At 44.6% G+C, this 72,089-nt stretch overlaps 1 long non-coding RNA gene across 1 annotated transcript; it reads right to left on the bottom strand.

Moving 5' to 3' along the window:
* Positions 1–26,977: 26,977 nt before the first annotated feature.
* On the bottom strand, positions 26,978–57,381 carry LOC138553515 (uncharacterized). The gene is made up of 3 exons (XR_011297170.1): positions 57,290–57,381; positions 29,561–29,614; positions 26,978–27,101 (listed from the first exon to the last, which is right to left on the bottom strand). It is a non-coding gene; the product is annotated as an uncharacterized lncRNA (long non-coding RNA).
* Positions 57,382–72,089: the final 14,708 nt, after the last annotated feature.

Raw genomic sequence — 72,089 nt, 5'->3', positions numbered from 1 at the left:
AAAAATGTGCTTGTGGTAATATGGTCATAGGATTCTCTCTTCGCCTTCTGCAGGCTGCCATGGAAAAGGAAGAGGGGCTCCGTACGGAGCCCCACTTACCTTTCCATGGTGGCCATCTTGAAAAGGATTTTCCTCCCTACAGCGGGACATACAGCGGGACGCTGTAGGCATCCCGGTGTAGGAAGAAAGATCCTTTTTTTTAGCACCCCGGGTTCCCACGGTTATCTCCCATTCTAGCCCCTTCAATAGGGGATAACGGTCAAGAGCCCTCGTTTTCCGCCATCGCTTTGATTGGACCGATAACTTGGGCTGCCGGACCGTTATCCCCCATTGCAGAACCTCGAACGGGGGATGAACGCCACATTATTCCCATTAGCATAACACAAAATGCTAATGGAAATGTTGGAAAATCTTATTGCGTCTATGTACTTTACTGAGAAATGTAAAGTAGATGGTCTATAAGATTTTATTTTTTTAGTTCTATTTTTTAACTGTGAAACGTGGTTCCAAAAGGAACCTTTCTTTTGTCGCTTTTTGATGTATTTCTTTTTTTTTGCAGGAGAGGCTAGAATGTAAGGTGGGGAGGGAAATGAGGGAAGAGGCACCAAGCACTAATTTGGAGGGGCAGGTGGACAGGAGAAGATGTTGCGCCTGTGTTACTTCTAAGGTAGGAGGCAGTGTTTCTCATGCTCCTTGATTACAGCTTCAAAAGCACTTCGAAATGTCTTCCCCCCTGCAGAGTGGTGTGTTGCAGTATATACAGAGGACTTTTGTCTTCGAAAGATATGGATCAACAGCCTCTTTTATTGCTTGCAAGGTAGCTGGTTGGATTTTGTGTCTCATCGAAGTATGCTGTGTGGTTACAGTATTGGTTGAGGAAGAGGAGGTGGAGGAAGGCAGCCTACTACTTTTCTGAGAGTATTGTGGCGGTTAGATCTGGTGTGGCGGTGCATGGAGGTGGTCCCGTAGGAGTGCAGTCCAGGTAGTCTGCGACTGAGTACAACTTTGCACACAGTGCATTTCACTTTGGTAGCTGTGGCCTTTGGTACATTCCCAACAGTGGTAAAGAACTGACTGCCACACCCATGATTCTCTCTGGGTGGTAGAGGTAGGCAGTTCATCTACCTCATCTTTTTGGTCCTCTTCATTGTGTTTGGAAGTACTGCACGTTTTTTGTTGTGTAGGTCCTCCAGCTGGTGGTGGTGGCAGTGGATCATGGGGAGGAGGGATGGCAAGATCTGATGCCATTTTTAAGATAAATAGCAGTTTTGCTAAAACTCTTCCAAGTATGTACTGTGTACGAGATTGTTAATGGATAATGAGTAAGAATAGGTGTAGGTGCTGTGTAAATTTTGAGGTTTAAAGTTCCTAGATCAGTAGAAAATGCAGTTCCGAACTGTCCTCGAAGCATGGACCCGATCGCAAAGTGCGGACACGTTTGCGGACAGGTCATCATGCCGCACGCAAGCGCATTGTCACATGGCACTGTCCGAAAGGTCCGCGATGAAGTCAGACGTTCGCGTATGTCGACGGATGCAAAAACAGTGGAAAAAGTTACAAAAAGTGTATAGAAGTGTTAACAATGATGCTAGAAGGTGGGAAATGGCAGAGTTTTAAGGTGATACTTTGTAAATTGGACAAAAATGTTGCTATATTGGGGTAAGTATGAAACCGGATAACCTCAGAAATGTGCCAGTTATGGTAAGCTAAGCAACCATAACTTGTGCCACCACCATGCACTGCTAAGACTAACACCCAGGACATCAAATGTAATTGATGACATCACATATCTGGGCCACTAGTTTTTCTTCACCAAGCACAGATCTGAGCAGGTCAAATTCTCTGGCTGGCGATTGTCCAGAATGTAGGGGGGGGAGGAGTAAACACAGGGCTATAATCAAGGCTGAACTGAAAATACAGGAAAATAGAGGCTTTTCAGATCAAAAGGTAAGAAGACAGGATGTCAGATGTCTGCAGTAGGGGATCTCTGTGTAGCAAATGCATCCCCATTTACGATCTACACCCTACACCTCAAACAACAAAGAGACTAATAAAAACACTGGCCCAGAGAGGCAAATGGCGCTGGATACAGGAGGCCTCCAATTTGCATATCCTAAAGATTTGCTGTTAATTTAAAAGGACAATTGTCATTAGGCCTTTTTTTCAACAACCATAAGTCGCACTTTATTGATTGATGGGTCATTGGTTGGATCATTTCCAGGTGATTTTGTTTATATAAAATTCATCCACCTGTGACTTAGGGAATTTTAATGGCAAGCTAACATGTGTCGCTGGCTGCTTTTAATGTGTCCCGAATGTAAGAGTTGGCGTGCTAGTGGAGGGTAAAATTAGGAATGTGGGGAATAAATTACATGCTCCTAACGATTATGCTTTTTTATTAAAACAGCAGATAATTGCCAAACGGCCGTGTAAAATGGTGCAGACCCGGCTGTTGTATTAAATTCCCCCTTATTAGCTGAATCAGAAAATATATATATATATATATTATGGCAGTTACTAGTAAATCACAGTGTTTTGAGACACAGCTCGTTTTTGACAAAAATGTGCTATGAGAGCAAATGGGGATTGCAAATGGAGGCTACCATATGTCTGCTCCAGACTCCTAAGCCAAAACCTAAACAGGGGATTGATTTGGGAGGAGACGGGCAAATGCCCAATCCAATTTGCAGGCTACTACCCAAGGTTTCAACTTGATGGTGTCATTGTTGCTATATAAAGTGGACACACTATGAGGACAGGAGAGAGCTACTGAAACCTACCATCTGGCAGCCGCAAGGACTCACCAAAGAAGATTGCATCTTGGTGGAGCTGTCTATTGCTAGGGAGGCCTAAAAAAGCTGACTGGACTCTATGGTGAAGAGCTGAGAACCATCTTCGAGAGTGGAGTGACTAGACCCCTGCCCTGTCCTTCCAGAGGGTCCTGACATGCAGCTCGTTTTTCTGAACTTTAAACAGGTTTTCTATATAGGTAGAATTAAACCTTTGCAACCAAAAGATTGGGGGGGGGGTCTGCTGGCCTTAAATACTTTTCCTGTATAGCAGGGGAGGCGGGGATCAAACTGGGTAGACTTTTATCCTATTTAACTAAACAATATTAATTTAATTAATTCCTCTTGGCAGAACACCAGAGGGTGATTTTTTGATAAAATTTGAAATTCACAAAGCTCATTCCCGGTGTGCACTGAAAACTATACACTGCAATGTAATTGGGTGATCCTATGTATCCTGTTGACCCTGATTTCTTTATGAAGAGGGGTGCCTCTGTCCCTAAACTAAAAAAAAAAATCTTTAAACTGCCAGCTTCCCCAAGACAGGCCTTTAAGTGGAGGGGGGTTGAAATCCGAAATTCTCAAATCATCCCCATTTATACTGTCTAGCTTCCACAAAAGAGGCTTTTAAGTGGAGAGGGGTCTAAAATCCCAAATTCTTAAATCCTTCCAATTTTTCTGTCCGACTTCCCCCACCCAGACCAAAGTAGGGGTGTGTCTAAAAACCCCACTGCTAAATCACCCTGGTGTTTATTTCAAGGGAAAAGTGTGGTTAAATCATAATTGCCATATGCATTTGTCCAGATCTGTATACAAAACTGCTAGCCTTTTAAGCGTGCAGGAAAATTAAAATTGCACAGCATTGCATACGTAATTGTTTTAATTTATTGATCAATTTATTTCTTGAAGTGAAATTTGTAGAAAGTATAGCCTGGTGATTTGTGTTCTCTTCCCAACCCATTGGTGTGATTTATTTGTGTAACACAAAGTTTATTGTGAGCCACAAAGAAAGTGGAGTGTGTAGTTTAGTGTGATTTCTATTACATATAATTCAATTAATTAAATAAATATATTTCCTGCACACCGGCCTGGTTCTTGGCTCATTGGTAGCTCAGGGGGAGGGATGCAAGGGGCATGATATGAGGATCAGATAGGGCCGATTAAAAGAACTAACATTAACCTTGTGTGACACTTAGCTTAGGGAAGGAAGAAACTCCCTGTTTTGAGGGTGGGCTCTCAATTAACCATTACAAATTGGGGGCTCGTCTGGGATTTGGCTGGCTATTTCTGATTCATGACAAGTGCATTGTGACAGACCATTCATTTTGATGTAAGTGCATTAAGGTGGCGGGAAAGTCATCTTTGTTTTGTTAAAGTGCTGTGAGGACTTGAACCCTCAGTCCCAGGGAGGAGTATAGTGAAAGCCTAAGATTGAATAGTACTGATTTTGATTCGTCATTGTATGTGGAAACTAAGCAGGAATGTTGCCCCTGCATAGAGAAAGTTTACAAAGTTGTAGAACACATTTGAAAATTAGCACCATTAAAGTTAGAGATGCCATGAAGCACCTTCTATCCAAATTATTCCTTAGAGGGGAATGGATGGAAGAAGAACATGAAATTTGGCAAACAAGAATGATGCAGGTCACTTCTGTAAGCGCTGACATTTGGCAGGATAATGCTCTGCTACATCAAGTTCTAACAGACTTTTACATGATACAAACGACTTGTGATGAGCAGATCTAAATGGCTCTGTTCACAGCGTATTTGTCCTTTCATTTACAGTTAGTGGAAGAACGATTCTAAAAGAGTGAGGCCTCTGTGTGGAATCAGACTGTGGTTTTGAAAGAGACCCAGCAAGAACTTAAACAGTTATAAGATGAAGCACAACAAAGCCACATTTTAGTATGAAAACAAGAAAGTCTCCTTGAGCAACTCATAAATGAGCCCAAAACACGGCAACAAGAGAGAACAGGGGGTGAAATGCATTTTTCTGCACTGCAAGATGCACATTAAGAGTGTGTGGAAAATGTGAGCACACTAAAGCATAAGGTAAATGATCACACTATTTATAATAGAGGGCTGATAGATGATATGATGGCCCTCAAACAACAAAGCAGGCAATTAGAGTACGAAAATAGTCAGTTTAGCATCAAACAGATGGACTCTCAACAGGAGTTTGATTAATTGCGTCAGAATGTAAAATATTCTGAAGCAGCAGAATTTGCAGCTGGTAAAAGACCATGATGCAGCAATGGAATTGTCAGGCTTTCAGGAACGGATCAGAATTAGAGAGGGAAACAGGGAACTTGTGGTGCGTGTGAAGCAAGTAGAGGCTGACCTTTCACAGGCAGCATATTGTAGGGGCGCGTGGGAGAAAGAGATCAGTCTTTTGAAAAGACAAGCGCCTGCAATATGCATGCATCACACAGGACTCCCAGAAAGAAAATGACGCATTTGAGGAGGAATTACAGCAAATGAAAAAATCGAGTCATGGCTCAGATCAGGGTGCTCGAGAGTACACAGGCCTTGGTCTCCGAGTTAAAAAGGCAGCTCTCTGAATACCAGCAGGATATCAAGACCGAGAGAAGCTGGTATGAGAGTTTGACAAATGAAATGGAAAAATACAAACAGGCACTGAGTGTCATGATCACCTCGAGAATCAAGGGTTCATTGTGCAGACATGCAGGGACCAGATGGTTAGCAGCATGGCATGTCAGACATTCCTCTCATTCATCAGTGTCAGAATCCACAGTGGGCCCCCATAGCGCTTAATGGTAGAGGGTTTCCCCCTAGATGGCCGCCTAGTGGATTACAGACAGAATAGCTGGAAGGAAACTAGTAGCTGGGATTGGAGGAATACATAAACCCTGCCCACACCTTTGCGTTGGTTCCGCTGACAGCGGTGACCACTTACCGGCGCTCTGTCCACAGACATGTGAAAACAAAAGAAAAGCATGTTATAAACTTATGGAAGTACCAGGAAGTTCCACAGACCAAAGACCTTATGTACCTGACTAGACGTTTTCACCGCAGCAGTTCTCCAAGTAAGAGGAGCTTTTTTCTGAACTCTGTGTCACAGATAACTACGTTCTTCTTCGACCTCCAACATTCCGTAACCTGCAGTAAAATGTGTTAGGAAAGATTCCCATGTATGTGTAATTTTCCCTCCAGTTGTGAACCCCCCCAATCTTTTGCTGATATTTAACACCATAGTCGGATTTTACCAGAGGAGCCCAGCCTTCTGCTGAACTCCACTGGGCTTTTCGCTCACTTTTTATGGGGAAACTGACATGCCCTTAAGACAGTCAGTACTGGGAGACTTTGTTTCCCTTAGTCCTTTCCAATGTTGCAACTTTTCTGCAAAATGTAACAAGTGTACAATATACCTTCCAGTACAGTACATCTGGGTCTATATGTCATTTCCAAAGGCCCCAGATACTCTCAAAGGATTTTTTAGGAGAAGTGCAGATGCGCTTTGGACAGGACTAGTGGCAGCTTATCATTTCGTATATTTTTAACCCTTTCCTGCCAGGTAAATTGTGATTACCACGTACTGCACAAATAGGTGGCCGGGCTCCAAAATGGCCATGGCACGAGGTTCTTTGTCCTGTCCTTTGGCCATCTTGCCCTTCACCTTCCCCAGGTCGAGCCCACCCAAATCAGTCCTTATTTGGGCATGCATTCTCCAGCGAAACGCCAAGCTTTCGCTGGCTTCTGCATGCCTTGTGTGTGCCTCCAGGATGTGGGCTGGAACGTCTGGTTCCAATACACATCCTGGGTGCCAGAGAGTCTGGAGTGCTGTGAATGCCTGGCACCACCGTGGTCCGTGATTGGTCCACGTATGATATGCCTGTATGTGAGCAGATGTCCCATTGGGTCCTCTTCATTTTGGCTTGAAGGAGATTCTGGATAAGAGAATAGCTAACTCTGTGTTCATGGCACCATCACACCGAATTTCGTACACTTGGCTTCCCAGGTGTGAAGTGAGACGAGTACGCCCGAACCGCAGTATTCCTGCTGCAGTGAAACTGGCCTGATCCATCCACCAGGAGCAGAGAAATTGCCACTGTCCTGTTTGGCTGTTTGGGAATCATTGCTGTATCTTCGTCACTGAAAGTCGCAGAGCCGCTAAACTGCCACACTTGAACCTTCAAACGAAATGGACTCGACTGCCGAAGTTTGGTCCGGAGTGCGCGGGGCGTCGGTGAGTAATCGCAACCCTAACTGGTGGCCCCTAGTGCCTCCATCCATTTTAACGCACGAGTGGCCACTGGGGGCCCCTCTCCTTTCCACTGCTAGTGCAAACTAGCAAACTATTCCCAACTCTTGGAATCTATTCTGCCCTCCAGTGGAGACCCTCCTCGAATAGTGTGAATCTATTCTTCATCGCCTCACCCACCTTCCTGAGTTGCTACAGACACTTGAAGAGACCCCGTTATGCCCCTTTGAACTACCGCGTGCCCTGGCATTGCATGTACATTTGAGCATTAGGCTCCACTCTTCTTAGGGATTGGAAAGCCTCTTAGTTAGGAGTGTGTTGGATGCAGAAGGGACTAAAGACTATTTGCACTGCCCGTTTCCTTCCCCTTTTAGGTTGTGGACCCATTTTGTGCATTAACCCTTTAGACCCCAATGGTCTTGAATATATGTATTTATATAGGATTGTGTTGGCTTAATAGTATTACTGTGATTTGATTTGTGTTTTGAAACTCAAAGGCCTTGAAATAAATGTAAGACTTACCCTACCCACGCTTCAGATCTAACCTCATCCAATGGATCAAGGAAAACAACATCTAACCTAACCAGTCCCTATCTACCCCTTCTGTTGCCATTTGTTTTTGTGTACATAATGCTACCTACACTTCTCTGTTGCTATCTCTTTGTGTGCATAATATTCCTGACGATTTCACCTAATATGTATATAACTGCATGTACATGTCGCCACACAGGCTCATATTCCAACGTATTGTAACAGAATGTATGTTAACATATACCTTACAGCATTGTTACCTAAGCTGAGCAACCCTCTTTATGCTTTCTGCGCCCTAATACCTGCGGGTCTGGTGCGCACAATAAATAACAAACAAACAAACAAACAAACAAACAAACAAACATGTATTTTTAATGTATCTACACCTGACTGGGAGTGATTTGTAAGTGTCCTTTACTCTGTGCTCATTGAGGTCTTTCAGTCACCCTCCTGAGACCTAGTCTTGGCTGCCGCCAAGCTACCTTGATTGGTCTGGCTTGTCCAGAAGGTTACCCTGTTCCAAGAAACTAGGCTGGCCTTCTGAACCTCTGCCCACCAGGTCAGAGTTCAGAAATCCATCTTAACAAATTGGTGTACAGTGGTGGGATAGGACTGAAGGTATCCAGTGTTGCACACTAGTGAAGGCATTTCAAGTTATTCCTATCCAGGATACATAGAGACTTTGTAGTGATAACTGTAAAGGCCATATACCTATCTAATATAATGGAAACAAGTACCTTTATAACCTTAAATGCTTCTAGATCAGAAACATTGAGAAAGATGTGTACTGAGAGGGGTTTACCTGCTCAAGGTACAAAGTTGGACATGATCCAGAGAGTCATGGAATGGGCGAGTTGCAACCCGGTGCCATAGCTTCGGATGAAGGTGCAGAATGAGGTGGGGCTGCTCCCACTGACAGTTCTGCCGCTGCCCTCATTCATGGTGCCCATGAGAATGTGGATGATCTAATGGCTAATGTTTCCCCTGCAAGCTCTGATGCTGAGGCCATGTTGGAATTCAAGAAGCAAGAGCTGCTGTTTAGGCAGAAGGAGCTAAGCTGAAGGTGGAGCAGGTAGAAAAAAAGAAAGACAGGGATCACCAGCTGGAACTGGCTTAGCTTCAAGTTTTAAATGGATCCAAGGGAGCTGGACATGGGTCTGGGTCCTCCTCTCATCCAAGATTTCCTAAAGATTTGCTCAGTGTGTATGATGAGAACAATGACATTATGGACTGCTTGAATGCATTAGAGTATGCATATGAAGTTCAAGAGGTTGTAAAAGCTAGCAAGATTGCCTGGTTGCTCAGCAGACTACCCCATTCTGGCTGCAGTGCTATTATGGAGATGTCAAAAGCTGAAAGAGTAGTGGAATGTTGAAGCAAACTCTCATCTTAAAGTTTGGGAAGACTCCTGCCCAATACTTGAAGAGGTTTAGAGAGTACAAAAAGAAAGAAGGAAGTATTTGGGTGTCATATGTGACTGATTCTTTAAATAACTTGACTGGCTGGGTTGAAGGCTATAAGGTCTCCACCTTTGAGAGTATGATATGTCTTGTCATGCTTGAACATATTTTTGCATCATGTTCCCCTGAGCTTAAGCAACATTTGGCAGATTCAAAGGAGATAGATCCTAAGAAGCTGGCCATTGCAGCATATTGTTCCATAAGGACAAGACTCATCCTGGTAACAGGAGGAGGGGAAAAAGTCCAAAGATAAAGAGGGTGGGGGAACTGATAAAACTTCCTCCCAGGAGTGCCACAAAAAGTAAAATAAGGGTAAGTCACAAGAGAACACAAAGGACAGTGGAGGTTATCCTCCAAAACAGAACTCTGGTTACAGTAAGCCTCCCTATTTCAGCAGACCCAGTGGATCTTGTGTGGCTTGTGGAGCAAGTGCAGTATACTGAACAAATGTATCCAGAGGTTGTTTCTTAGTTTTAGAGGTATCAAAAATGTATTTATTAAGATACATCATTTACAAAAAATAATTAATCATTAATTAATGCACACATATGAAATTACATTACCATTGCAGGAGAGCATAAGACACCAGATAATAAAATCCTAACATCAGCACCATTCATCAACAGTCACACCATCATTTGCAACACAAATCAATCAGCCTCATTCACTCACAGTAAAAACTTTTGAACTAAAACATTTAGTACAATTCATAAGTGGTAGCATTTCATAAATTAGCCCCACAGAGTCTTTAATATTTCATTTTATCCACATGTAATGTGTAGCAGCACAATCATTAACCAGAGAATGTGCTCTATTCAACGGAGTGGGTATATTCAACAATAAATGATAAATTCCATCCCCGGATGTTCTTCTCTACCGGTTTCGACATTTTATGAAGTGATTGAAATAACGTCTTCATCAGGAGAAATAATTGATAATATTACCACTGTAAAAAACCAAGACAAACCAATTATATAAAGGAATCTACTACCAATACTGGATGGCTTAAGCTACCAACATGCAATTGTTTATATCATCAGTTAAAGTTTAAAATACACAAGAAACACCATGTAGTGGCAACTCCCAAAGTGTCCCTGTTGTTCCAAAGTGTCTGAAACGAAGGTATGTGAAGCCTTAAACCAATTCAGACCACTGTGTCTCAGATGGAATTACACCACCACCATGTGAGGAATCAAAAACACCAAAGGCCCAATACAGAAGTCTAGGGACCAGACTGACCTGGCTCCCAATGTCATATGCTCCAAAGGATCAAGGACCACAAAATGTGGTTCAGGGACAATCCACCAAATTCCAAGAATCTGAAATGATATGTTAATATCTTGAATTGAGGAGTCATGGCTTAAGTGATATCTAAGAGAAATAAAGGAACCCAATATGCTCGGGCGTAAGTGACCTTCCACTCACCTTGAAGATGAGCTTGAATTATTCCAGTATTTGGACAGCTATGGTCGGTATCAATGTTAACAAGGCACGGGTGGTTAAGGTTTCAATCAAGTCTGTACAGAAAAGGGGAACAAGAAACCAGGACTGGAGGTTGGTGAACTCAATGTGATGGAATCAAATCATTTTTAGTTTCACTCGAAAAATTCCAGAAATTCTAAATAGCTCTTGAGTCGTTATGTTCACTTTAGAATAGGCTAAATTTAACAAATATAATTATTGACTCCTAAAACGGACAAGCCTCACGTTGTGCCATTATATTATGCAGAGGCCCACTCCGCGTAAGCCCACAATAAAGAGCGAGCACCGGCAGGATCGCCCAATTGAAATTAGAAAAAAGGGCTTGCATTCCCAAAGAAACAACATTCACGGTGCGTTAATTGCAAAAGCACGCATTACCTCTTAGACCCGTCACATGATTCCGAACCATGCACTTCTTAAAGGGGCCAAAAGGAGTGTACCGCCGTAATTCAAAGGAGCTTTAAGAGTAGGATACACAACTGAAAAGGAGTAGGATACACAATTGAAAAGGAGGCTCCACTTAAGTACCAAAACTAATGCTGTGTATTGTTAAAACACATACAAAAAAAGTTTCAGATAATTGTTAATCAATTGGTGCAGAGCCACTAAAGAATTGCAATTATAACTCAACAACCATAGAGTTTTTTTCTTCTTGCCTCTCATAATGTGTTCAATAAACAGATGTTATAACAAAGAGAAACATAATATGGTATCAACGTGAATTAAACTCCCAAGGTTCCACCGTATTAAGTCCTTTATCCAGTGTTTTAAGATTAAAAATCCACAGTTGTTCTTTGTAGGACAACTTGTTCTTAGTCTGACTCAGTCCACTGGTGACAATATTCTCGATACAGAACCATGTGAGATCTTCTACATTATGGCCTGCCTCCACAAAATGAGGTTGCGGGTTCGAATTTTTGAACGATGTTCATTGATACGAACATGTACCTCTCTTGAGGTTTTACCTATATAGAATTTATTGCAAGGGCATTGGACCGCATATACCACATTTTTGCTTTTACACATGGTAAAGGTCCTTAAGTCCCATGTCTTTCCTTCTCCCACAAATGTGGTCATTTTTCTTGAATATTTACAAGCTGTACATGAAGTACAAGGATAGTGACCCACCACTGGGTTCAAGTTAATATCTCGAATGGAGTGACATTTTTTTGGAAGTCGGTTAGAGCGGGTTAGTTTTTGTCTTAAGTTTTTCCCTTTCTTACAGGCAAAGAGTGGTTTCGGTAATTTCATACCAGATGAGTTGAGGATTCTCCAGTTTTTTAAAATAATGCCTTTAATCGCCTGACTATGCTGGCAAAAAGTGGAGACACACACCAGTTGTTCTTGGTCTGACTTCTTAGTTTTAGGACATACATGCATGCACATTTCCAGGCCTTTCAGGTTGCAAGTGCTTTTGCGGCAATACAAAAAGACTCAGCAATCAGAAGATTATCTCACTGTTAATTGTGAGCCCATAAATTACTGCATCTGCCCCGTTTATGAAATACTGAAAAATTAAACGTTTACAGTGCACATTAAACTTGTTCAAATACTTTTCAAAACCAATGGCTTTAAAAAAACATATTTGAAAAAAGCCAAGTTGTATTTTATAATGTACAGCCACATTCAGAGCAACTCTCCATCCATCCAGACTGTTTGTCAGTTAAACTCCCCTTGTCATGTATCCCGGCAAAAGAAGTCCACCATGTGACCTTTCTATGCATTGAAGGCGGTTTAGGGTTTAACATTTTCTTTTTTTTCTTTTTAATACTGGGGTCGCATGGCGGCCGCAGAGCCTAGGTCCCGGATAGGGTAGCAGAGGTCGCAGTTGTGACCTCTGGCGACCCCTAAATGACATCCCTGCCAGGATTACGATGTTGCATGCTTCTTTTCCTTTACACATTTCAACCTCTGACTTAGATTTAAGGACATGGTCAGTGATCGAAGTGGGGGAGCGGTTGGCAGCGGCGTGCCTCTACTTTAAAAAAAAAAAAGGTTTTACTTTGCCTATAATTTTATTTTAAAAAGAATCTGTTCCGGAATGCTTTATGTAAACCCCGGTCACGGGAATGAAAGACAGGATCCCCGCCGGCGATCCCGAAAATGAAAAAAAGAAAATCTGATCCCCGGCATGAAAGCCGCGCCAGGGATTAGGAAATAATGTTTTGTTTTCTTTAAGTAGAGTAAGGGATCCTCATGCTTGTGCACACTAGTATCCCTTCACTCTGAATGAAAAAGAAATGTTGACAGAGCGAGCGCAGCACCTGTCACAAGGGACAAACCCTTCAACAGGGTTTCAGGCGCTCCGCTCTGCGCTCAGTTACTGTCGTGGCCCGGACCTTCATGCTGGCTCTCCCCTGATTAGCAAGGGAGTGCCTATAAGCATCGCCACCCCCCAGGTGACATCCTATCACCTGGGCCCAAGACCCCTATAAGTACTGGTGCTCCCCATAACTGGGGCTCGCCCTATGCTTTTTTAGCCTCCTGGGGTTGATTTTAAATTAAGGGGCCACGTCCACCTGGCAGATGGCCCACCTGGACTCCTGGGCCACACCTGACAGACGTGGCCCAGGTGAAGTGGAGTTGCGGGCGGGGGGGGGGGTGGCAATGCTGGATATAAGTGCAGGGCTGCTGCTTGCTATGTAGCCCAGCCCAAACAAGGACTTTGGGGTCCCCCACACTGCTGCTGCCTGCTGCTACCTGTTGCTGCCATCATCTGCCCCAAAAGCCAGCACAGAGGAGCGCAGGAAGGACAGAAGATCCAGTGAGCAGGAGCCAGAGACCTTGAGACAGCCCTGGCCAGGTTGTCTAGCAAGTAAGGTCTTTATAAATAGTTTTTAATACAGTGCACTGCATAGACTTTGTATATATTTTAAAGACACTTTTTTATTTTTAAGACTCTCTTTATAGTGTTGTGTTCTATTTTTTTAGTAACGCACCTGCTTAGGAGTAACTTAAGTTGTATATAGTGCCCCTTTTTATTAAAAAAAAACTCACAAAACCCTGCTGGTGTACCAGAAAAGTATATAAGTGTGCTTTTGCTAACTAAAAGTACCGTACACCAGCCTTCCTTTTGTCCGCCTCTCCTTTTGTGCTCCACTTACTCTAACCTTGTGTTTTCTCCTTCGGGGTATTTGGGGAACCTGCCTGCCCTAACCTCTTGATCTTCCCTACCCTTACCTTCTTCCGAGCGAGGTATACCAGGGTGATCTTGAACCCGGGAGACCAGGGTTTGGAGACAGGTAAGAGGCGGGCCAAGTTGTAAGTGAACGGTTAAGCTGTATATTTGGTGCCCGCCCACACCTGTCTCCCAATAAGGTGCATTGGAAGATCACCTGCTAGATTTTGTTTTGTTTTTTAAGTGTAGGAAGAAGTTGAAACTTGCAGTTTAGTGCACATTCCCTTAAACAGCAGGTGTGTTTGTGGGTTTGGGCTGTGCGTTGAATGGGGTGTGGCCATGTGGTTTTGTGGAGAGCGGGGGTGGTTGGAGCAGTCTATCACTCTATCCGGTGCTGCAGTAGTCTATCCCTCTATCCGGTGCTGCATTAGTCTATCACTCTATCCGGTGCTGCAGAAGTGTATCCCTCTATCCGGTGCTGCAGTAGTCTATCCCTCTATCCGGTGCTGCAGTAGCCTATCCCTCTATCCGGTGCTGCAGTAGTCTATCACTCTATCCGGTGCTGCAGAAGTCTATCCCTCTATCCGGTGCTGCAGTAGTCTATCACTCTATCCGGTGCTGCAGTAGTCTATGCAGTAGTCTATCCCTCTATCCGGTGCTGCAGTAGCCTATCACTCTATCCGGTGCTGCAGAAGTCTATCCCTCTATCCGGTGCTGCAGTAGTCTATCACTCTATCCGGTGCTGCAGAAGTCTATCCCTCTATCCGGTGCTGCAGTAGTCTATGCAGTAGTCTATCCCTCTATCCGGTGCTGCAGTAGTCTATCACTCTATCCGGTGCTGCATTAGTCTATCACTCTATCCGGTGCTGCAGTAGTCTATCACTCTATCCGGTGCTGCAGTAGTCTATCCCTCTATCCGGTGCTGCAGTAGCCTATCACTCTATCCGGTGCTGCAGTAGTCTATCACTCTATCCGGTGCTGCAGAAGTCTATCCCTCTATCCGGTGCTGCAGTAGTCTATGCAGTAGTCTATCACTCTATCCGGTGCTGCAGAAGTCTATCACTCTATCCGGTGCTGCAGAAGTGTATCCCTCTATCCGGTGCTGCACTAGTCTATCACTCTATCCTCGACATTATCAGGCATTTAGTGATCACTGCACAATGCTTGCTTTGGAAAAGCAGCCAGACTTTCCAGAGCTTGGGTGAGATTTCACCCCAGCGTTTGCATTTTCAGTTATTGCCCAGAAACAGACATTGCTGGAAGAGGCCCGATCTGTGAAAATGAGGGAATAGTGTGCATTAAACTGGCAAATTAACATACTAAGCGCTTCCTCGGCCAGTTCATGCTAATACTCTGTCGAGCACCCTTTGTTGTTTCATTTAGTAAGAAGAGGCTGGTGGGAAAACAAGCATTGCCGAGAACGCCGCATCGCTTTCTATGTTGTGTGTCTCTGTAATATTGTTGGCAGGTGGTGGGGGGTGGTTCACCTGCCTGGCCCCAGTTCATGAATTCCTGCCAGCTGGAATGCAGACACCGCGTCTGCTGTGAACATGCAGTATGCCAGCAGAAAGTAATAGCGCAATGTGGGCTGACACGTGGTCAATCCAGGATACAAAGGCCCAATTCAATGCGCACTTCCGCCGCTGCGCCCTGGGCACAATGAGACTTTCTCTGGGGCGACCGTTAAGAGAATGGACCGGGATTTCCTAGCACGGCTGCACTCATTTCCCTGGTGTGGCAGGAACCAGCATTCTTTAATGACGGGAGAGCTGGAACAAGTCCACGGATTCATATTGTGGGTTTGCTATGGAGCGAACACGTTGACATCTTTTTGTATTTGCACAAAGCACGAGATCTAGAATCTTAAATGAAAGTGTTGACAGCCATTGGGTGACATTTTCTGCTATATGCTAACAGGTTGCAGTGGACCACCAACGCTTCAACTTACATGTTGCTAGCCCACCTGTGCAGTTTCCAACACTCAAAAAGGAGCTCATGTTCTAATGAGCCGTGTGTAAACGCCTTGAGTAAGGCTTTAATGCCTTCCATTCACTCCCACTGTCCATTTTCCATTGTCAATCATTTGTATGGCGGAGAGGAGGGGCGGAACACAACAGGCGTTTCCGACGCCTCCCTTCCTCTCTGCCATACAAATGCCCCAGAATTTGTACCGGCGGCCTTTTTCATGCCGGTGCAAATGCTGGAGATCCCTATGGGGACCCCCAGCTTTATGCACCAGAATAAAGCAGACAGACCGCATAGGGATCCATTGAACACGCTGCCTGCCTGAACACGCTGCCTGCCATGTGTAGATATTCCTGGCATTGGAAACCTCCCCTCTCCAACACAGGACCTCGTTGCCCCCGTATCTATCACGAAGGAAAAAGTCTTGTCACCTATAGTTACCCTGATGCCCAGTTTCACTTTGCGGTTCCTCTTGAGGGTCTGGGGTAATCGATAGAATTCGACACATCAAGTATCCCAGTGGGCTGTCCTATTCACTTCCACCCTCCTTTGTGAGTCCCGCCCTGTGGCGGCCACTTACTTCTATGGTGGCTCTTCAACTGCTAGCAGCCTTTCCATCTGGGCCTGGAAGGTTCTGTGGGATGCAACGCCACAGTATTAGTAGAAGTAGTAGCACTGGTAGTAGTATTCAATTACTCAGGCAGCCATCTCTGACTGAACAGTCCAGTGCTTTTTTGGCCACGGAGTGTAATTGTTTTGTTTGTTTAGAGTTCGATCCGATCTGTCTCGTGCATGCTCTGCTTGCAGTTGCAGGCCCTGGCTGGCTGGGCCTGGCCTACAGCAATGAAAACAGCCAAGGAAAAACGAATATTCTGTTGTTATTACGCAGTATTTGCTCAATTCTGCATAGTAACACAGAATATATAGTTTTCATTGGCTGTTCTTCTGGCCCAATGAAATGACATGGTGAGTGTGGGGGTGGGTCACATGCTGTTGTGGCAGGCAGCGCGGCTGAGAGCCTGCAGTGCCAGCCCAGCACGTGTGGTGCCGTGCGGCCTAGTTGTTGCTTCCATTTCCCCAGCAGTCAGTAGTTAGCCCTGCTTATTTTTTTCGTTTTGGCCGGGCCAGCAGCCTCGACCTGAGGAGAGACAGAGTCACTCCCAGGCTCCCTGACTCCAGTCCGGCTTGGTGGCGCAGCACCGCGTGGGTCCCCTGGTGGTGCGGAATACTTGCACTGGTCGTGTCTGCGTTCCTTGGGAGAGCAGAGGGAATCATTTTCCAGAGGCGCCATTTCGCAACCGTTTAGAAGCACTTAGCCCCGGATGACCATTGTTTTGTGAAGGCGATGAAATATTGAGGGCTCTTTTCCTAGCATAGGCCTGCAGCTGTCTGGTGTGGCCTGCTGCATATTTCGGAATGACGTAATCTGCCTTTTTTTCTGTGGAAACCAGATGGCCTGGAATGGAGGTTGAAAGGAAGGCTGTACATAGCCATATGGTAGCAGGCCCAAGGTGGGCCGCAATCGTGGTGTGGTGTCATGGACAAGGAGCAGGATGCAAGAGTTAACAGGAATTTTACATTGAGTGCCAACCCCCCTGAATGCGTTTACTTGTATCCTTGAGAGATGTATTTGCAAAAGAAAAGTCTTTTAAAAGTCTTCGGGATTGGAAAAGAGATGTTCTTGTGAGCAGGGGGAAGGCTTTATGGATGACACTAGCTCTGCAAGTTGCTCCTGGCAGCCATTTAGAAATGATGATGGTAGGGCCGCAGGATAATAATTCCTCCACCTTTACTCAGATATACCTAACTGCACCCCATCTACTGTGCTTCCCCAATTGCTCCACTCTTTCTTACCACAAACTGAAATAATTGACTCTGAAATAATGATTTCAGTTTGCAGCGAGCACATCGTGGCGCAATGGGAGGCTGATGACTGCTGGACCCATATGCACGCCACTTACCTTAGTGCTTTTTGTAACAGTGGTTTGTGGGCTGCTGGAGCCTTTTCCCTCCCCAGCGAAAGGTTAGACCACACATTTGTCAAGTGTTGGCAATAAAAGGCCATATGATTTTATTGTTACAGATATGGTTATGGAAACAATAACAATAATCGCATATCCTAATAATATCATACTTTTGGGCACCGGGTCCTGAGGTTACCCCCTCTGGCCCGTGCCGCCTTCTTGTCCCACGACTTGTTGTGGTCACCGTATAGTGTCCTGTATTTCTCTTCCTTGTTCTTCTCCTTTCTTTTCTAGGGTGGGAGGGCTTTGTGGAAAAGAAGAAAGAGAGTGGAGGACGCTGAGTGAACAGTGAACCTCCTGACTGTTTGGGTCCCCGTTCAGGGTCCACAAACAGTTTGTATTTTTCTGTGAGCTACACAGCTCTTATATAAGACCCAGGGGTAGCCCTTGGTCTTTGATGTGTAGCTGTGGGGGCTGTAGCCGACTGTCTGGCCCCCTAAAGTGGAGGGGGCAAGTCTTTGTACTCCTTCCTGCCTGCTACTGGTTTCCTCTGGGTGCTTAGCACCCTGTTGCTTTGTGTAAGGGTGAGGTGTTGTTCACACGTCACCCTTCCTGTGCTATGTAGTGAGGAGAGACTGCGTGTCTCTGTGTTGTAGGGGAGAGGGGAGCAGGCTTGGGGGGAAGGTAGCTGCTCCTCTCCCAGGCTTGCCGGATGGTACCAGTAGTTACCCTGCCTTGCTTTGGGCGGCCCTGCAGCATTGCCCATAACTGCTGGACCCATATGCATGCCACTTACCTTAGTGCTTTTTGTAACAGTGGTTTGTGGGCTGCCGGAGCCCTTTCCCTCCCCAGCGAAAGGTTAGATCACACGTTTGTCAAGTGTTGGCAATAAAAGGCCGTAGGATTTTATTGTTACAGATATGGTTATCGAAACAATAACAATAATCGCATATCCTAATAATATCATACTTTTGGGCACCAGGTCCTGAGGTTACCCCCTCTGGCCCGTGATGCCACAACCTGGATGGGTTACCGGCTGTCCAGGTTTCCCCCAAAAGTTGTTGTTTGCTTTATCCTAGCTGCCTTGTCTGTTCCCCTTAGTTTGACTAAGCCATTTGATTATGCCTGGTGCAGTGCTTAATCTGGTCCAGTTTGTGGGAGCCTTCTGGACCATACGCTGTCTCTGTTTTATACTTCGATTCCCAACTTATGCTAGTGTTTTGCGCATGTTTCCGGGGAGCCCTGCTTGGTTCCCCTGATTTTCAGTGTTTGCTGGTACGTCCAAACAGTTTAGGTTACTCTGCTACCTGGGCTGCTTGCTGGCCCCGGCCTTTGTGGCGTTGGCCTGTTTATCTATTTAAAACTTATGGTTTTGGCTTCTGGAAGTGTGGTCCCGTCCCTTTGCGGCGTTGGCCTGTTTGTGCTGTCTGTTGTTTGTCCACCGAAGGTCGATTTGGGAACAGGGGTGGGGGAACCCTAGGGGTAATTAATCATTGGACCCTGGAACATATTTCCAGCAACCCAGACCTCTATCTTAACTGGATGGAGTAACTCCCCCCTGTGCCCGAGGTTTGGTAAACATTTGTGGAATTCCCCATGTTTTCTAAGGGGCGGCCCACCCCTGTTTTTCTTTGTTAACAAAAGATTGTTTTGTACCTGCCTTCAGGTTTTATTAATTTTGTTTAACCTGTTTCCAGGTTCCGTGCTACTTGTAACACTGCGGCCCCAGCCCTCGGGCGTTGGCCTGTTGTGCAGTGTGTTGGTTATTCCCCACTGCGTATTAATTACGTTGAACCATTTTTCAGATTCCGTGATACTTGTAGGACTCTGGCCTCGGCCCTCGGGCATTGGCCTGTTGTGTTTGTGTGGTGTTTATTCCCCACAGTTATTATTTTTGTAGAACCCGTTTTTTGGGTACAATGCTACTTGCAGTTTGCAGGCCCCAGCTTGGCTGTTTTTCTTCTTCAATTTCTTGCTCGTATTTTCTTCTGCGTATTTTGCTGTCTTGTGGGCTGTGTCGCCCTATTCTCTGGCATCTTGATGTACTGTCTGCCTGAATTGTGATGTTCCCCACGTGTTAGTGATCTTTACCCTTATTCTTTGGTATGTTCCGCCACCTCTTTAGTTTTCCTTCTTTCTTCTGTTCTGGGAACACATGCATTGGATGTTTTGTTTTTTGTTATATATGTGGCGCTACAGACCCTCCGGCATCTGAGCGCTGCTTATTTCCCATGGTGTGTGGTGCTCATTTATTGACCTTGGGGAATGGAAAAGCTGAGTTCAGCCCTGCCGGGCTTCAAACCTGCGTCAGCAGGCTCTGCCCTGGTGTCAAGGTAAGCACTCTACTCGCTGTGCTATCTGACCAACTTTGCCGTTGGGGAGGGTGTTGACTATGTTTTTGGAGATATGTCCCCTATCTGTTCCCTTGGCTGCCCTTAGCGGCAAGCATGGGCTTTTATTCTGGCCCCTGGTTTGTGCTTATTTGTCCTCTTATCTGTGTTGGTGTTGTTTCTTCCCCTGCCTCGGCCACCTCTACCTGCTGGGGAAACTGGTCATCCACTTGGGTGCTACCTGCATGTTGCGGGGGTGGGGGGGTCCACATGGTCTGGAACACTTCTCGTTCGTTGGCGCCTTGGTTTCGGGGTTTGGTTGAAATGTTTCATATCTCACTTTGGTATGTGTATTTATTATTACCCCAAAAATTGTGGTGCTGGGTATTTGCCCTTACAGGGGAGGAAGGCTGGTTTGGAATGTGAGCTGGATGAATCTTTTTAAAGGTTGTTGGGCTGTGTCTGTTATGGCTGGGCCCCAGACCATAGTCTGGTGCGGATTGTAAACTGCAAAATGCTCTGCTTGCTATGTTACCTGCCTGTTTGGTTGTCTGCTCTGTTTTAGCTGTTTGTTTCAGTTCTTTCACTGCATGAAAATCATGGTTTACAAATTTGGTAAACTGCATGCAAACCTATGCAAACTATAAGTTTACAAAGGTTTACGAGTGTTTGAAACCTTTTCTGTAAACCTTTGGTTTACATTGCGTTTACACATAAGTAAACCAATGTAGTTATGCAAGTCCATTTGGACTTTATGCTCCAGCGATTTGTAAACCCTAAGTTTGCCATAGTTTACAAATCATGAACACTTTGTAAACCCTAAGTTTGCCATGGTTTACACATCATGAATACTTTGTAAACCCTAAGTTCTGCCATGGTTTACAAATCATGAATACTTTGTAAACTCTAAGTTTTACCATGATTTACAAAGCATGAATACTTTGTAAACCCTAGGTTTGCCATGGTTTACAAATCATGAATACTTTGTAAACCTTAAGTTTGCCATAGTTTACAAATCATGAGTACTTTGTAAACCCAATGTACACTTAATGTTTCATGCACAAATGAACATTTCATTTACCAAGAAAACGTATTTATAAACTTTTGTAAACCTAGTGTACACCTGAAATTCTCATTAGTAAACATTTGGTTTACCGAATTTACAAAGCGTGTAAACCTTTGCAAATAGTTTTCAGTTCCGTCTTTTAAGTGCACTTTTACTTTATTAAATAGTAAACCCCTTAAAACACAATGGGCCTCATTATAAGTTTACCAGTCTGGTAACTACAGTACCAGTAAGCTTGCCGGTACCGTAGTTCCCGAACCAGCAAACTACGAGTTGTGCTCACGGGTGCCTTTCTGCCCGCCAAGACACCCGCAGAGCAGCACCTGTGAGCACAGCATTTCGGATGCACCGGAAACAAAATGACACCGGCAGCAGTCGTGCCTGTACTACAGGCACGGCTACCACCAATGTCATAATGACCCCCAATGTTCCCAGGTTGTGTTTTAGGAGTTTACTAACGAAACCTCATAAATACAGACCTGGAATCTGCTGAAGTAGCTATTTTCCCCTATCTGCAGTGACTTAGAAAAGGCACATATGATTTGTAGAAAACAGCTTGATTGTGCATCACTGGCAGCTCACCTTAAAAAAGGCTACACAAATATTTAAAGCCTCTCAACTATGTGACTGCATGTTAATATGACATTGGGGACATCAAAGATTTCAATCCATTTGAAAAAAATAAAATAAAAAAGAATAACAGGGTTCGAAATTGCCAGGAGCTGGGAGCTATTTAGCTCCTGGTTATAGCCAAGGAGAGCCTGGTTACCTCGAAACCAAGTGGTGCAATGTAAACACGGTTTTGTAATATGAACAGGGTAGGTTTGGGCATGTGTATAAAAGAAAATCATGGACAAACTTATTGGATAATGTATAAATGGACAAACATTTAGAATTTGTGTCTTACGCAAAGTTTACATTTGCTGTACTCTATGCACTAGCTACTGCCTAATTGGTGATGCCTGAAACAAGGGGGCTGAAATTTGTTCCTGGTCAAGAAATCCTAATTTCAACCCCTGCAATAGTAACCAGCAATTTCTCTAGGCCACTAGACTCTTGCTAAACAACACCTGCATGTCTTATGAATTGTTGGTTAATCCTCCAGTTATGGCTCTTTACTTGTCTTTTTTAATCTAAATTCACTAGTCTCTCAAATGTCATAAATGTCCTCAGTGTGCTAGAGTACCAAAAATAACTTTCATAGGGCAAATTAATGTAAGCAACAGATACAAATCATGGTCACAGCCATATGCACCAATAGGTTAGTGGGTTTAAAAGTTAAAGAAACGGTTGTATGCTGACCATTAGGCATATAGTGGCCACTGGCAAATGTAATAAAAAAAACACTCATGAAGCCAGATGAGGTCCTACAGCACATAGAAGAGAACTATAGGTGAAGCTAAAGTAGGCTATATTGGAAACCCACAATAAAAGCATTTTGAAAAACAAGGTCCTATATTTAGACAAGTCCAGCATATGCTTCTCCTAGCCTGCTAAAGTACTGGTGTGCACCTCAACCCTGCTTCGATGCAGAGCACCCACCTCACAGAGGTTTAATCAAAATCACAATTCTAATCCCAGACAGTATCCAACATTATTTCACACCCATTGTTTGGAGTAGGGAAATCTGACTTAAACACAAGCAATTTACAAGGCACACGCGTTCAAAACAGAATAATGGCAATTACAATGTGTGTGACTGTGGTCAAGTAGTTGTACAAATTAAGCCTTCCAGGTATTGGGGCATGTTGAATGCGGTCATTAGAAATATAGAAACAAATCTATGGGAAGTTAGACGCATCTGCTGTACCAATTCCCTGCAGCAGCACCAATATCATCATCTTAGCTTCTACATACGCCACTGATTACTTGACAGAGTTCATCAAATAGTAATATTAACCACTTACAAAGCAGAAATAGCTAAACCTTCCATCTTGAGTCTTAAATTGTAGAGTATTCAATAGTTTTTTCAGAAGATATTTCCTGTCAGAAAGCAACTAGTAGCATAAAAGGCATTATCGATATTGATTTGACCAAGATCAGAGTTTTGACAAGTTGGCGACTTATAAAGTCTGCTAATGCTCCAGTTTATTGAGGTATGTCACTTATTCCTTCAGAACCAGGTGTCCACAACAATGTGTTAACCATACACAATTTGTAAAGTTTGGACTCCCCATTGTGAAGGTCTTACTTCTTTGTGCTCTCATCATGGAACCATAGTTCCCTTAGCCACTTTGTGAGGTCCTGTATCCCCCTTGTGAACGTGGGTATGAAATTAACATGGTGTGAATGACCAAATATACATGCATAACTCAAATTCTATAAAAGCAAAACGGGGACTATTAGCTAATTGTGACTTAATGCTTATAATGAAAAGTAAGGAAGAAAGAGAGAGAGAAAGAAAAAAGGGAGAAGGAAAGAGAAGAAGGCAGAGAGAGAGCAAGACAACCATTAGCACAGAGTGGCAGACTACTTATAGCAAGCGCCTCCTCCATGGCAGATTGTAAGAAAGTAGGCTAACCATTAGCAACGAGTGGCAGACCGCTTGGAGCGAGCGCCTCCACAGTGCCTCTGATTCAAAGAAAGGAGGAAGATGACCATTAATATAGTGTGAAACTTCTTAGAGACATATATCTACTTGGGATCCAAGGGAGTGGACGGAGGACAGAGAATCCCAAGCTGGAGGTGAGCGAGAATTGCACAAACAAGACCGAGCTTTAAATGCTGGTCTACAAATGTTCACTGTTTGAGACAGTAGTGTAGTTTACATCACTAAGCCTAAATGCCTATGCATTGTCGGACATTGAGCAGCCTTGTATTACAATAGCCGCTTATTACTGCTTTGTATGCGTGTGAAGTCGAAAAACATCTAACACATTCCCTTTAGCCCCTTCATTTCAAGTTAAACATTCAGTGAAAGATGTGTATATTGTGCTTTCAATCAACTATCAATAAACTCATACCCAAATTCGAAAAGCCATCCCAAAATAAAGAGGATTACCAATCCTCGTTAGCATTAAAATCCATCACCAACATATGTCTGTGTGGTGCTGCTGTTCCCTCTGACCTAATCAGATTTCCAGAAACGCAACTCATGCTTGTAAAACACAGCAGGTCAAAACCCTGGCATGCAACTATATTGCATCTTTTTTTCCAAGTACCCATCCTTACACTAGTGGTTGTCTAGATCTCTTACCAGGAAGCTGGAATGGCATAGAAGAAACTCTTGGAACACGGACTGGGTTAAAGGCAATCTGCCTTGTAACTCAAGTCATCTGACCATCGTCTACCTGTTATTACCAGCAATTATGAGGTTATGAGATTGAGTGGGGACATGTTGCTACTAATAAAAATAAAGAATTGATGGGCAGGAGAATCTCCAAGGTATTTGGCATCACCTAGTATACAGGAAGCATATCTGGAGAACTAGCATCTAGTACATGGCATGCCACAAATGTATCTTTCATTTGAGATCCAAACTATTGTCCATTATATGTTCCTCATAGCAATGCGATTGAAATTGTGTTTGTTTTTCTTTCTTTATGTTTGGTGTGATTGTTTTGTGGAACGTTTATTTTAAGCTATACACTAGGTTTTATTATTAATATACTGCATTTTACTTAAATGTGTGTCATAATGCTCCTTTATACACATTCCCATAACTGGTTATTTTCACATAGGTATAGTTCAATGGCACCGGTTTGACAAGGGAGTCAACTGTAGCTCCTGGTATTGCTTGGTGTCAAGCTATCTAGGCTCTCTGAATCAGCAAGAGGTAAACAGCTCTTAGCAATTTCACTTGCTGCATTCCATTTGAGGAGGACAAAAGAGAACGAAATGGCCAGTCTTGCACATTCTGCCAACATTGTTTATATGGCTCAAAGCTTTGCACTTTCCACAATGTAAAATTTATATTTTATGTTATCATGTATTGCTTATTTAAATAGCGCCTATACATCAAATGGTGTTTCAAGGTGCCACGAGACAAAAGTGTGTGTGTGTGGGGGGGGGGGGACAGCAAACAAAACAAAACAAACGGTACTACTAGGCCTTGTGTCATTTGTATTGACCAAGCGCAGTAACAAGGATTGCAGGGGGAAGGAGTGCAGGTAGGGGGGAGGGAACATTCTAGGGTAGGAGGGAAATACGGAGTAGAGTGGGGGCATACAAGTGCAAGTGGGGAGAAAGGGAATAGAAGGGCCCATTGAACTAGGCAAGTGCCAAGGGGAGACCAGGTGGGCAAGTGCCAGGAGATGCAGGGAGTGAGGACCACATTCTAAGTGTGAGGACGGAGGTGGACAAGGCTCGGTAGGGATGCACACTTGTCAGACTAGTGAGGGGAAGGGGGCCCAGAAGGGCAAATGCAGTTTAGGGAGACCAAAGTGCTGTGGAAGACTGGGCGAGGAGGGCCTGGTGCCCTGTAGGACTCAGAAGGGACCAGGCAGCCAGTCCATGGGCAGAGGGGGGCATTGGGAGGGGGAGAGGAAAGGAAGGTGTGAAAAGGAAGGTCTTGAGAAGCTTATGGAACATAGGAGATCCAGCTCAAGCCTGAGAGGGTCAGAGAGGCCATTCCACAGGGAGGATCCTGCCGAAGAGAGAGATCTACGCCCACTCTCCACTTAGAAAAGCATCTGATCAGCAGAGAATTGGAGCTAGAAAACAGAAGGGCTCAAGCAGGGTGATATTTAGGGAAGGGCGGATTCTCATCCTTCATCCAAGGTGGGTTCAGCTGAGTCGGTCAGACCATAGGGTAGAATTGTGAGGGAAAGAGTCAGAGGCTGCGGAAGAGTCCAGTGGCTGCATCAGGAGAGTCAAGTTGAATATTGAAGTCTCGGAGTAGGAGACGTTTGGAGGTAGAGGCCAGGAGAGAAGAATTGAGGTCAGACCACTCAGAAAGAAAGTGAGGGACTGGACCAGGGGTCCTGTAGATGGTGGCAAGAGTCAGAGAGAGGACAGAAGAGACCACGCCTGCAGAGGAGGCATTCGAAGTAAGAGTAGGACTGAGTGGGTATGTATGATAGTAGCAGGGACTCATTCAGGGAATATCAGGGCCACTCCTCCTCCAGCCCGTGAAAGCCTGGACTTAGAGAGGATCTTGTGACAGAGCTGGCAGTGAACCATGTCTCATTGAGAGTGAGGAAGTCAAGGTCAAAGTCTTCAAGGAGGTGACAGATAGCAGAGGAATGTTCAACAGCAGAGCAAAAGTTGAGGGTATCGAAGTGAAGCTGGTTGCCACCTTCGAAGGTGTTCTAAGGAAGAGTACAGGGATGCGGTACACACCTCGGTGGTGGCAAAAGTGTTAGGGGATAGCAGGAGGAGTGGCAGGAAAAAGGAGGAAGTTGATGAGAGATGAAAGACACACATCAAGACAGAGGAGGTTGGGCTAAGAGTTCTGGGCCATGACAATGCCATTCTGGTAGACATTAATGATGCACCTAGAGGATGAAAAATGTGCCAAGAACATTTCCCATCTGGGTCCACCATTAATGGGTGAAGTCCATTTGGACTTAATCTTCCAGATATTTGCAAACCCTAAGTTTTCCATGTTTTACAAAACAGGAATACTTTGTAAACCTAATGTACACTAAAGGTTTCAGACACAATTGAACCTTTCATTTACCAAAAACGCTGTATTTGTAAACCTTTGCAAACCTAGTGTACACATCAAATTTGTTGCTTTATGTAAACATTGAGTTCACATCATTTACTGTTGCTTGTAAACCTTTGCAAACCTAGTTTATATGTCAAATTTTTCGTTATACGTAAACATGAGGTTGACAGCATTTACAATTATCCGTAAACCTAGTGTACACTTCAAATTTGTCATTGAGTAAACATTTTGTTTGCAGCATTTGTGATTAGATGTAAACCTTGCAAACAATGTTAAGATCAGTCTTTCGAGCAAATGTTGAGTTTATTAAATAGTTGCAAAACCCTACAGACAAAATGCTCCAAAGGTTGTGTATTTTGAAGCACTAATTAAGGCTTTAAATAAACATTTTACTGCAAAACCAACTGTGGAAAAGTTGGTTTTGGAGGGGTTACCTGCTGAATCCAAGTAGGTGCAGCACTTGAATCTGCTGCAGTAGTTATTTTTCCCCCTCGCACAGATTAACTCAAAAGGGCATATAAATGTTGTAGAAACAAGATTGATGGTACATTACAGACAGCCCACCTAAAAAAACAAAAAAGGTTAGGAAAATATTTAAAGCCTTTCGGTCATCAGATTACATGCCAAGATTTCACTGCCCATTTCACATAAGATGGTCATCCATAGAAAATAAAACACACACATTCAAACAAATCCTAACCATTGCTTCTCTGTAGGAAGCTAGACACTTGCTTGATGTACACTGTTCCCACTTTAGCCTATACCTCTTATGCATTGCAGGTTCATCCTCCATTGATGGCTCTTTAATTTGTGTCTCATTTCATCTACATTCAGCAGTCTCTCAAAACGTCTTTAATTTCTAGTGTGCTGTAGCACAAAAATTTAGCTTTCACAGAGCATATTTGTGCAAGCAATATCTGAATAACATAGTACGCTTGTTTGAAGGTTAAAGAAATGTGTGTGCTCAACAATAGGCATGTAGCATCCACTAGCAAAGGCACATTCAACCAAAAAGCACTGATGAAGCCAGGAGAGGTCCTTTAGTATAGCAACCATAGAGGAGGGCAGCGAATGCACACTACATGAGAAAACCATAATAAAAGCATTCTGAAATAGAAGGTCCTATATTTGGACATGCCCAGCATATGCATCTCCGAGTCAGGTACCTTTTGAATATGTTTTTGTTTGCACCTCAACCGTGCTTCATTGCAGATCACGTCCCTGATGTTGCATCAATCACAATATTCTTATCCTAGAAAGTATACAACATGATTTTATATCCCTGGTTTGGAGCAGTGAAATAGAACTAATTTGCAGGCAATTTAGAAGGTCCTTGAGTCCAAAACAGAGCAATGCCAATGGCAAAGTGGGAGTCCATGGGTAAGAATTTGTACAGATTGTGCTTCCTAACATTGGAGCGGTGAATGTTACATGTGGTTGTTATCCTACTCGAGATATATATAGAAACGCATCTGTGGGCAGACAGCTACATCTGCTCTGGAAATTCCTCGCTGCAACAACAATATAGTCATCTCAGCTTCTATTGATTACTTTACCTAGTTCATAAAATAGCAAGAATCATCATTTATAAAGCAAAAATAAATAAATATTGCATCTTTAATTCTTCAGTTTATTAGAAAGGTTACTGGCAGAATATTTCCAGTTGGAAAGCAGCAACGATTGTGGCATAAAAGTCAGTGCAGACCAAGAATGATAGTGGTTCGGCCATAATCAGAGTTTTATCAAGTGAGGAGGGCAGGATTAAAAATGAAGTCTGCGTATTCTCCAGATTATGAATATGTCACTTGTTGTTCTTTCAAAACTGGTGTCCACAGCAGCTTGGTCTTCTCCATCCCCATTTTGTAAAGATTGGGTTTCCCCATTGCAAAAGTGTTTCGCGTTTGTGCCCTAACTATGGTTCCCTAACCACTTAGTGAAGCACTGTGTCCGCCTTGTGCGTGTGGATTTTAAAATTGCACATTGTCGCTAACCACAACAGCATCTATCAAAATTATTCTAACACAAGAACTATTACTTAACTAGGGAGAAAGGGGGAAAACAACCATTAGCACAGAGTGGCAGACCACTTAAAGCGAGCGCCTCCCCTATGCCCGATTGTAAGGAAATTGGGGAAACCATTAGCAATGTGTGGCAGACCGCTTGCAGCGAGCGCCTCCACAGTGCCTCTGATTAGAAGAAAGGAAGAAGACGGCTGTTAAAATAACATGGCAGACCTCTCAGAGACAGAGGGAGACCAAGTTAGGGAAGGGCAGAACAGAAAATCATTAGCTGGATGGGGGAAGACAGATGTACATGGAGGGCAACCCTAAGACTGAGCTTTGAATAGTGAGCTGGTCTGAAAATGTTCACAAGAGAGACATGTGTAGATTACATCACTACATCTAGACCTAAATGCATAACCATTTGCAGACATTAAAGAGCCATGCATGCTAATGGTCAGTATTGCTGTGTATGTCTGCATGTGAATTTGTGAACTAACAAATTCTGACCCTTTGCACAAACTCCCCCCTCATTTCCAGGCGTCATTAAGTGTTCAGTGGAAAATATGCTTATGATGTTCATTTCTATAGTTCTTTTAATTAAATACAAATAAACCCATAGCCCATAACTGGATCAAAACCCACCCCTCGTAGCCCCTGAAAAAATAAAGAAAACTGTATTGATTAGTGGTCCTGGTCAGCATTAAAATCAATCACCAACATTGGTCTGCTGTTACCTCAGAACTAATCAGATTAGCAGAAACACAACTCATGCATGTGAAACTCGGCACCTGTAAACCCTAATGTGCAACTATTTTCCATCTATTTCCTAACACCTTCTCTGCGCTTACTCCAGCAGTTGTCGAGCTGTTTGAGTGAAGCTAGCTAGGCTCCTTTAAGCAACAAGCAAAAGTTACATAGCGCCTAGCAATTTCATTTCATGTGTTCCATTTAACACACAACAGTAATTGTAATGTAAAACGTATTGGCACAGGGGAAAAATATAAACTATGTTCAACCTACCAAAGTGTTGAGGTTCAATAAGAGCGTTCTTGGTTGGCTGGTATTCTATTTGACCTACAGGAAACACAAATAAAGAAAAGATTTTCTCTGTGCACCTGCATGGGACCTATATTTTAGTAATTAAGCTGGCGAAAGGTGTGAGAAAGAAATCTCTCTTATCTGAAAGGTCTGGAATTGCAATCTTGCCGACACACAGCTGGTCAATGAAATTACCAACATTTGAACCAGTGGAGGTAAAATGTATCAATTAGTTTGCCATATAAGATATACTTAACATATTTCCATCCTATGGCCAAGATTAAATGACCAAGGCACGTCCACCCAGTATTGAGTTGATCATGGGTGATGACACAGGATGGGGTCCACAGTTACTGTTGGGGCAAAGTAATAGCTGAGGAAATGTTTGTAGGATGCAAGATGTGTGACTGAACCAGAAGATCTGTTGGGTCAGAAACCTCATCCTGCCATTAGTCATGTGCACAGTAGGGGTGTCACGGTATTAGTTTTAGGACGGTACAATAACTTTCTTGCCAAATGACGGTATATCATGGTTATCGCGGTATAGCAGGTGGAGTTAACTAATCTTAACAAATATTTTCTAAAAGGTCATAAATTGTCAGATTTGTCATCACAAACAAAACCAGGAACCCAGGGCCAGAATTGGGCTTTTCAACATACTTTCCACTGAAATGCCACCCCTTGCTTCCACCAAACACAAAAACACGTGTGGAGAGGAGGAGGGGCAGGGGGGAGCCCTGCTGCGACTGGTAAAGCAAACTGAATAGCTTTTCTTAAGTGGTCATTTCGGCTTTTATCCCCCCCACTGGCTACTGGTGAAGATGAACATGTTGCCATCTTGATAACCTGCTTGCCACAGATCAATGGAGTCTGATGGTAGTATACGCTTGTGCGCATACACACACATGCACTCTCTCTTTATGTTACAGCCTTTAGTTTACTTGTGGGCCAAAAGGTGTTCAGTAATCACGGACATGTTACACTTCGGTATGGCAGCAGGGAATACCCACAGAGATGAGTAAATATCGCACTGTGACTTATTATATGTAAATTCAATGATGGAACCAGGGAAATCCCCCATTTTCATATGTTTAGAAAACATTATCCATTATAAATATATAAACCCCAAACCGCCAACCCAAAGCCCTTTTCCTTCTTGGCACTGTATTTATTCTTCCTATTGCTAACATATTGATTTTGTGTCAGGCACGTGTGGTTTATGGAATGGCATTAAAAACTGCTCCAACTGAAACTACTTGGCAGACGGCACATCCAACAGTGCAAGACCAAGACTGCGCAGCACTTGCTTACTGCAGCCTTTCCAAATCAGATTGAAAAGCACACTTAACGGTATGAACGGTATACCGGTATAAACAATGTGACGGTTATTATTGTTCAATTAAGTGGTTCACGGTATCTTTAACGGTATACCGTAATACCGTTACATTCCTAGTGCACAGTGCTGTACCTCCCCCACTACATGGGCCCTTCACTGCCCAGACAACTTCCAAAGCATCTCCTGCTAAGTTTCAGATGTCACCAACCTTTTTGAGTCTTACTCTCCAGATGGCACAATAGTAACAGCAGACATATATGTTGTAATCAGCATTACATGTGCAGAAGAATACACAATTCGGCTTCATTCAGACCTGGCTCTTATGCAATTATCACTCTGCTGCTACCTCACCTTTTCAATACCAGTCCCCAGTGACCGCCGGAATTCACATCTCCACTCATATCCTCTATAGCTCTCTTTTAAAGTTTCTTTACACAGCATTCTCCCCTCTACCTTGTCTTTCTTCTCTGCAGCTCTGTTCACAGTCCTAGAACCAACGTAAATAAAGATGGATTTTAGGGGTGCGGGGGCTTCATAGCTTAGGTCCTTCATTGCTGTTGGTATGTTTGTACTCAATAGAAGCATATATGTCCACATGTATGCATCCATGAATGTGCCTTTTCACAGCATCTCCTAACCCAGAGAGTGAAAGAGAGGAAAAAGAGAGGAGAAAGTGAGGAGAAAGTGAGGAGAAAGTGAGGAGATATTGATATTTTATTTATATCACACTCGTACATAAGTGTTTCGGAGCGCGACGAGGCAAGGGGAACAAAACAATGATCTTACTAGGCCCAGTGACAAATTTGAGAATGTTCAAGTGCATGGGCGAGGGAAAGGAGAACGTGCAAGGGAGGTGGGGAGAAAGTGGAAAGTTGAGCAAAGCAATAAAAATAAATAAATAATAAAAAACAACAAAACAATGGTAGTGCAGCCAGCAAGTGGCAAGTGACAGGTTTAGGCAGCATATAGGGTGTGTCTGATAAGTGCATAAGATTATAGGGGAGCTTTACGGTTACAAATACATACCCCAGTGCAAGCGATTGCCAGGAGGCAGTCCGGGTGGGTGGCAGGGTGTGCAGGTCCCTGGGCCTGAAAGTCAGAGGATAACCAGGTGCACAATGCCGAGACAGAACAGATCAGCAGGGGATGAAGAGGAGCGAAGGAAGAAGCAAAGAGGAAGTTCTTAAGGTGCTTCCGGAACCAGTGATGGTTCTCCTCAAGTTTCAGAGTGGCAGTGAGGCTGTTCCAGAGGGAGGCCCCAACCGATGACAGAGATCTACCCCCAGCTTGTTTCTTTGAAAAACGACTGACCCTGAGGGCGTTAGGGGTGGAGGAGCGAATAGCTCGGGAGGGAAGGTATTTACTAAGGGACAGCTGAAGGTATTTCGGACCCAGGCTCCAGAAAGCCTTGTGCACATTGCAAAGGGTCTTGAAATTAATCTTTGCAGCCCCAGGGAACCAGTGGAGAGAATTTAGGGCTGGACAGATTCGATCCCAGGGCTTGAGGCCAAGGACAAGTCTTGCAGTCCTGTTCTGGATAAGTTGCAAAGGGCAGAGAGTAGAGGCAGGTAGATTTAGAAAAAGGCTGTTGCAATAATCCAACCTAGAGAGAACCAAGGCTCGCGAGACAGTGAGCTTCTGGGGGGGAAGGAGAGGAAATGCAGAATATCTCCAAGGAGGTGTAGTAGGAAGTTTGAAATTTTTGAGGCGTCAGAGATGTGGGCAGAGAAGGAAATTGTGGAGTCAAACATAACCCAGAGGTTCTTAGCCTCACAGGTGGGGGTAGGAGGAGGGCCAAGGGATGCTGGCCAAAGAGTGACAGGAAAGGATGATGAAGGTGTGCCAATGAGGAGGATCTCTGTCTTCAGGCATTCAGGCAGAGTTCATTGGCGGCACACCAATCCTGAATGGCAGATAGGCAATCAGAGATGAGAGAAGGAGAAGAAGTGGCAGAGGGAAGCCTGAAAATGAATGGAGTGTCATCAGCATAGCACTGAAAATTGGAGCAGAAAATGGCAATGTGGTGGGCGAGAGTTGGCAGGTATTGGTTGAAAAGCCAGGGTGAGAGGTTAGACCCCTGGGGAACACCACAAGTAGAAAGAGATAGATGAAAGAAAGGACCCAAGTTGGACCTGCCTGCAGAAACAGAGTGCCAGGGAGTTTCATCAGAAAGAGTGGCAGACAGCACATTCCCCATGTCCCTTATTTGCAGGGGGACGGTATTGACTGCCTAAAAGCATGCAGGGAAGTGTGATTTGTGTTTTAATTGTAATGCGTATGTATGCATTGGCATACATGAAAGGAGTTGTGTGAATGCACGGTCTAACAAGTTTATGTGTGAGCGTGTCAGCTTTCATCCCTACATTTAGGAGTGGGAGCTGCTGGGGCCCTGGCATTATTTTCGGCTTTAACCTAGATGCACATCATGGGTAATGCAAAAATGGTAAGTGATGTGAATTACCTGGCTAGATTGTCCTACAGTGACTGTAGGCCAGTCGAGCCAGGTAATAACATGTATGTTTGCGTTACACTTGGTGCACAGTAACTGTTTATCAAGGATAAAGCAAACATAACAAATGTTGCCACTGGACTACATCCATAAGAACAGTGTAGGAGACAAACAGGCTCCCGGAGGGACACCACAATGTATTAGTTCTGGTTCTGAGCTAGCTTCACCCCAACATACATAGGACAGATTGTTTTTCAAAAAGAGTACATCCAATATGAGGCCTCTACTGAGCAGTTTTCCATGGTGGTCACGTTATCAGAAGACATTTGTGGTTAAGCAAATCAAAAGCGGCCGACAGATCCAGTAAAATCAACAGCCCTGAACCACTTCTCTCTAGCACTTCCAGCATATTAGTCTGGAGATCTAGGAGGGCACTTTCCATCCAATTATTAAACCCTGATTGATTTGGGTGAAACATACCTGAAACTTCAAGATGTTTTTGGAGTTGGGATGTAGCTATTGTATCCACAATTTCTAATGGAAAATGGGTATTAGTAATGGGGTGTAGATTACTAGGTTCTCAGGGACATAAGCCTGGTTTCTTGACCAATGGTGTGACCACCACATGCTTAATAGCATCAGGTACTGAATTCCATCTGAACGATGAGTTTACAAAATGCACCAGGAACGGAAAAAAGATCTTAAAATTAGCCAGGATATGTTTCAAAGGAAGAATATCACCCAAATACAAAGAATGACGCATATTTGTCAGGAAGGGTTCCCTTCCGTGATTGGGTTAAATTTGAAGCACGGTTCTTCCATACGTTCCAGTACCTGAGGTTCAGACAGAGTCTCAGTACTAGCACTAGTAATTATTTTGACATGTGCAGCATTCATTGTATCCTTGAAGGCAGATTGTATCTTCCTGCAGTCTTCATTGGATGGAGTGGCAAACTGGGTCTGAGATTTAGGCTTCTCAAGATTCCCATATAGCTCATAACGTTTTCTAGAATCATTTTCTGCATCTTCAATTTTGTTATTGACATTTCTTTTTGATTCAAATATTCGCTTTTTGAAAGTTCTTTGTTACTGCTTCCAGGCTAACTTGTTCTGGTCCGATTTATTCTTTTCCCAGACTCGTTCTGCCTGTCTTTTCTCCCTCTTGAGTTCAGTAAGGGCTGAGTCAAACCAACTCTGATGTTTCACGCTATCTCTGATGACCTTAGATTTCATCGGAGAAGGAAAGACTTTAACTGGAAGCTGTAATCCTACACCTCAGGGGCATCAGTTTCTGTGGTGCAGGCCATGAGTGTTTTAAGGCAGTCATCTAGATCGTCTAACTTAATCCTGTTTAGGTTACGGCTAACATTTCTTTTGAGTGGATTATGTTTCCTCTCTACCTTACCAAGAAGCTTGATAGAACAGCTCACAAAGGAGTGGTCAGATCAAATACATGCTTTGGTATCAATGATTTCCATGGAGATATTTCTTGATGCAGCTCATAGTCTAGACTGGCTTACATTGGTGGCTCCAGTCTAGCCATATATAGTCTGCATGCCATGGCATTTCTGTACTTTGCATCAAGGGTAATAGCAAACAGAAGTGTCTTTACTTGGCACACTGGCCAATCCTGGTACAGATAGTGTGGATATACTTTCTTACCTTGGCATTTTTTACTGGCTGGCAGTCCTTATATAGCAATACTAGCATATAGTTGTGTAGCAGCCACAGTCATGTATGGGAACAACCAGTATGAACATGTTTTATATACTGGCATATGTTGTGGGCAAAGGTATAATGAAAATGAGTTGAAAATGGCCCTTTGCACTGTTGTTCACTTGCTTCTAATGGTTTCTTTCATCTGCTACCATACAAAATTGATAGCAAACTTTGTGGCTTTTTGTCCAATTTTTCACAGAAAGTGATGTAATGTTGTTCACCATATTAACCCATTATTTTTAAAATGTTCTCAGGGGCAGAACATCTCAAACCAACCCCCTTGTTTGGCTTCATCTCCCTCGCTGTGCTTGTTTGTTTCACATATTAGACAAATACATTTACGCCCCTGCAGTTAAAAAATCCAGCAGCCAAGGCAGTTAGGCAGAGCAGGAGAGCCTCACCACCAGCCTCAATAGCACATTCAATCCCCAGAACCTGGCTTCTGTCCCTCAGCCACAACCTAGCACCTGCGCCCGACCCCCTCAGAGGTTGCACCATGCAACTACCTTAGCACACATACATGCCTCTTGCTGCCACTCACCTCCTCCACAGTCCAGTACCTGGCTGCACCCCCCTCACATCAAAACACACCGCACCTGCAATACATCTTCTACAACTTCTACAAACCCCCTATCTTTTCTTGAGTTCGCAACATGCAACAGTGTACCTACCAGAGCTTGCCTCCCTCCTGAAGGGGAATGCAACCCTGCAACACACATGCATAGCCAGACTCCTCTGTATACCACCCACTGAAAGCTACTTTCTGTGCCCTTGAACCATGAAGCACCCCCCTGCACAAGCAAAAACAGCTGTATTTGCCAATGTTTGTTTTTAGAAGACTTCAGGAAAACATGTGGGGACACGTATTGCTTGTAAATCAAATAGCTGACACTGGTAGCTAACTTACAGTTTCAATTTGACAAGACTGCACTGCAACAAACACATGTGGGGGACACGTGTTGTTTATGACAGTTGCAATGCCTCCTCTGCTTCATCAAACCCGCCCTGTCCATAGTCCATAGTCTGATGGCCACATTATGGAGTTACCATCACTGCTAAGCAGCTAATGCTTGAATTGACTTTTTCGAATCACGCTGGTTCACCCATCTTGAATCCCTACATTCTCAAATTGACTTTGAATCATTTATATTCATGGTGGCCCTGAATCATGTTGTGCCCATCAACGACTCTGAATCATGGTATGCACATGCTGGACTCTTGCATCATTATGTGTTCATTATTGATTATTGTTTCATGGCGGTGCTCACTCCATCTGTTTGTTTGCTCTTTAACACTGAATTTCGTCAGATTTGCATCTTCTCACATTACTCACTGTCTCTCAGTCTTCTCTTCGTCAACCTTGCTTGTACCTTTCTCTCCTCTCCCTCTACCCTCACCATAACTAACGCACTTGCACTATCAATAATGTTGTCAGGCCTAGTACGATAGTCACTGTTTGTTCCTCCCACCACCCCCCCCAACTTCCCCCCCTCAACTCCCTTCCATCACCTATTGTCAATTGCTCTTGCACTATCTGAAATGTCATCAGGCCTAGTAAGAGAGTAACTGTTTGTTCCTTTCCTCCCCCCTCCCTTCGCTAACCTTTTGTCAATTGCCTTTGCACTATCAGAAATGTTGTCAGGGTTAGTACCATAGTCACTGTTTGTTCCCCTCCCCCACCCCGTCCCTCCTACCCTCACATTTTGTCTATTGCCTTTGACCTATCAGAAATGTTGTTAGGCCTAGTACGATAGTCACTGTTTGCTACTCTTCCCCCCCTCCATTTTTGTCTATATTCTTGCACTATCTGAAATGTCGTCAGGCCTAGTACGATAGTAAATTACCCATTCTTATGTCTCAAGGCCTTGTAAGAATGTTATTGTATTTTTCCCTTGCTCCTTCCCCTGCCTTGAAGCGCTTTGGAACACATGTGTACAGGCTCTATACAAATAAACTATCATATCATAAATGAAGTAGCAAACACAAACAGCTAACTTGCAGCTGCAATTAAGCCATTAGCCCTCACAAAACTGCTTAGAAATAAAATTGGTAGGTCCTTTGCAGTAAAAAGCTTGGTGTTATTGTGTGATAGAGATAGCTCAAAGAGCTCCCAAGCTGGTGCGTTTTGGGCAAACAAGAACAGGTAGAGGGTAGGAATGGCCATAGGGAAAAACATGACCATGGGTGGCCAATGAGTTGATAAAAACCCAAACATCCAGAAGCTCTGTGTCCCTCCTGACATGGCCTCTTCCTTTCATCCGTACCCAATGGAAGCTAATGGGTGACACTTCACAACTAAAAGCTAGTTAGAAGCCTGGGCTGGTACCAATTCGGAGGCAAAAAATTGCCAACTCAAGACCTAAAACTTAATTATTTGGATAGCTATGAACAGAAAAAAAGACACAGTTCCTTAGGGAAAAAAATCAATTTGGGGTCCAGGCAGGGAAAACAACAAAGAACAGCAAGGGAAGGGTCTTCAGATGACACCATGAGCATGGCAATGCCAGAGCATTCAAACAAATGAAGTTAGGTGGTCTCTTTGAATATATTCACTTACTGGGCAGTGGTACAATTTCACATTTCTGCCAAACAATAGAAAAAGCCATAAAAAGTAATTCCCTTAATTCAAATAATGTTGACAACCAATTGTGTACTTTTCTCAATGTATTATTTACTTGCAAGCAAAAGAAAAGAAATGCAGCACCTGCACGTGATGCTCTATAGGCTGTGGCTTTTAGCTCATGATATTAATTCCTGGAAACATGATTCTACTGTTATTTTATCTGAACAAACAGATCTACAGATAACTCTGATGTAAACTGGTGCAAGCTTTATGCTGGACAACCTACACAAGATAAGTGGTGAATTGGAGTCTAGAAAAAAATGGCACGATAAATGTGCCAGCCTTTAGCCTTTTTTAGATAGACACACAGTTTGCTCTTTAAAGTAAAAAATACAACTGTGGCATGTCAAACAAACAGTTATAATTTAAAACGATCAAACTGCTTCAAAAGCGTACTTATTTTATCTCGTTTTTATTTTCTGGAATGCAGGTAAATGTTCAGCTGCCACCTATGGCTGTATGCGGTTTTAGGACTCTGATTTGAAAATAAACTCACTGAAGCTGTAACAAAGCTCTGACTTACAATAGAAACAACCACCAGACTCCTCCCTAGGTCAGCAAAAGAGGCTAGGGTAATTGTACTTAGAATGTGAAATGATATTAAAAGTCTTACATAAAAGCAATCCTAGCTAAAAAAAATAAATAAATACATAAATGTCACTCGTTTCGAGTTCCCTTGTCTCCTCACCTTTAATTGCATGTGTTTGTTTCCTGATTGGAGCTGCACTGTGGAGGCCTGGCTTCAGAGACATCTGTGGACTATTCAGATATGCGTTAAATACTTGTGCACGGCAGCAAGGGCAGGAATTCAGGGCTTGAATTCTGAAGAAATGATCCTGCTTTGCTTTTCGCGCCTGAATCAAAAGCGTCCCAGCAACCTTTCCAATGTCTGTAGAAGCATGATAGAGTGTCAAATAAAGCGGCATCCTGTCAAGATGCTAATGTTTTCCAAACACTAAATCTTAATTTACCTTAAACCAGAAGCAGAGCGTAAACGGTGCCTTTCTTTCTGAGAGCAAAATAAACCAGCACATTGCTACGAATGCGCCAGCTCCTGCTTTCCCGCTCAAGGAAGCCCAGCAGTTTGAAGGGCGAACTTTGCCTGGAGCGTGAGGTGAAACTCACGCTGAACTGACAAATTGTCAGGGCCCTTCCTCAAATGCTTTTTAACTAAAACTGTGCCGGGTGTCATGGAGAAGTGTGTCCTGGGAACCAGTCTGATTGAACTGCTGGCTGCATGAAATTGTTCGTTGTTCCTCGTGATTTGACATATTACTGTCGCAGGATCTGCCAAGCTACACTTGTGGAAGTGGTGACATTCTCTAAAATAAAGGGCACCTTCCTGCTGATGAGAAAAATATATGTTATTTGTCTAGAATTCATTTAATTACTGAAGGCAAATATTTGAGCTTTTAATCTGTTATCTCTTGACCAGCAAACACGTTATGTACATGCAAAATAATGGGCTTGTTAACAAACAGAGGCTGACATGCCTGCCTGCGTTTAGCACATGTTGTTCTGGCTTTCCCATTAGAAATCCAGAACTGCAACTTCTAGGAGGCAAAAAAAAACAAGCATTGCCAATGCCAATAGTTCTGGCATTAACTGCTGTTCTTTGCATTTATATGCAACATGGTGCAAGGAGGAGAGCGCACATTTTCAAATGAGAATGCGATATGGGGCGCAGCTATTCAGTAGAATGAGGAGGGGAACAGAGCAAGGGAGGAAGCTATTGGTAGACTGTGTTATTCAAAATGAGCAAGAGGAAATGTAAGCGACAAAGGGTAAGAAATAAAGCGAAGGTGCGAGAGGCAGGATGAGAGGGGATAGGGAGAGGGGGTTAAGATAGGTAGTCATAGAGAGAGGTTGAAGTGTGGGTGGGGTAGAGAGGGGTTGCGATAGGTTGGTGGGGTAGAGGTTCAGGTTAGGGTGGGAGGGTGTAGAGAGTTGGTAGGGTGGGTGCGGGTAGAAAAAGTAGGGGGAGTGGGTGGGTGTAGAGGGAGATGGTAGGCTGGATGGATGGTGTAGAGAGAGTTGGTAGGCTCGGTGGGTATACAGAGAGTTGGGTAAGGTAGGGATATGGGGTAGAGGGAGCTGTGTAATGTGGGTGGGGGTAGGGTGGCTGGGGGGTAAGGTGGGTGAGAGTAGAGAAATTCAGGTTTGGGTGGGTGCGGTAGAAGGAGTGGTGGTAGGGTGGGTGGTTGGGGGTAGAAAGAGTGGGGGTAGGGTTGGTGGGGCAGAACATGTGAGGGTAGGGTGGGTGGAAGTAGAGAGAGTGAGCCTGGGGTGGAGGTTAGTGGAGCGTGGAGGCATAGCTCCCAACATTTTGTGTCACCAAGGCGGGTGAAAACACCAGATTTTCTTTTTGGTGGGTGAGAGCCCATAGAAGTGAATGGGCGTATGAGGGTCTTGGTGGGTGATTCAGCTGCTTGCAAGGTGGGTAACACCCGCCAAAAGCGGGTGAGTTGACAGCTGTGGTGGAGGTAGGGTTGGTGGGTGGGGGTTGAGAGTGGAGATAGGGTGGGTGAGTGGAGGTAGAGAGTGGAGGTAGTGTGGGTGGTTTGGGATAGAGAGTGGAGGTATGGTGGGTGGGTGGGGGGAGAGAGTGGAGGTATGGTGGGTGGGTGGGGTAGAGAGTGGAGGTAGGGTAGGTGGGTGAGGTAGAGTGTGGAGGCAGGGTGGATGGGTGGGGGTAGAGAGTGGAGGTAGGGTTTGTGGGTGGTTGTAGAGAGTGGAGGTAGGTGGGTGGGTGGGGGTAGAGAGTGGAGGTAGGGTGGGTGGGAGGGGGCAGAGAGTGGAGGTAGGGTGGGTGGGAGGGGGCAGAGAGTGGAGGTAGGGTGGGTGGGGGTAGAGAGTGGAGGTAGGGTGGGTGGGTGGAGGTAGAGAGTGGAGGTAGGGTGGGTGGGTGGGGGTAGAGATTGGAGGTAGGGTGGGTGGGGGGGTAGAAAGTGGAGGTAGAGTGGGTGGGTGGGGGTAGAGAGTGGAGGTAGGGTGGGTGGGTTTTGGTAGAGAGTGGAGGTATGGTGGGTGGAGTTAGAGAGTGGAGGTAGGGTGGGTGAGTGGGGGTAGAGAGTGGAGGTAGGGTGGGTGGGGGTAGAGAGTGGAGAAATACTGGGTAAGGGTAGATAGAGCAGGGTAGAGTAAATTCACCAAAACCAACAATTGTGAAGACCCAGACTTCGTTCCTCATCTGCATTTTGTCCTGTCAGTAGATCCCTTCAGATCCGGCTCAGAATTGTATGGGGTGCTGTAGCCCAATCATCCCAATGGTATGGCACCCATGTTTATCAGTAGGGTAATGAAAGGATCTGGTGTGGCAGGGGTAATTTCTACAGTGATTATAAAGGTTCCATCAGGAGAGAATGCAGCACCAGCCTTCCTTTGCATGGCTGCACTAGTCACAGACTGCTCTTGCTGTCTGCCTCTCACTCTTCCCAGCTGAACTTCTCCCCTTATTTTGATATGAATAGGCTTTAACTGGGAGCCTCCCGTGCAGCGTAGCAGCAGAAGAGAGGAAGTAAGCACAGCTGGCTTCCGAGCTGTCAACATAAGGAATCAAGAGAGTGGCTAACAAGGGAAGAGGGCAGCTACTGCTGTGTGTGAAGGGCCAGGCCAACAGTCACAGAGGCTACTGATGGGGAATGTTTTCACCCCTAAACTTTCTGATGGACCCTTCTTAGGCAAGTGCTCCAGGAAGCGAGCTCGGATATGTGATTATAATGCCTCAGTGTTTCTACCTAAAAGAGATGTCTGATGCATGCCTGGGAACGCCCACTGTGCATATGATTTGTGCATTTGTTATGCAATGTTCATAGAGCGGTGCTTCTGGTACAACGGAGGACACTGTGTGATGCAACTTTTATTGCTGGAAAGTTTTGCATTTGAAAGTTGCTTGATGCCGTTGTTGCTTATGAGGCATATATTACGTGTTGCTTTGCACTTTCATTTTCTTTAGCAAGCTCTATGGGCATCCATCCTATAGCAGAAGACTGTGTGTGCTCTCCTATGCCCCCTCAGGGCACTGACCATCTGAAGTGTATGGATACACTTCAGACCAATGACAAAAACTAAGTGCCACCAGGGGAACAATGTTCCCATCATTTTCTCTTAGACTTAACCCACATGTGCTAAACCCTCTTCAGAGAACCAGAGGTAACCAAGGCACAACTTTAAAAGCTCCTCCCCTGTCAGAAGATTGGCCCCTACCTTGTCTTGGTCTCTTGTGCTACATTCATGCTGGCTGGCACCAGCCTCACATCAGAATAATGGTGAGAAAGCTGGAGAAGGGCCCAGGGCCAGATAGCGCGCCCACCCTACCCACATTCCACCATTCGTCTCTGGATGACAACATTACTTTAGAACCTGCAGGGCATCTGACGTCTACGGCCCTGTGAATTCATTGTCCAACAGTGGAAAGGGAAGACAAGAACACATATGCACAAAAAAAGGTGAAAGATGTTGACTTCACTTTATGATTCATTTAAGTAGTCGCTACCATGCAGCTACCATCATTTAGCATTTAATTTGGCTACTCCAAACATAACAGAGTCAACATTAGAATAGTGATAGTGGTAGTGTATCTACAAAGCATTTATGAAAAGCCCTATATAGGTTTACATAATATGCATATGCTAACAATGAAAATATTCTTCATAACAAATGTACTAGTGAATCATTTGTCACTGCCAGAAACATATTTCTGCAGCATTTTTTTAAAGTGCCTTATTTTAATTAAAGGATAGTTCCGGGACTTTTTTTTTATTGTTCCTACGGTTCGGCCATGTGTTTTTAAGCATAAATCGGTAGATCGTAGAAAACTTTCCTATGGACCTTACCCGACTTTTCGTCCATTAACGCACTCGAAATCAGCCGCCATTTTCTGATAATCCTATCATTTCCCCCCATCGACCTGGCTCACCTGCTTTTGCGGCACTAAATCAAATCCCCCGCCCCTGAAACAGACTTTATCAAAACATTCATATTCCCCGCCTCTATCCGTGACGTGACTGTGCTGCGTAGGCAAACGCGCCCAGGCGTCTTCTACGCGACTCCACACAGAACCCGGAAATCAACACAGATCAGCTCACAACACAGCGCGCCACAATTGGGAATATGAAACTGTACTTTTAAATCAAACCGCAAGATTGTAAATTTGGTAAAGTACATTTATTTGACATCAAATGTTTAGAGAATATTCAGCGATTTTCATTTTTATTTGCTCATGTTCCAAAAAGTTCGTTTTGAGGCACGCGATGTTCCTTTGCTGTACACAGGGTCTTAGATCATCTCACAATACAGCGCCACAATTCGGAATATGAAACTGTGGTTTAAAAGCAAACGGCAAGATTGTGCATTTGGCAAAGTACATTTATTGGACATCAAATGTTTAGAGAATATTCAGCGATTTGCATTTTTCTTTGCTCTCGATCCAAAATAGTTCGTCTTGAGGCAAGCGATGTTCGTGTGCAGTACACAGGGTGTTGGTTTACGATAAAATAAGCTCTTCGGTCGCACTGATAATCGCATGGCTGTTCCAACAACGAGGCACTAGGCCACCACAACGGTCTGTATGTTGCATCTAGCCGTTAGTACCGCGTAAGGGCATACTTGTACTTGGCGATCGTCCCATAAAATGGTCAGGGTGGTAACGTTGTTCACGCGGAGAAGCAACTGGCGGTTGAAAAAGCCATCCGCCGGTGTCTGGTACTCGTGACACATACAATAATGAAGGATGTACCTGTTTTAAAAACATAAAAAATGAAATTAGTCTCACCATCAGATCTTTATTAAAATTATTCCTTTTATATATTAGGTCGGGAAATTATTTCATAGCTAGGACAGTGCAACTGGGTATTATACGTCAAGGGGGGGCTGTAGGATACTGAGACAGTCCCCCAGTGCAGGAGTTGACAGGGAGGCGGTGCAGGTGGAGAGTGGAAGGGCCCAGGACCGAGGTCGCAGACAGTGGACCAGTTGTAGCAGGGGAGAGGGAGTGAGAAAGCAGAAGCAAAGAGGAAGGTTTTGAGGTGCTTCCGTAAAAGGAGATGGTTCTCCTCAAGATAGTGCGCGGTACAAAACAATATGCCACATACAACGAACAAGTACAACTTAACCCGTCTTTAAAGCTACTGTATAGTAATTAAATTGCGGTATAAACTCATCTAAAGAGTTACTTACATTATATTTGCATTTTCCATTGTGTCTGTGCGTAGGGCAGCCCCGAAATACCACTCCTTCTATGCCGACGTTATTTCTTCTAATGAACGAACATTAAATGGCTTTCGTTTCTGAAATTATATTCATTATCGTTTCTTACGTTATTGCCCCACACCCCCAAAAAGAAGTCTTTCGGGATGGTCCCGGCCTGTCAAGGTCAAATAACAATAGAACCTTATACTGAGTCGTGGGCCATTCCGGCACCCGAGAAAAAATCAAAGCAGCTGACCTTCACTTTGAACGAGCACACATTCCTAGTTAGCTACATTCAGTGTAAGGCCATCTCACAGGACTCACAGAGCAATCACTTTTATTTACACAATACATACCTACACATATTCAATGGGCCTGCGACATGAGGAGACTCGAGAGAACAGACAATCAAATTACAATCATTTAAACCGTGATGTGTATTTCTCAATGAGCTCTTCTTTAGGTGGACATGGAACAGAGGCAATGTTGGGTGGCAATGCAGTTGTCCCCTGCACAGGTTCGTTCACAACTCCATGTATGTGCCTATCTAGGACATCAACAATAAGTCTCTCAATAAAGTCATATTGCATATCCTCAAACACTGGTTTGATAACCCATTGTTTACTTCTTTTAGTGAAGGCCTTATTGTAGCGAAGCGTCTCTAAAGTTCCGGTCGTCCTACTTTGTTGACGGCCAACATTATGGTTATGTGTCAAGACCGCTAGAAGAGTCCGATTTATCATGCCCTCCATGCCAAAATGCAATCGTTTTGGCCTGTACTTTAGGCACATATTGTGGAACACCTCCAAATCTCCTGTGTGGCAGAATTTCCGTGAGTCCCCTCAAATCTCTTGTTATAGTTTTATCAAATACAATCTTTTCAATGGCTTTGTGAGTGGGTGATGAAGGAATCAACCACTTCTTCTTCCGTGCCTCCTCTGTGGACAAATGGCCATGTTCACAATTGTGGAAATGTTGGTTTGTGGTCCAGCGGTGAACGTTGCTACAGTGTAGCATTACTGACCGCCATTTTTCCAGTAGAATTTCCAACGACCCTCCACATGTTTTTGAGCTCCACCAAAGATGGTTGCTGATTGACTTGGACCACTGTGAAATACCTTGCATAACTTTTTTTTTACCTGCAGCCGACATTTTTTTATTGATTGTTTTTGCAAGATGCCAAAAGTCAAATTGGTGATTTATATTTTTGTACTCTTCTCTCATTGTCTTGGCAATTGAAACGTGTCTGTCCGTGGCTATCAGGTCGATCACCATTCCCCGCGATTGTAGTTCTTGCAATGATGCTACAAAGCCAACTTTCTCCATGGCCACTGAGGATGTACTTTGTGACGCCTGCACGACCACCGAACTCACAATTTTCTTACTTTCCATGTCCTGAAAGTGGTAGGTGCAGTACTTGGCTGAAAATCCTGGGCTGTCGCACTGTCCATCACCGGCTAGCCTGAACCGTTTGCCCGCGAATGTACTATTAATAGACATTTTTTCCATTCTCCAAGCTTCGCTAATGGCTGGAAATAGATAATCGGTTTGGTATTTGTAGAACTGAGTTTTCGCAATGAAATGGATTCCCACAAACTGAAAGAAAGACTCTAACTTTTTAAAACTTGAACCACTAAAAAGTGCAGCCGCTGCACAAAGTAGATTGCCTGCTGGCAGTTGCTCCAGCATGGGTTGTGCAGACCATGAGAAAGGATGATATTTTGTACAGGTGGCATGTATTTTAAGGTTAGTGCCTCGAATTGCACGAGTCACATTAATCAATGGCTCCCCACATACTTCCCCACCAACCGAATGCCCACATTTCATCCGAATAATAATATCAATCAAACAACTATCGAATACAATGAATTTGGCCTCTTTCCTTATACTGTCACTCTGCATCCCAGCTGGTTCGGCCTGTAACGTTGAGGACATGTCACTCACATGAAAGGTAGAATCTCTGATATCGTCTTCCGCTATGTTCAGTGATATTGATGGTGTTTCATTGTCGTCCACTTCATTCTCTTCCATTGCAACATCTGTTCCTTCTCCGGCGATGGGTGAATAAAACAATTTCTTCAACTTTCTCGCGGTCTTAGTTTTTGCGGGTGTGGATTCTGTAAATTGATCTCCGACTGCATCCGAACTACCAGGAGGACATTCACTATCAATGGCTGGTGGTGGTATAGCTCCGTTGTCAATCACTTCATATTCTTCCCATTGGCACGATGCATCTCCAGTCTCAAGTCCCTGCCAAAAGGTTTGACAAGCAACATCTCTCGTTCGCTTCACTGTCTGTGTAGATCTAGTTCGTACACCCACTCGCAACTAGAGGACAGATTGGAAAAGGGATGTTCAGTTTAAACACAACTTAACAGTATTTAACTATTAACAGTGAAAAACAACATAATATAGTGACCAGGACACTAACCTTCTTTTGCTTTCTTTTCTTTGAAACTTTCTTGCCTCGAACTTCAACATCAGGACGCTGTTGCTCCGACTCGTGTGTGCATGTCTCCACTTCCTCTTGCGCTGCAACGACTATATTTTCATGATAAGCACATCCATCACGCACTGACGTTCCATCGACTCCCTGAAACATAGAACTTTCATTAGTATGTATAATAATATTGAAAACACAAAATGTACTTGGGGACCAATATCCACATACATCTCAATAGTAAAACACGAATGAACGCTTTGTGTAGAACATTCAAACGACAATTATTCACGCATTGTTGATCTAGTTAGATGGAACTGTCAAGATCCATACCTCGGGCTCCTCATAGACTTCCATTGATGACATTATTGAAGATGATGCTTCAGTAACTCCCTGAAACACAGTAATTGCATTAGTGTGGTTTTCTATTTTGTTAAAAAGAACATAAACTTTGTGCAGGCGTCAACGGCTCATCTAAATAGACCTGCACAAATGATCAGTTGTCTAAAATAAATAATGGATATGTAAATATGATTCGATTTGCTCGATCGTTGGAAGTGTCACCACCCAGAGATCTGCATCAACTACTAGGGATGATGTTCTTGTAGAAGAAGCTCCGTCATCTCCCTGAAACATAGTACTTGCGTTAATAAAGAAGGAAGTATAGCGGATGTAATCACGTCATATGATTTCGCTTGATCGAACTGTCAGTATCCATACCTCGAAATGCATAAGAACATCAAGGGACGATGTAACTGCGGTGCACACTTCTGCAAGCTGTTGCGCCGACCCGTAAGTGCATGCTCCCCCTTCTTCTTGGACTAATGCTCCATCGACTCCCTGAAACATAGGACTTTCATTAGTAATGAACACAATATTGAAAAAAGAAGACACATAGGAGGGCGACGACAGAAGGACATATCAATGGCTAAAAATGAAAGAAACATTGTGTGTAACAATCACGCTACAAGAATGCAAGATCTGATGATCTCCATCGATGGAACTGTCCGGAAACGTACCTCAAGCATCTGAGTGACATCAACGGTTGTCGGCAATACGTTGGACTCCTCAGCATCTACCTGAAAGACAGTACTTGCATTATTTTGGATAACAATAATTATAACTGAAAACAAAGACTAGAGGACGAGTACAAGGGTGTACCATTAGGTAAAATAATCACACGATAAATTAAAACTATTGATTTACATGCCCAAAACAAGTCAGTGGCAGAATAGCTAAGTAAGATTACCCGATAGGCGCTTGAAGTGGCTGATGACTGCAATAACGACACGGATGGAGAATCTTCCGCCTTCATATTGAGTGGATACATAAATGGGGAAATTATTGTTAGCTAATGCTACACACTACCGCAAGGCCGAGAGATAAATACGTAAACTTGACTCACCAGTGGAGGGATGTGGACGAATAGAGTGGGAATAGCGGTTGAGAGCAATTTTCGCCTCGCTCGCGGTGTGTTCTTCTTTATTAGCAATGATGTGGAGTACATGTCTGAGCTAAAGTGCCTGCTGCAGATGCGGTATCGATCACCCCTCTTGTCCGCAAAGACTTCTAGGACTCTACTTTCAAGCTCAGATGGTGGATATCCGCAATATCGGACCCATTCTCTTATCTGATCTATTGTCTTAGGGAAAACATGCATTATAGTACCTTCAGATTTATTATGGGTCTTCGAAGGGCAACCGCCAATGGAACAGGCAGGCATTGTGGAAAGTTCTGAAAAGTAAAGATCAACAATTCTCTATGAATACCAATGTGTTAAAAAATTAAATGACACATAAAAGGTTCAATGCAAGGTTTGTTTTGGTTCTTGGAACTATACACGTTATTCACATGCGGATAAGTATTTGAATAACTTACAAAAAATAGAAAGATAATTTGACTCAACTCAGAACATGTGACTAGTTCCTTGCATGTCTTGAACGAAAAGAAATTGGACGCAAAATGATTATGGTACATGGCCTTACCTTGACGAACAAACAGTTAGATGCAGGGATCAGAGTAGTTTCTTGTCATAGAACAGGGAGCAGTTCACAGGTTTGCAAACTGACGAGTTTCCTCGAAGTGGTCACGGAAGTTCACAGAGACGAAGAGCAGATAACCAGCACCTTCACGGGTTGACTAGCAAAGCGCAAAGAAGTTCTCATTAGAAATATGAAGTGGGTTATAAAGAATTCGAAACAGGGGTGTGTTTGTGAATGAATGACGTGTATATGTCGTGGCATTATGCGGTTTGCAGGGGACCGTCCAGCGTGAGGGGGGATGCTTGGCAGGAGACACGGGGTCTGGAGGTAGACATGGGAACAACAACCCATGCTCTATAGACCACTTTGAAGTGTACATGGTCTTTGGCACCTCTTGGCCTTTATCGCTCCCTGACAGCTCCACTTGCCAGCACAAGTACCCCGGTGCGAACTGCCTTTGATAGGGCGGGGGGGTGGATTGGGGCGGTGGTCGTGCAGACAAGACACAGGAAGACTCGTGAATGGAGACACACTTATGTGGATTGCAGGGGGCCGTCCAGCGTGAGGGGGGATGCTTGGCAGGAGACACGGGGTCTGGAGGTAGACATGGGAACAACAACCCATGCTCTATAGACCACTTTGAAGTGTACATGGTCTTTGGCACCTCTTGGCCTTTATCGCTCCCTGACAGCTCCACTTGCCAGCACAAGTACCCCGGTGCGAACTGCCTTTGATAGGGCGGGGGGGGGGTGGATTGGGGCGGTGGTCGTGCAGACAAGACACAGGAAGACTCGTGAATGGAGACACACTTATGTGGATTGCAGGGGGCCGTCCAGCGTGAGGGGGGATGCTTGGCAGGAGACACGGAGTCTGGAGGTAGACATGGGAACAACAACCCATGCTCTATAGACCACTTTGAAGTGTACATGGTCTTTGGCACCTCTTGGCCTTTATCGCTCCCTGACAGCTCCACTTGCCAGCACAAGTACCCCGGTGCGAACTGCCTTTGATAGGGCGGGGGGGTGGATTGGGGCGGTGGTCGTGCAGACAAGACACAGGAAGACTCGTGAATGGAGACACACTTATGTGGATTGCAGGGGGCCGTCCAGCGTGAGGGGGGATGCTTGGCAGGAGACACGGGGTCTGGAGGTAGACATGGGAACAACAACCCATGCTCTATAGACCACTTTGAAGTGTACATGGTCTTTGGCACCTCTTGGCCTTTATCGCTCCCTGACAGCTCCACTTGCCAGCACAAGTACCCCGGTGCGAACTGCCTTTGATAGGGCGGGGGGGGGGTGGATTGGGGTGGTGGTCGTGCAAACAAGACTCGTTTGCCGCAGGGCCTCACCAAGGAGAGGCCATCTAACTGCATGTAAGAGGCAGGCTGCAGGATCTAGTACATGGAAGGCAGGGGGGTGAGTTTATAAATACCTCACCCTCCCAGGAGAATATATGGGTGCAGTTCACCCTGGAGACCCTGGATGCCTAGGCAGTTAGTCAGCAGCAGGCTGGCCTGTGGTGGCAAGGCGGCACGGGCCAGAGGGGGTCATCTCTGTACCCGGTGCCCAAAAGGATGATTTATTATGATCAACCATATGGATTATTTACCTATAACCATGTTTTGTATCAATAAAATCCAACGGCCTTTTATTGCCAACGCTTGAACAAAGTGGTGTGGTAAGTATTTTTGGGGGAGGAGGCAAGGCCGGGAGGCTTGATGCCAACCCGCAAAATAACATATGTCTGTCTGCTGCATAGAGACATGTGGTGTGACAAGACAAGGCACAGGAAGACTATTCAATGGAGACACACTAGATTCATTTAAAAAATCAAAACAACCATTGTTAAAATATATGTTGGGTTTTATTTTAGATCTTAATTACAATTGAACATAAATAATAAACATTACACATTGTAAAGTTCCGGTTGCAGCACATCCAGGGAAAATCCGCAGTATTGTCCACTGTCGCTGGGGAAATGTTGTCTAATGGCAAGTACCGCACAGGCAGGTATTACTCTCCGAACACGGTGTCCCAGCCTACCGTGAAGCCACCAAGTGAAGCAACGATAGGCCACCAGCCTGTACCACCTGTGAAAAAGAAAGATGCAAACTGTATTAAAATGACAAAACTTTCTTATCAATGTCGATTCAGGTAAAAAATGTCATTCTGCTTTGAAAGAAATTCTATCTAGAAAATGCACAATATGGAACCAATTTACATGCGTTCGAATGATATGTAGATGTAATTTTATATGTGGGAGACGACCATGAAATAGTAGTGGCATCACTGACATCTGTCAGGCTTTCTCAAATCTGATGTTGTCTCCGGAAGCTGCTGAACCCCGCAGTCCCCTTTGGATGCTAACCTCTTAACTGGTATCAAACAGTTCAGTTGAGAGCACCCCCAAGGGAAAGGGGGAAAATGGGACAAAATAATAAACTTCAGGTTTTGCTCAGCTTCTTTATCTGTCAACCTGTTGGTGAAAATAACAACAAATTCACTTTAGTCACTAACCTTTGAATTCCTTGGCTCTGACTTCTCTTTATAAATTTAAGAAAATAAACACGCCACCATACCTGATTATCCTCTGTGAATAGCGTAGAGGATGTGTGTGAATTCTACTGAAGAAAACATAAAAATAGAGTCTCAGATGCTCTTACTAATTTCTTCAATTCGGTTTTGAAAAAACTGCTAATCTCGCTCAGTTTAATGAGTTTATCTTCAAGCAATTCAACTGTCTTTTACCCAAACAACCCGCTGGAAATATTATACATGTAGTTTGTATTGGTTTCTAGCTTCAACACAAATTCCAAGAATGACACTCTAGCTATTCAATTTAAAATTGTTTGTTTCCTGAATGTATAAAAGTGTTCATTAATTGGATCTTTTGCTTGCAAAGAAGATCGCTCATAAAGGAAGCGTTTCTTTAACCAGAATATGCGCATGCGTGAAGATATTGTTTACTCCTTCTAAAATGGAAGCGCACATGAACAAGGAATTGAGTTCAAAAATGAAACTGGCATGGGCGCATGCGTACAGGAATAGTATTCCACTCTTCTTAATATGAATTGTTCAAACATGAAAGAAGAAATTCCTCAGTTCCGGACACTAATCCTTGAAGAGGCAGCCCAGTGATGATCACGCGCCAGGTTAGAATGTTAGTAAATTAAACATAACGCCTCAGACTCGCGTGGCTACCACACTGTCACTTGCGCAGACAGTGTAAGATTTCTAACGCTAGTCAGACGCTAAGAAAAGCACTGTTACCGTCAAAAGGTACAATACTCAATAATCTTTTATACGGCCGAAAAAACACACGACGCTAAAATGATAAACAGACCTCCACACTCCAACTTGCCAGGTGCAAAAAATGTGACGCAGCTCAATAAATTTAAATACAGTTCTAGAAGTTCAAAAATAAATTCTTGAAAGAACGAAATGAACTACTATTTAAACAAAAACTAAGAAAAACAGGAACAAGTTAATTAATGGTATTGATATTTAACTCCTGCTTGAAAATCATAAAATTCCATAAAAGATAATGAATTCACTTAGCTTGCTTCTTTCTTTCACCGGAACGTTTTCTAAGTTTCTTCTTAATTCTCCAACACTTTCCTGGTCCAAATAACTAATTTTAGGCACAAGGGCCTAACTAAAGTTTTCTAAATCTTAAGAGCTTCAAACATAAGACCTTCCAGCTGGGCTTCTGACAATGAAAGGCGGTTTAGAATGTTCCAACAATGCCTTTCTTTTACTTCTGACCAATCACTGATCCTTTTGGAATTCTCCATTTTGACTTGGGAAGCTCTCCACACTCTGCACAGAAAGTTAAGGCCCAAACCATACTTTATGTTAATCATATCCTCATTCCACCACATTCATCCAAATCCCACGAAACCTGACAGTATCACAACCAGAGTATACTTACTCGTTACTCGGATTACGCGGACGAACAGTGCCGCGAAGTTCGTGCATAAGCACCATCATCATCCTCAACACGGTCCGTGAGAGGCAGGCTTCCCTGAACTCTGGCAGCTCGGTGATGCATTGCGGACTTGGCTTGCCTTCCGAAATGTAGGCCAAGCACCCTGAATTTTCACGGCAGCAGCAGTTCTCCTCCTCAGTTGGCATTAGCTCGCACCGATTGCACGTGCACCAGGTGGAGACGCCGTCCATGCGACATGGTCCAGGCTCTTCATCCGTTGACTGGTCCTCCCAACTGCCGTCCGAATCCCCATCGTTTTCGCGTGCTTGCCTTTCCAGTAGTTCTTGCTCGGTGTACTCGGGCTCGTACATATACGGCATTATTGTAGCCATTGTGTGGTAAAGAAAGTAAAATAATTTACAGAGATGGTACAGGTGTTCACAAGGCCTAGAAGCGGCGAAGGTAGCTGACCAGAGCACAGAAACGAGTCACAGAATACTCAAAGTAACACAGAGAGAGTAATGGAATCGAAAATCTGCTGCTGTGTGTTGTGAAACGGTGTGTTTATACTTATTGAGGAAAGAGGCGTCCTGCCATTTCCATGGCGACACGTCATTAGCTGAGGCGCAGCGATTGTTGACACGAAACGTGCTTAGGCGTTGGGAAATGGGCGGTACGCGTCTGCTGATGTCAGGCTCAGGGGCGGGGGATTTGATTTAGTGCCGCAAAAGCAGGTGAGCCAGGTCGATGGGGGGAAATGATAGGATTATCAGAAAATGGTGGCTGATTTCGAGTGCGTTAATGGACGAAAAGTCGGGTAAGGTCCATAGGAAAGTTTTCTACGATCTACCGATTTATGCTTAAAAACACATGGCCGAACCGTAGGGACAATAAAAAAAAAGTCCCGGAACTATCCGTTAATTGTACTGTGAACGCATCCTGAAGCAAGACACAGATAACAGATTCAAGGTTCAAACAAAGCACCTTTATTTTCTTAAATGTCAGGATGGTGTAAGGCCTAACTTGCCCTATGCTAAGGTGGGATTTCCCTACCTAAAGAAACTAAGGAACGTCTGAGTCAGTAAATTCAACTAAAAAGTCTGTCTGTGTCCAAAACCTATACTTGACCTCACAACTAAAGTTAAACAATATGTAGGGATGTCAGCAACAAAAGAAATAGTGTTCTAAATAAAGTTCTGAGCTTCTTCCAGCTCTTGGCATACTTTTCAGCTCCCCTTCCCCAAGTTCAAAGCAGTTCCAAAAAGCCTCTGGGTTCCCTTCCTTAAGGCAATAACACAGTTCACAAAAGGGCCTCCGGGTTCCCTTCCCCAAGACGTCAGCTCTTCTAGGTTGCCAACTCACAATCCGTTGAAGTCTCTTAAGTCTCAAAACAAGTTCCAGTTAGACTTTACACTCCTTCAGGCTCTTCAATGTTTTATACAGATAGCTATCTTTCAAATTCACTTCAGCAATCTAATTCACAAGTGGAGATGTTTTTTCTTTACTTTCCCTGGCTTTTCCAGACATGGTATCCTCGGTCTAGGCGCAGTTGTCAGATCACACGGTCCACACATTACAGGTCATGCAACCGAGAACTGTAGGCTTTCCCACCCACACAGGTTTTTCTTTCACTGCTCCAGTGTTCTGGTTTTCATTCATTTTGGCTTCTCCTTGACGGTCTCTTGACTTTGTAACAGTGTGTTCTTCCACACAACTCACTCTGTGGTGCTCACTCTCCTACACCACCTTGCTTTCACAATCTTCATGAGTGATTCATTCTTTGTCTTTAAGTGTTCATTATGTGTGTTTCACACATGCTTTAACTTCATTTGTAGGCTTATAAAAGCTTTCCTTTAGTTTAGTATTCAACAATGCTTGCTTTACATTCAAGTTCCTTTACGTATAGTTCAATGTTTGCTCATGGTGTTAAAACACCCCTCACTTTGGGTTCACCATCAATTGCACACATAATTCAGTTTATCTGGCATTACCGTGTGCCCAATTGTAGCCCCAGGAATGCCTCGGCACGAGTGTCCCCTGCAATTCACCCACGTGTTCTCGTGGCTCCTCTGGGCATACTCTTTCTCTGTTCTGCTTGGGGGTTTTGGCTCTGCACACACTTGTCTGTAGCTCTGTGAGTAGCCTATGCCTTCTGCAAATCTCGATGTGGGTTGCAGGTAGCTCCGCTCACTCACTGATGATACCGGTGGCGTGCAGCATTTCGGAGTCTTCCGTGCCTCACAGCTCCAAATGTGCGAACAAGGCAGAGGAGACTCTTGCAGCCTTCACCCTATCATGGCCCGCTCAGGCCCCAGCATCGCGGTCTCTCCTCAGTGGTAAACGGCGTCCTGACTTCCAGGACTCTCCTTGGCATCCCCCTTCTGAGCAGGAATTCTCTCCTCTCATGCCCATCGCTTCCAGCCTGGCTTCTCTCCTGCTGGTTTCCCCTTCCTTGCTGGTGGCTCCACATTTCCTGCACCTTTGACCTGTTAACAGGTTGCGGGTGTGAGCCCTTGTGTTCAATTGCCTGACAACAATTACTTAGCTTCTTTGGACATGCCTGACCCTCGCAATAATTTCCAGGCTTCTTGCTCATCTCAGTACCAGAGTGGTGTAACTGAGTGTTACTGTGTACAACTCCTAGTTGCCTCTTCCTCGTCTCAGTACTAGAGTGGTGTGACTGACGGGAAACAAGAGGAAATGAATGGCAACAACCTATGAAGGTAGGGTGAGTGTTTATTATCACAAGGGAACGTGGGATACCATGCCTCGCATAAAGACATTCTCACCCCACTCCCCATGGACCCTCGCATCTCCACCCCCAGGGTCAGAATCCAAAAGCAATGGCCTTTCCCTGGCCAGCTGAGAAGAGGATCCAAGGGGAGTAGGTGTGAAGATTTCCTCAGGTTTCTCACCGTACACACATTTATAAAACACTATTTAAAGGGCACAAAGATTGCCACACAAGTAGTCCAAAAATAGCCAATTTATACACAAAATAGGACAACATAGCCCAAGTAGGCAAACCACTATGTGGCTGGTAAATGGAAAGCCTGACCAACTTGCTTCTTACAAAGCTACTTATTGGAGCAAAAAGCAAAGTTATTTTAAACTTTTCACAAATGTAATGTTTATTTGTGTTTACACAACATTTTAATGAGTTTAGTCAATGTTTTGAAACATTTTACATAAATGTAAACTACTTGCAATACCTTGTATTTACAAATGTTTGCTTGTTTGTGAACCTAACCACAAGTATGGTTTCAAAGGTTTACACATGTTTGTGAACCATTAAAACAAATGGTCTGCAAAATTGTTGTAAACTGCTATAAATCTTGTTTAAAGGGTTGTGAAAAGAGGAACAATAATATGAGGCTGGGGAACCCAAAGGAAACACACCAAACACCGGTTACAAAGGAACATACAAAGTACTTTATTTTAAGGTCAAGCAATGACAAAGTCAAATGACAGGTCAGATAGCTATCGGCCCTCAGTGCAACACAACGAACTTCAACGGGGTTCGATGTATTCAGTGAGAGACTGTACATTGGGACATTCAGGCTTTTATACATTTCTCCAGCTTGTTGTCCAACCCCTTCGCGGGTTAACCATTCCATGAATGTGTAACAGGTCTAGGGTCTCTGCCAGGTCAACTCTAATTTATTCATTAGTATGCGCATAGATCAATTTCCGTTGATACAGGTAATCCATTTACATGCAGGTCAACAGAAGGACACAGCCTCAGTTCACGACCCTAACAAGTGGCCTGCAGGCAAGTTATACATTAGCTGTACGGAGGTCATGCCGACCAGGTTCTGTTCGGAATGGCATCGTCCACCATTTTGATGTTCAGGGTGACTTTTACACAGCAAGAGAACCTAAAATGGCGTTTGGTTCAAGATGGCGACTTACATCAATTTTTAAGGTCAAGACCTTGCCGTAGAGAGTTATTCGCGTACAGTTTTATGCGACTTGGCGTAGGCCAATATGCATACTATCGTTTACACTAGGAGGCATAATTTAATATCCAGTTTGACAGGGTCAGCAAACCATGTGTAAATCTTACAAACCATACTTTGGGTATGGTTTACAAACAAACAAACCATTGTAAATGCAATGTTTTGCAAGTAATTTACATTCCTGGAAAACAGTTTCGGCTGTTTGTTACATACAGTGGAATTCTTGTGAAAATGGCATGCATTGAAAGCAGTGGGTCATTTTGCCAAGGTCGCTGTGGATTTCGCGGCAACGTTGTCTCTGATGGGCAGTATTTCACCATGCATGGTAATTACCACTCCCAGTCCCAGAGTTCCTGCCCTTAGTTTGAGCTCACACATACAAAACACTGCAAAATGAGCGAGTACGTCCATAATTAATCACAAAAGTTAAGCGACCTCTTTAAAATGAATCTTTATTTGTTGCCACTTTACTTGGTAATGAAATGCATATTTCGCTGCTTAGATTTACTGAAGATTAAAGCTGGCGTGTTTGTCATTTAGAGCAAAACCGGTTGCGAACAGCAGTCTATTATGAACGCAGGGCATGTGGGGGAGGCATGGCGGGATAATCGATGCTGTGAATATCTTGACATTGCAAGGAAATAATGGATCAGTAAATAATTGTAAAATACAGATTGGAAGCCATGAAGTGAATCGAGACCTTCTTTATAACGTGCGCATGATTTACAGGAGGGATCCCGGCATTCCTTTGTATCCAGCCTATACAGGGTCCATCGGCAGGGAAAGCAAAGCAGACTTTAATTTTCCCTGTGAATGCTGCATAGAGGACCGCGCAGCGTTAATCATTCAGCCACATAACACAACTAGTACTCGAAGGTATGAATGGAAACATCGCTTGATTGAGAGTTGCTTGAAGGGCCAGGCTCTGAACTACACAGTCTCAGCCCGGGAAGGAAAACACTTGTGCTTTGAAATAAATGCCTGACTGAATCCTTTACTTTCGCGGAGTGCGCAGAGCTACAGATTGCGTCCAGCGAGACACATGCACATAAATAAGGGTGCCCTAAAACGTGTGCACCTTTACCTCTTCTATGCTATTTATCCAGTTTTTCGTGCCCACGGCCACCACTGTATCTTCTTCCTCTTCTGCCGCCATTACTGCTCACGCTGCCTGGTGACCCTGGTCCGAGGGAAAAAAAAGCCGAATGCCCCTGCAAAACAAGCCCAAAATAAACCAGCTCCCATCGAAATAAGCGAGCACTCACCAAAACGCTGTGGTTAGGTGTCAAAAGTTAAACATTTAACAGAATTGCATAGAATACAGAGTGTATACTTGCCAACATTGTGTGACCAAAAAGATGTAGAATTTTTAAAGTTTCAAAGATAATTATTCGCATAACAATGACATTACAGGAAAATACAAAACTTACATTGTTGGCACCATTGAAGCATCCTAAAATACACAACCCATCAAACAGCACAACATAGAAAGATGTTCAAATGTTAAAAATGTATAATTCTGAATGGTAAGTGAACACCAAATTCAATTACACAGAAGGTAATCCCACAGAGCTGGTAGGCAACGTTTGCCACTTGCTCTGTAGCAGCAGCCTGGGTAATACATATGTATTCCTGCAGTGCAAGTTGAACACCGAATGACATGGAGACCAGTGGTGGAAATGGAAACAAATTGGTGGGGGATCCCACAAGGGCTGGAGTGGGGGCAGAGTTTGGGGGGCATTGCACGAGGAGACGGGGTTAAGGGGGCAGAGCTGGTAGTTCACCTCCGGTCAAAGGAAATGTCCAAAATAATACTTTAAAACGGCGCTATTACTTTCATGCTGCTTCTTTTCCAAACTATATATCAATTCCACTTTAAACCACTTGCATGGCACTGGTGATGAATTACTTCACTATGCGAATAATAGTTTTGACCAGTGTTGCTGAGTAAATATTCTTTAAAATTGACAATTTGCATTCAATTTTATTTAAAAAAAACTTCCCCTTGGGTACTATTCAAACATGGCGATTTCTGCCATAAGCAACATTTTCCTTCACTTGAACCCCACCCGGCACAGCTCCTGCAGATCCCCTATGAAACCATTTGGGTGGCTGCATCGTGTGTGATGTTAATAGGGGTATTTATTTATGCAATGTTTGTCAGATACCTGTATATTTATTTATTTATGCAACGTATAAATAAATAATTCGGGACCATGTATCCGACAAACATTGCATAAATAAATAAATTAGCCGTGTCGTAGCTGAAGACTGTAATTTCCTCTTGTGACCTCTTGCATGGGGTCACCAGAGGAGGTTACAGTTTGCTCGCTTGCGCTTTATTATTATTTTTTTTTCTTCTTCTTCCCAGCGCATAGCAAGGGTTTGGGGCGGCTGACTCTGGCCTGATTCCGAGATCCGGCTACACATCTGGTGCCGGATCCCAGATCCGTGGAGAGCCGGCCCAATGACCAGCCCTGATGGAGACTGATACACCCCTCAGTCTGATAGACAGATGCTGTTTGATGCTGTTATGCTCTACCACTTGCCTTCACTTGTGGTTCACCTAAGTGTTGTACCGTCACCAGTGCAGGACAGGTTCACGTAGCTGTCAGGTCCGTGGATTGGTCTGAGTCCAATCAAATTAATCACCTACCAGCCCACTGTACAGACACACTAATTAATGTGTTGCATGCTTTGTCCTGGGCCTAGCCTCAAGCAGCCTGCCCGAGTCACATAAATTACCTGTCACTGTAAAATGCAGTAGGATCTGTCACACAAATCTGTAGGCGGTAGGACTGCTTAAAAAGCAGTAGCCTACTGCCTAAATCTGTAGGGTTGGCAAAAAAGTTAACCCCACTCTCCTCAGAAACCCTTTGTTATGAGCACAGTTAAATTAAATTCTCTTTATTAGTCACACAATGACTAAATGTAGGTCCATATTATACCACAAAATACATTTTGTTGTGTGTCTTGAAAGCACATTTGCAAACCCCATGGAGATTAAATACAAAAGAGGTAGCAGGCGCACCTCTCTAGAATGAACAAGGCATGATAACCTGTTCAGTGGTTTTTACCCCGTTCAGAGTCCGCAGCCATCACTTTTTGCTCACTGTACTTTTCACAAAGGAGGAATATCCATTTGCATATCAGTCTTTGTCCCGCCCACAAGGGCAGTCCAGCACCGAAATGCCTGGAAAACTCCCTTTGAACAAGAGTACTAACAGAAACCCCATACACGTGTTTCAGCCTTGTTGGGCCTCATCAGTGAGTTGGAGCTGTGCCTCTCTGAGCACAGTGAGCAAGGGGTCCACGTCTGGGTTCCCCCAGATACCTAAGGTGACCAACACCAAGTTCCTTGAAAAAATACAAAAAAGATAGCAGGCACTCCTCTCTAGAATGAACATGGCATGATAACCTGTTCAGTAGTTTTTACTTGTAGATTGGGCTTATATTACTCTGCCTTCTGGTACTTGTAGCTGTCCAGTGAAAATGGGGAGGAGGATGGGGTCAGGCAACTAAAATTGCTCTTTTTTTCTTTTTTTCGTGTTACACATATTTCTATAAGGAAATGCTTGTCAGCGTGGTTTATCATGTGATTTGCATACATTTGAAGTCATCTCCATTAAAACCCAGACATGTCCATAAACTGTAGCTGGGAAGATATGTGGTTAAGTACTTCAATTGCAAGACTGGACGCCAATCCTGATTTCACCACTTCCCTAAAGCGTCTTATCATTAAATTCTGAGACGGTAATAGTCTCCAGAGGCAGAGTAAGTGCGTAATATACAATTAACAGTTTAGACACTTCAAATAGGCCTGGCAGCGATTCTGCAGTTTTACCAGTGCAATGAACGGGAGAAGACAAGGGAGAACAGATGGAGGATCTTCAGGCACATTGCATTTGGATCGTGCAAGCGCAATGGGAAAATTGGCAGATATTAACCCATGGCTGTATTTCTTTCTCTCAATTATGATGTATGCACCCCACAGGTGCCTCAGACTATTTTCCACTCTAAGCAAAGGGTCCTCCAACCATCATGTTGAATTAGGTCCCCATACCTCTTCAGCCAGGCCTGACTATAAGGCTGGCCTACATTGTGCATCCAGTTTGGACATGTTTTCTCACTGTGATATGGTATTTTTAAAGGTAAAGCCAAACCCCCCCATCATGGCCCAGTGCCTGCCAGAAGCAGGGGCCGGCCATGAGCCCCACCTGGTAAGCATATTATTTCTTTTCTGCTTCTTTTCTGCTTGGTTTACTTACATCTGCTTAAGAAATGTAAATTATTTAAGAGTACCATGCATAATATTTATTGTTTGGGGTAGAGACAGAAGGCTATTCATGCATGGTTTGCTGCCAATGATCCAAATGTCAAAAGGCCTAGCTGGATCGTTGTTATCTTTCTCCCTTGTCCCCCCTGCCCACCTTTATTTTGTCTTGAGGTGCCTTGAAACACCATTTGTTGTGTAGGCGACTTACAAGTATCCAATAAATAAAAGAAAGAAATAAAATAGTAATTGCGGATACATTTTCTTTTTTCCCAGAGGTAACAACATAACAGATATACAGCCGGGGGTGGTATACAGAGGGGCACAGAGGAGGGGTACAGCGGTACCGGGTGGCAGGCAGGAGACAGGCAGCTACCGTCCAGCGAGTCAGGTGGCACGTTGGGAGATGGGATGGCCGAGGTGTTAGCCATTTCGTCTACCCATTGCTGCAAATTGGTATACCCTGAATGTTAGCGACTAGGCATTATCTACTGGAGAAATTAGTTAAGTGCAGTTGGACTTGTAATTTGCACCAATAAAATGCAAAATGAATAAAACCTAATCTCTGCGAAATGTTTAATCAGATTAAAATGCTAAATATCGGCAACCACCGTCGAAAATAGTTTGACATTATGTTTCCAACATTTAAATGCAGTAAAATTGTGTGCTTATGTAACTGGATTGTTTTTACAGAGATACAAGTTGGAAAAAATCAAAAATAAATCTTACAATGTATACTTGCTTGTAAAATAATTCAAAATAAATGCAGTAAAAATGTGTAGTGTGCATTCCCATGGGTGTACTCTTTTGGGAAATACATGGGGTTTCCTGTTTTCCTTGCTGGCTTCGACACCCTAGGCCCAAATCTGTAGGTTGCCCACATGAACAAATTGTGCTGTGGCGAAAGGCTTGGGGTTACCAGAGGGTTACCCTTTTCCTTTTGCGTGCAGTTCCTCGTCTGGCGCTCCCCTTACGCTGTCAGTATTCCGCTTACATTCTGTTGTGAACAGGGCTATGTTCATAGAAAAAAGACACTGCGGTAGCGGCGAACTTTAGGAGGACCAAAGGTTTGGCGCGGCGCAAGGAAGATGTGGAGTACACAACAGGCTTCTGCCATAAGGAAAAGAGAAAAGAAGAAAGAGAGTGGAGGACGCTGAGTGAACAGCGAACCTCCTGACTGTTTGGGTCCCCGTTCAGGGTCCACAAACAGTTTGTATTTTTCTGTGAGCTGCACAGCTCTTATATAAGACCCAGGGGTAGCCCTGGGTCTTTGATGTGTAACTGTGGGGGCTGGCCCAGCCCCCAGGCCAGCTGTAGCTGACTGTCTGGCCCCCTAAAGGCAAGTCTTTGTACTCCTGCCTGCTGCTGGTTTCCTCTGGGTGCTTAGCACCCTGTTGCTTTGTGGAAGAGTGAGGTATTGTTCACACGTCACCCTTCCTGTGCTTTGTAGTGAGGAGAGACTGCGTGTCTCTGTGTTGTAGGGGAGAGGGGAGCAGACTTGGGGGGAAGGTAGCTGCCCCTCTCCCAGGCTTGCCGGATGGTACCAGTAGTTACCCTGCCTTGCTTTGGGCGGCCCTGCAGCATTGCCCATAACTACAGTACAGTGTGTGTGAGCAGAGTTAGGGGAATCTAGGCTCTGGAGGGATGTAAATACCCAAGTGTGGAAGTAGAAGCGGAACCAGGATGCACTAGATAGCTGCTGAAGAAGGCAAACATACAGTGTGGTCAGGTCAGGGGCGTTGCGCTAGGGCGGGCCCGAGTGGGCTATGTATGTAAATTTGTTCTATATAAGGCGCTCAAACAGAAGTACTTACAAGGAAAGGAAACCCGGTATACAGCTGTTTAATCAAAAATTAGCAGTGTATACTTTGTCTATATCCGGGGGGATAATAGTCACTGTATAGAGAAACAAAGTTATCAGGCAGGTACCAGAGGTGTCTAACATTAACACTCTGAGTAAATCCAAAGGTGGGACCAGACAAGGTTTAAAATAACAGTTTCAATTTTTAATAACGAACAAATCGTAAAATTTAAAACATCCAATTAAATAAATTGGTCCACAATCCAACATTTGTCACATCTAATATATAAGGCAACAACAAGGAATACGTAACAGGATAAGCTGCTTAAAAAGGTGTTACAGAAAAACACTGCAGGTACTTATCAACCAAATATTATAGTACCCAACCAGGTTTGGATAGGTGTGTCATAGATTTTAGTCTCTGTTTAGAGTCCAGAGAATTGTCTCGACATGTTTCTGTTCCACTAGAAAAAAGTGTGGAACATTCATCAGGAGGGACTTTTTACAACGTAGCCTATTTAACAATTGGAGTGGTAAACATTACTATAACAGTATCATAGCACCTATCAAGGTGCCAGTGGGGGCTCTCTACTAAGAATAGTAGGTGTAGATTGACGACCTTTGCGGCCCTTAAAAGGAGAGTCAACCCGTAGTGGTAAGAGCCGGAACGAATCACTACGATCCGCACAAATGTGGAAGGTAAGCGGAGGACCAGTCTACCGTCTTCGTAGGAGCGACTCAGTGTGTCCTGTGGCAGCGCGAAGCAGAAGACGGTAGACTGGTCCTCCGCTTACCTTCCACAAATTGAAACTGTTATTTTAAACCTTGTCTGGTCCCACCTTTGGATTTACTCAGAGTGTTAATGTTAGACACCTCTGGTACCTGCCTGATAACTTTGTCTCTCTATACAGTGGCTCAAACATGAAAAGGGACAGCAGGGGGGCAGGGATGGGGTGACAAGCCCTGTGGGAGGCGCTCACCAAGAGGCGACAATCAGGATGTCCTGGTGTTAATTTGGAGCTCGCAGTAGGAAGGGCTTTCACATGGGGGCCCGGAAAGGGGTCAAACATCCTTTGTCCCCCCTATGGAACATTTGCAGTTCCCCCCCCTCCTCCTGTTTTAACGAGATGTCGGCCTTTACACCAACTAGAGCCGGAACAGGGCGGCGGAACAGCACAAGGAAGTCGGGGGGTGGGGGTGTTAATGTAGCTACTGTGCATGATGTATGTTACAATCGGATTGTAAGCCAGACAACCTGGCAGTGGTACCAGTTCTGTTTTATCATATAAGTGAGAGAACGTGTGGGGCTTGCGACCTTTCATCCCATTATCAGCAGGCTGCAAGAAATGCTGCAATTTACAATTCAAGATAGTGTTACTTTGTGATAAACAAATTAAGGATAACATGTGTTTATTCGAACTGTGTGTGCCATTCAAAACCATCTAGTCAGAGCGCCTCATTACGAGTGGCTACCGCCAAACCAGGCTCCTTTACCGGTGTCGAGAATGGGGAATTACCGGGCCATTCCGAGTTCGGAGGGCCCAATAATTCCTCCCTCTGGGAACCCAGGCCCGGACCTTCCCCATTCCCATCTGAGCCCCCATAGGGCTCAATGGGAATGGGAGAGGGAGCTAACAACGGGCCGATTACGACCGGCCCGTTGTTAGCTCCCTCTTCCCTTTGCGTTACCCGGTAACGATGCCTGGTTTTACCAGGCGTCCTTACCGGGTCCCGCAAGGGGACCTTGTAATTTTGCAGAATGGGTTTAATGGGTCCGCCTCCATTAGCGGAGCACGTTAACCCATTCCGCGAATCTCGTAATGAGGCCCAGAGAGTTGAGTTAGATCAGAGGTCCCCTAAACATTTCACAACGAGCCCTACCGTCAGTACCAAGATATTGTTTCTGCTGCCCCCCACCAAGAGGATGGCCCACCTAGTGGGACAAAAGGCTATCCAAGGGGGCACTGGTTCTGTAAATACAAGTAGAAAGAGGCTTTAGTAAACACGCTACTGGTGCAATAAAAATGTTTTGACCAGGTCTGTCCGCTGCCTCGTGATTTAAAAAGCCTGCGTGTTTCACACTCAGCAAGTTTGTCGCGTCCTTCACAATTTTCTCAACCTTCCATGCGCATGGCGTGGCTCGCATCGCTTCCGGGGAGGAGTACGCTGCTGGAGAGAGTTTTTGGGTGTGTCAGGGGCAACCGTGAGGTTTCTGTACCTGCCCATGCTGAGGTTGCAGGGTTCAGGTTTGCAGTCATGCAGGGGCGAGAGTGCGTTCTGCCGTTTTTCGTGTTGTGTCTGGAATGCCCGCCGGTTTTAGTAATGGACACCAGTTTGGGGTTTCCATGGAGTGCTGGGTGTGCGGAGGAATAGATGGGCAAAGTGCACCGTTGTTGATGGGTGGCGGCGGGACTCGTTAGGCGCGGACAAGTTGCGACAGGGGTCCGATAACAAGGTCTTCAGTGCAGCTGCCTTTATCTGTTACCTTGTGTTTCTGTGCTGCGCCGAACGTGCTTTGACCTATTCTCATTGCAGTTCCAACAAGGTTTGTTATTTGGATTTAACTATCAATTATTGGTCACTGGGCACAACCACGTAACAAACAGCAGGTATTCACAGGGCTGATTCCAGTAGCGGTTTTCTAGGTGAAGGCCGGGCACTCATAATGGGGTGGAGGGGTACACAGGGCAGATGCGGTGGATGACACAGCTCTATGTCTTGTCCCTCGTTGCAAGCAGGGTGAATCAGGGGAAGGAATGAGAGGAGTAAGTAAAAGAAAGAAAAGAGACGTGGGGTGGGGTGATAACATGGCATAGTAGGCTACCATCTACCATTTTCACACTGTCTAGGACCTTTAGGATGTGCAAGAGGTGGGTGCTTTTAGACTTAAAGGAGAGAGTTAACTGATTGTAACATTGAAGCTGCACGAGAATAGTCTCATTACAATGAGTTATGAAGTTAGATGGCCCTACACAGGTGGTGGGGCGATCTAGGTCTAGCACTCATCCGGCCCGGGCCACGGCAACCACACAGCGGGCGACGCCCACCACCCCCGTGCCCGTCATTGGGGGGCTAAGATTTTTTTGGGCCCTGGCACTTATTTTTTTACAAATCAAAAACTGGGCAGTACTAACCTGATTGGTCCCCCACTTTGGCCAGCGGAGTGTAAACAAACCCCAGGATTGGTTTGATACCCTTATACGTAGGGCTTACATAGGTGGCAGGGTCTGAGGGATCATTATTCGAGGCCCCTGACTGACTAACATCGGATTGGGCTGGGTTGGGGGGTCCCTTCTGACTTCCATTTTGCTTGTTGCCAGGAGGGTTACTTTTAGGGCCCCCTCCCCGTCTCCAGATTCAATGGAGGGATCGTTTGAACTCTGCCACCTTTGCAGCAGCATGGGTGTTAGATGGTTTGGGGGTTGTTAGGAAAGTTTTCTCTAAGTGTAATTTGCCCTGGATTTTATGGACCCCCCAAACTACTTGCTTTTGTTTGACTGACCTAACCTGACTTTTTCCAGTGGAGCCCAGCCTTCAGCTGTACTCCCCTGGGCTTTTGCTCACTTGTTGTGGGGAAACTGACACATCCTTCAGACTGTCAGTACTGGGAAACTATGTTTCCCTTAGTCTTTGACTATGTTGCCATTTCTTGGTAATTTTTATCTGTGTGCCAAGTATCTTACTCTACCGCACACAGCGGTCTTTCCATTTTATGGCTCTAGACGCTCTCTAAGAGTTTTTGGTGGTGAGACAAGTATGCCTAGGAAGAACTGGTGGCAGCAGTTTACTTTACTGGTATTTCTACTTCTTTTTACTGTACCATACCGTGTTTATCGTGTTTGGTCCCTGACGGTGGCCAGTGCCGAAAATGGCCATGCCACAAAGCCTTTTGTTCTGCCGTTTGGCCATCTTGTCCGTAGTCTTCACACAGGTCGAGCTTGACCGGGACTTCACTATTTGGGCATGCAGCCTCCCGGGAAAATGGCGTATTTTTCGGGTTCCTGCATGTCATGTGTCGTAGTGCCCATGAAGAAGACTATGACTGTCTGGTCCCTATCCACACTAATAGTGCCAGGATGTCTAGTACGCTGGAATGACTGAGACCACTGTGGACCAAGATTGGCCCCGTCTGGCGTGCATGCACGAGAGCAGATCTTTCATTGGTTATCCCAGTGTTGAGCGTGAACTGAATCCCTGACAAGAGAAGGGGCATCCATTCCAGGTCGATCAACTGAAGTTCACTCCGAACTACAGGAGCCAAGTATCCTGATATGCTGAAGCAGACCCGTGGAGCCGCCAGAGACGCACTGGAAGGTTTGACACCCTGAGCCTGTTGCTTTCCCGTCGGACCCCTTCTTTTTTCATCGATTCTGACGGCCTGCAAGGGGCGCTTTGACCCTTTGGAGTAGTGGGAACCACTAATCTCGGCACCTCCTGATTACCCGCCAAAAGAGCCTTCTCAGAAGTGTTCCCAGGCCATCCACTGAACTGACCAGCTCTACCCTGGGGTATCGCATAGGAGCATCGCTGTCCTGAGCTACGAATCGAGACTTCATGAATTGTTAGGTTGTGGTCCTGGGCCCTCTCGCACCAAATTTCGCAGTCCTAGCTCCTCTGGGTCACAAACAAAGAGAGTGCACCATGCCGCAAGCCTTTGTGCTGCCTATCTCACTACATTGGGGTGGTGCTCGCTAAAGGTGCTTTGCCTATCTGCCCTCCTGTGTCCTGAGGCCTGCTGGATTGGAATGTTCTTCCTCTCTTCTTCCTGAACTGAGAAAAAGCTACTGACCCATCATCGACAATCGTCTTGTCCCGCAGCTGCTGAAAGCTGGATCGCTGAGAAACTGCAGAGCTCGAACCTACAGCTACCTCGACTACACTGGCAAAGTTTGGTCCGACCTGTGCAAAGGGGCGGTGAGTACTTGCTTCACTTACTGGTGGCCCCTGGCACAGCCGATACATTTTTATGCAAGAGAATCCCTTACAAGATCCTCACTTGACGGGGCTAGCTTGAATTAGATGTTAAGAAAATCACACTAACATATCAAACACCACTTTATCCATGGCACAACACAATAAACCTCTCGCAACATAAATAAATCACACAAGTGGGTTGAAAAGAACACCAATTACAATTCTTTACTATCTACAAATTTCACTTCAAGAAATAATTAAACTGATCAAAAAACAAAAACAATTACAAATGTACTGCTGTGCAATTTCATTTTTCCTACGTGCTTAGAAGGTTAGCAGTAGGGTTTAAAGACTGGTACAAATGCAAATGGCAATCATGATTTCACCCAAACGTTTGGTTTAAAATAAACACAGGTTGATTAAGGGGTTTGGTTTTCAGACCCCCCCTACATTGGTCTGTGTTGGGGAAGTGAGACAGAAAATTTTGAACGATTTGGGAATTTTGGATTTCAGACCCCACCTACATAAAGGCCTGTGTTGGGGAAGCTAGATGGTAAACATTTTGATTATCTCAGAGTTTTGGATTTCAGACCTCCCACCCACACTTAAACGCCTGTGTTGGGGAAGCTGGATAGCAAAACTTGGGATGATTTGTGAATTTTGGATTTTAGACCCCCCTCCACTTAAAAGCATGTGTTGGGGAAGCTGAATGGTAAAAATTGTGATGATTTGAGAATTTTGGATTTCAGACCCTCCCTCCACTTAAAGGCCTTTGTTGGGGAAGCTGGCAGTTTAGGGATTTTTTAGTTTAGGCACAAAGACACCACTCTTCCTAAAGAAGTCCGGGTCAACAGGACAACTAGGATGACTTAATTAAATTACAGTCTAAAGTTTTCAGTGCCCACTGGGAATGAACTTTATTCATTTCAAATTTTTATAAAAATCACCCCTTGGTGTGCCACCAAGGGGAATTAATGTAATTCATATGTTTAGTGAAATAGGCTAAGGATGTACACAGTTTTGCCCCCCGTTCTATAAAGGAAAAGGATTTAAGGCCAGCTGATTCCCCCACCTTTTGGTCACAAAGGGCTCAAGTCTACTCACATTGAAAACCTCTTTTCAAAGTTCTGGACAGCCAGCTGCAAGGACCCTATAGAAAGATAGCGCACGGGTCTGGTCACTCCAATCTCAAGGATGGCCTCCCGCTCTCCACCATAGGACTGAGTCGGCTTTTAGGCCTTCCTAGAAATAGACAGTAGTGATTTGAATATAGGGTTGTTGGGTGTGCCAGCTTGACTAGGCTCTGCGCCCTGGATAATTATGGATTTCTCCGGTGTTGCAAGTATGTAAGGACAAGAAAGATGTCAAGCCCCAACCTCTTTTGTAAAAAGAAAGGGCAAAAGGACAAAAATGTGGGGTACCCCACCAATAAATTGATAACTTCACGCTAACTACAATGTGTGGCGCAGGTTTCTTTGTGTGAGGACATCCCCCCCCCTTTCTTTTTACACTAGAAATAGAAAGCTCCACCTAGAGGCGATCTCTGCAAAATCTTTCATGGCAGCTGTCAGATGGTCATTTTCAGCAGCTCTCCCAATGGTAAATTTTAGCAGCTCTGTCTCTTCCTCGTAGTGCATTCCACTTTATGTAGCAGCGGTTACCCTTCTCTCTCCTCCCAACCCCTGCGCATCTCTAAAGATTGATTTAGGAATCTGGAGGAGACATATGGCAATTCCCATTACATTTTTGGCAAAAACCTAGTTATGTATCAAAAACTTTGTGATTTACTAGTAACTGCCTTAACATGCATATATTTTCTGATTCAGATAATCAGGAGGAATGTAATAAAACAACAGATGGGTCTGCACCATGTTGCACAGCCGTTTGGCAATTTGCTGCCCTTTTTAACAAAAAGCATAACAGTTAGGAACATGTAATTTATTATCCATATTCCTAATTTTACCCCCCACACGTTTACACTGTTACAATGTGTTTTTAGCTTCCTGGGGCTGATTTTAAATTAAGGGGCCACGTCCCCCTGGCAGATGGCCCACCTGGACTCCCTGGGCCACACCTGACAGACGTGGCCCAGATGAAGTGGAGTTGTGGGCGGGGGGGTGTCAATGCTGGATATAAGTGCAGGGCTTCTTCTTGCTATGTAGCCCAGCGCAAACAAGGACTTTGGGGTCCCCCACAGTGCTGCTGCCTGCTGCTACCTGTTGCTGCCATCATCCGCCCCCAAAGCCATCACAGGGGAGTGCAGGAAGGACAGAAGATCCAGAGAGCAGCAGCCAAAGACCTTGAGACAGCCCTGCCCAGGTTTTCTAGCAAGTAAGGTCTTTATAAATAGTTTTTTTTTTACTTTTATTTATTGGCAGGAAGTAGCGACAGGTACAGCATATATTTCACAGCGATATACAGGAGTCAAAACAAAAAAACACAGTTAAGCATTTTATCGTACAATTTTTCAAGCAGCACATACTGGGGGGGGGGAGCTGATGGCTCGATGGAGCTTGCGGCGTTCAAAACTCAGGGTGCATCAGGTGGACCCTGTGGGGGAGTGGAGCTCCACTCAACATCGTCACTCTTATTCAAATAGCTGCAGAACTCAGTCCACACATTTCTGGGGCGCGATGTCCCTGGGAGGGTGCTAATGTATTCCTCCTCGCACGTTTGCACCCAAGTGAGGGATTTTAACCACATCCCGAGGGTGGGGGGCAGGGGGGAGCAGCGCTTCCAACATTGTAATATGCATCTTTTTGCCACTATAGCACTTACATTTAAAAATGTTGCCATTTTTTTGCATTATCACCAGCCCATATTCTGAATAGCAAAGCAAGTGGGTCGAGGTCTATTGGGGACCCAATTATCTCTGAGAGCGCCTTCGTCACCCCTGTCCAAAACTCACTCAGCGCGGTACAAGATCAAAACATCTGTACATGATCTGCCTTTTCAGATTTGCATTTAGGGCATACATGAGTTGGGGTGTGTGTGAATTTCTCTACTCTGTGTGGTGTGTAATAAAGTCTGTTGAGGAGTTTATATTGTATGCACCGGAATCTAGCGTTGAGGGAAACTTTGCGCGTGTGTGCACACATTTTGTTCCACATCCCTTCAGTGATTTCCAGCCTCAGCTCTCTGGCCCATTCTTCCCGTGGTTTGAGGGATGTATCCCTTGATTTTCCCAGCTGCAATTTGTATAGTGAGGATATAATGCCCCTGCTGCAGAGGTCGAAGTGGGCGGGAGCGGTCGGGAGTGGTGCTCCTATACTTTTTATTTTTCAGCTTCACTGTTCCTATACTTTTATTTTAAAAAGAAACCGTTCCGGAAGTGTAGGAAGAAGTTGAAGCTTGCACTTCAGTGCACTGCACTGAACATTCCCTTAAATAATAGGTGTGTTTGTTTGGGGGTTTGGACTGTGTGTGGGAGGGGGCGCAGCGATGGGGTTTGTAGAGAGTGGGGCAGACTGGCAGGGAACATACCTCCACTACTTCTTTTCGTACACTTCGACCACTGCCCTGCTGCCTGCGGAGTTTGCTATGTATTGGAGTTCTGGCGAGTCGGGGGGCTCATCTTGGTAGGAGGGCCACATTTCCTAAAGTATTGTAGTAGCTCTAGCGCCGAGTTAGAATGTTCAGGTAGCCAAGTCTGAGGGGTGATGAATTTACCGTCTAAGTATAGATCTGTTAGTGCTCGATAGCCCAGGTTCTCCCAGTTGCGTAGGACATGTTGGTCGTGTGTGGGGGAGAGTCCTGGGAATTGCCAGATAGGGAGCCACTTGTAGTATGGGCAATGCTCATGGTGCGGGTAAAATATACTGTTCCACGCCCTGATCGTGGTAGCCACAGGGTCTGCCGGGGCGTCCGTTTGAAACGTGCGGTGTAGTATTAAGATCATAATGTTGTTCCCCTTTCCAGCAAGTTTCTCAAGTTTGACATGCGAGGGCGGATTTATGTGTGCGTACCAGTGTGTAGCATGCTGGGCCTGTGCTGCGGTCCAGTACAGTGTCAGGTCTGGGGCTGTGAAGCTCCCTTTTTCGTAGGGTAGGGTCATATGTTGCCACTTCTTGCGGACAGCCACAGAGTGTCATAGGAATTGGGCGCATGCCGAGTGGAGCCTCTTGAAGTATTGCTTCCCCGGTCATACTGGCACATTGGCAAAGATATAGAGGAGCTTGGGGACCGCAATCATTTTTATGAGGGATAATTTACCCGCAAGAGACAGTAGGAGGTTGTGTTTCGCCCACCTGACTCCCACGGAGGCGCTGGCCTGGTTCGCGCTGCTGTGACCTCTTCTAAGGTGATGCGCAGGGTTCGGAAGACGGACTGGACCGGGCCCCCAAATCTGGCTTGTCTGGCTCGCAGAAGTATCCTTCTGTAGGCGAAAATAGGGGATTAACTGTCTGCGGGGTAATGCAATCGGCCTCCCACTTTCCCCTCTCACCCTCCTCGAAACCCTTCTGTGATTTCTCGTAGCGTCTCACCTTAGGGTCTGGAAGGACGAGCTCTCCATCCTGCTTCTGATGCAGGGGCGCGTTGGTATCCAGTTACTTCACTGGATTTTCGGATTGGTGAGAACCAAACTTGCTTGGCTTCCAGGTACGTTTTTTGATAAGAGGTTCCCCTTGTGTCCATGCATTAATGTACTAATGCTAGTGTCTTTTTCCCCATAGGGGCCGGGGTACGGAATGCCGGGGAACAGGCACCGACCCGAGATGAGAGGTGAAATCCTTGTTGAAATCAGGTAAGTCTTTAATGAGTGTTTTTTGGTAATGTCTTTTCATTCGCTCATTGACGCTGATGTCTCTTTTTCCCCTTAGGGGCTGGGGTCCGGAAATGCCAGGATGCGACGCGGACCCGAAATGAAGAGGGAATGAATCAACAGGTAAGTCTTAA

The sequence above is a fragment of the Ambystoma mexicanum genome, unplaced genomic scaffold (assembly GCF_040938575.1).
Source record: "Ambystoma mexicanum isolate Mex_15411 unplaced genomic scaffold, UKY_AmexF1_1 Mex_scaf11, whole genome shotgun sequence".
Taxonomy (NCBI): Eukaryota; Metazoa; Chordata; class Amphibia; order Caudata; family Ambystomatidae; genus Ambystoma; species Ambystoma mexicanum.
The sequence above is the reverse complement of the archived record's forward strand: the minus strand, read 5'-3'. Positions and strand labels throughout refer to the sequence as shown.